The sequence below is a fragment of the Cibotium barometz genome, chromosome 22 (genome assembly GCF_041138505.1).
Source record: "Cibotium barometz isolate CiBa-2024 chromosome 22, ASM4113850v1, whole genome shotgun sequence".
Lineage (NCBI taxonomy): Eukaryota > Viridiplantae > Streptophyta > Polypodiopsida > Cyatheales > Cibotiaceae > Cibotium > Cibotium barometz.
In genome coordinates, this window is record NC_141067.1 from 21,934,218 (window position 1) to 22,006,306 (window position 72,089).

A 72,089-nucleotide genomic window follows, 5' to 3' on the forward strand; every position below is an offset into this window, starting at 1 on the left:
TGATATAAATACTTGCATTTTATATTTGATGCAAAGCTAAAGTATCACTTTTTGGGAAAACAAGGGATTATCGACATGTCCGTACAAGCTGATCCATAAAGTAAAAACATTGTCTTGGTGGTAGTTATTGAATTAAACTATATGTCAAATGGCTCTAAAAACAATACAATATGGTGCTATAGTTTAAAAACCAAGCTAAAATTTTTATGCCAAGGAATCATTCCAAATTTGAGGTTGAGAAATATCAAATGCATAGCTCTTTTATTTAATGTATTTCATTCTTAAGAAAAATTTCAAAGTTGAATTTGAGAAATGTTAAATGCATTTTATTTGATGCATTTCATTCTTAACGAAAAATTCTAAACTTGAAGTTGGGAATGAACTTCAGGACGATAACCTTTAACCTCTCCAAAGCTTTTTTTGTACATATGTAACCTTGGATAGATTATATTTAAAAGAACCATAGTGTTGAACAAGATGTGTGTTTGAATGATGTCTAAGTGAGAGTAACCCTCATGCATCTCACGTCCACTTATGCTTCCTTACGGTTTCCTTGGTTCCCTTGTGTAAGAGCCATGATAAAAAAATTTAGTTCAGAATGTGTATTTTAGTTGTGTTAATAAGGTGACATGATGCATGCAAGAGAAGAAAGTCTTTTAATTCTGAACAATTCATGGTTCTTACAACCTATTCTTGGATCACTTGTTTAATAATGCCTCCCTTTCTCCTTTTAAAATTTATCCATTGTACCATGCGCATATATATATATCATCAATAAATTTAACTTCTTTCAATATTAAATGGCAGTTTTAAAAAGGTGGATAAAAATTGTTTCCACCTATCATCAAATTAACAATCCATGACGGTTGGCCATAAGCCACCTTAAATGTTCTCTTCCACTCCTCCCCAGACACTAGAGACCTAGCACATAATAAAAAAACTATTCATCACGTAATGAATATTTTTATCCATAGGTTATATCAATGAAGGATAATGAGAACTGTTGTATGATCGACCCATTTAAAAAGAACATCCAATATACATTGGAAACTTCTTGAATTTTAGGAACATTGTTTGATGTGTTAAAACAAGATGAAATAAGTGCCTTAAAAACTATCATGTTGGTGCAAGTACTCCTAAAAAATAAAATCAAGTTAACATATTTTAATTCTAGTGTCATAAGTATGAAACTTTGTATATGACATAAATGGCACATTAGTCTTACGTGTTTTTGTTATGATTCTAAAACGTTTATAGAATCGCTTTGCACAATGTTCACATATTCCTTAAGGTGTAGCCCAAAATGTGATGACTCACTTCGCCTAGCAATGGATCTTGTAACATGGCTTGTTTGCTATCTTAATTGGAAAATATTTGGACAGATAGTTCTTTCCACAATATACACATATTCATTAAGGTGTAGCCAAAAATGTGATGACTAAGTTTTTCTAGCAAGGGGTCTTGTAACATGGCTTGTTTGCTATCTTAATTGGAAAATATTTGGACGGATAGTATTTGTAGAAGCTCTTTCCACAATATACACATATTCCTTAAGGCGTAGCCCAAAATGTGATGACTAAGTTTTTCTAGCAAGGGGGCTTATCTATTGTCTTAATTGACAATAGACAAGTGGCTCCTCCTAAGACGAAGCCAGGAGGAACAGGGCGTAAGGCTTGTAATTAAGCACCTGTGCCCATCAATGGAGAGGGTGTAAGGCTTGTAATTAAGCACCTGTGTCCATCAATGGAGAGGGCGTAAGGCTTGCAATTAAACACCTTTGCAGATCAATGGAGAGGATGGACATGCAATCTTGCTCGTCCGGTGGAACAAGGGGATGTTGTGTAAGGAGCCTAAGATGAAGGGAGAGGGGAGCATTCAAACCCACCCTCTCCTTTGTCCGCCCAAGTGTGTGAAACGGAGAGAGAGAGACGTGTTGGGCAGGGGGCAAGAATCATGGGTCCATAATCCGTACACTCGCCATACATTATTGTCTTCCCCTTTGAATCTTGCAAAAGCTGCAGAAGAAGCTCAAGGATCCAGGCCCCTGCTGTGTGCTGTAGGAGCAATAAGAACCCCTCTAGGCTCTAACCCTCTTCCCAACAGAAGTTCGTGTGTTTCTGCTCTCCTCGGGATTGCGAAGAACCTGCAACCTGCAGCTCGAAAGTCTGAGAAAGCAAGAATCCTGAAAGCGCAACCTTGGGGCCGTGGGCGCTCTTGTCCATGGGATTTATATGGGCTCTCGCAAGAAGATTGCGCAGAGCGAAGTAGCCGGGAAAGAGAAGAAATCATGTGGGCTGCTCGCCAGGAGGAGCAAAAAGCAAGGGGGCGCCCTTCATCTTAGGAAAAAAAGCTTTTCTTTCACAGAGTGAGACGTGCCCTCATCCCCTTAGCAGTCGCCCAACACACCTGAATGCTTTCTGAGCTCTCCGAACTCAAAATCGGAGGTGCCCACTTCGCCATATCCGTCGCCCATCACAGGGATCCTGTGTTTGGCCATCTCTCTGAGCTGCTCTCAACGAGGCAAGGCGTTCTGCCCCTTCTATCGCATAGTTAATCAGCTCTCATCAGTCACGATAGTTAGCTTTGCGTATTGCCCCCTTTGTTATATCTTGAAAAATTAGTTATTAGCTATAATCGATAGCATGACTTATTGTGTCCCGGATTGGAATGATAGCCATGGTTTGATGGTCTTCAATAACGCAGATCTTCACTACACTGGGAGAGGAGAAGTAGGCTATTATAATCATCATCATCTGCCGCAAAAAAAGCCGGCTGTTGCCCATGTGTAGGTTTCCTGTTACTTTTTACTGGGTTCTTTAGGTTTCACAAAGAATTTATGGCAATAAGCAAGATATTGAAGCCTCACCATCTCTCGTGCAGGCACAGACATCATGATTCTGAAATCTTTAAGCAGATGGCCGTACAAGGGGAGGCTGAAGAACAAATGGCAGATGGGCTTGAACGCCAGTCTGTGCCTGCTCTAGATGTTCCTCTTGTGATGGGCAACCCATCTGTCCAAGAAGATGAGATGATGTCATGGCTACAGTACCCATTGGAAGATACCTTTGACCGAACCTACTGCTCAGAGCTCTTTGGGGAGCTTATCAACCCCCATGTCCAGCTTGTCAAGGACACCTTCCTTCATCAGACCATGAGAGAGACAGAGAACACACATGAGGGCATGGCAGGGCCCAATGTTGAAGGCCTTGGATCTGATAGTGTTGGGCTCCAACAGCTTGCTAGTACACAATGCCCAAGGGTGTTAAACTCAGATGCAGCTATGGCAATGGGAGCTGTGCGAGCTGCAGGCCTTCTCTCTCGAACTGGAGCAGAGGCCTTCAGTAGTGTACGTACATCCGTGCAGCCTTCTTCTGTCACTAAACCATTCTCTTCCCCTACACAACCCTCATTGGACAGCAAACAAGCCTTCCAGACCTTCGATCCTATCATCACTCCGTTGGACATGAAGAGAACATCACTGTTTTCTTCATCGCCAGCACTCATTTCTTCTCAGCAGCAACTTCAGCACTCTGGGTCCAATTTCCCCCTCTTTTCTCGCCCTGTGGCTACCACACTAGACAGTCTCCGGTTTGTGGGTGCTGCCAGTGGTCCAAGCAACATCGAGAGAGCTAGGCAACCTCTTGTCAAGGAAGCTTCTTCTTCATGTGAGCCTGCGGTTGGTGATTCCAACCCCCATGTTGCGATGGGTTTGCCTTCTTTTCAACAGTCTACTGATGTTAGCTCTCAAGAAAGAGGAGCAAGACAAGGCTCCAGCTTCATACTGCCGAGATGGTGTCCACCCACGAATCTCCCAAGCAGGCAGGACTTTGGCCTGCAGAATGAGATGGCAGAGCTCAGTGGTCATTTGACTGGCCTATCTGGCAGTGCTATCACTCTCTCAGAGAATGGGCTAGGGACAGTTGAGACAGCTGAGACAACCATGTCTCCCTCAAGAATGTCATGTAACAGCATTGAGAAGATCGCAGAAGAAGCTTTAACTGCAAGCCCAATAAAGAAATTTCGCCATGCTGAAGAATCTGAGGTCAGTTAGGCTGATGTACACAGGATGTTCTTTCCCTTTTCTAATTTTATATGTAGTGTTTAAATGACAGAAATTGTGCTTTTTGTAGGGCATGGAGGAAGTGGTAGGCAATGCAAAAAAGCCACCATCTGGTCGCTCACATGCAGTTAAGAGGAGTAGAGCTGCAGAGACACACAATGAATCAGAAAAAGTGAGTTAAGCTTTTCCCGTTGTTAGGATCTCTTTGTCAATCAGGTTCTCTAACGGCATATGTCTAGTAAAGCACAGTAGGGATGTACTTTGCACGATGGGTTTTGTATTGGGCTGTATTCAAGGACTAACTTGTGCGTTTTGTTTCATATCATGACTTGTGAATGTAGAAGCGCCGGAACAAAATTAATGTGAGGCTGAAGGCCTTGCAAGACTTGATACCTAACTCAAACAAGGTGGGCTGTGTATTTTTTTTTTGTGATAGTCTGGCTGTTTACTCTATTTGCTGCTGCTGTTGTTTTACTGCACAGTTTTCAGTTAGTAACTATCATGTCTTTCATGTATAGACTGACAAGGCGTCTGTATTGGATGAGGCTATTGAGTACACAAAGATGCTTCAGGCACAAGTGCAGGTAGCCAAGTCCTTCAATTAAAAAAATGTTTGAGTGCCTTTTCTTGAGATAAGTATTTTTATATTAATCATTGTTTTTAATCCAAATCTTTTGTATACTTTGTAAGGCAATTCAAGAGTCACTTTCCTCATCTTGTGCCTGCCTTATGTGCTTTTTTGATGGACAGTTTATGAGTATGAGAACTGCGATGGTCTTTCCTTCGATGATAATGCCAGTTGGTATGCAATATCTTCCAGTGCAGCAAATGCCAACATTACCACACATGGGGATGGGTATGGGCATGGGACTTGGAATGGGGGTGGGCATGGGCATGGGAATGGGTACGATGGACATTAACATGGCTAGTGCTGGTGCGGGGGCTGGTCAACCTGTCCTTAAATTGTCTCCCTTGTCAGTGCAATCTCTTCCTATACACACATACCATGGAGCTCAAATGCAGCCGAGCAATTCAACTTCAATCATTCAAGCTGCACCAGGCTGCTTGTCAACCTCTTGTACTAGCAAGCCTTACAATGTGATGTCGGCTCAGCAACAGCTGCAGGTATCATGTTATTACTATGTGAGGTGTCATTTAAAAAAGTCAGTGGGTTTTCCCATGGGTGTGTGGTAGCCTAGTGGTGAGAGATGAGGGCTCCCAGGGCAGGGGCCAGAGTTTGGAACTCTCCTCAGCATATGCTTATGCCATGCATTATGATTTGTGGGGGGTGTGCGTGCATGCACGTGGGTCTGTACATACACACACACTTTTTTTTATAGTGAAACCACTGCTTCATTGATAAAAGTAATGTACAATCATAGCTGTCCCAGAGTGGGACAGCCAGGACTCAGATCAGAAACAGCGGGAAAACACCTCAAGCTGCGGAAAAGCAAGCTCTCCAAGATCATAAGAATCTCTGAGAGACTGGTAAAGTGATCGATAGAAGAAGGAAAAAGGGTCAACATGAGCAACAGAAAAAAGCAGCTGATTCTGGACATGATAGATAGTCTAGAAAGCCCAGAATCTTTTCCAATCCAAGAAGACTGCATAAGCTGGCAATGTAGGAGAGTCTGTACACAACAACCCCCCCCCCCCTCCCTCCCTCTCTTTTTTTTAAAGAGTGAGTGGTTTCATCAACATTTACTTGTTGCCAGAAGGGAAAAAAATGCTTACCTTCATTTGGTAGATATCTTGTCTTCTAGCGTGCTTTGAAGATAAATGTGTTTTATTAACTTCTTGTTGAATGATCAATGGATCACTGCCCTGCAGCCCATGCATTTGAACATGCAAATGAACGCAAACATGTACAACACATTACTGCAGCAAAAACAGACACAAGAGAACCGCAATAGTGACACAATTCGATGAGGTTGGTCACTTGAACAAATAGATTACCTTCACCCTAGGTGATTGTAATTGTTTTCTAGCTTGCTAGCTTGTTCAGCTTACAATACCCTGTGTGTGCGCTTGTGTGTGTGCGTTTTCTTATGAGTGCTTGTGCTAATATGAGCAAGGGACCTAGTAAAGGGAAGTTGTTTGTGTGCATACAGGGATGTTACTCATGATCGTCCTCTCTCAGTCTCCGTACCATCATCTCTTCTGTAATTTTATATTGGCGGGGGAAATTCCCTACTGCTGTTGCTGGCAGTGTGTACCATTATTGAGACGGGCTGTTGCTTTTTTATCCTTTGGCTGAACATTACAGTCCTCTTCTTTGGCCGCTACTGAAGTATCGACAGTTTGGGAAAGGAAGGTCTTGTAGTTCACTTCTCATCTGAGAGCTCTCCCTCTGCTGGGACTAAGCATCATGCGCTTAGGAAGGATGCTTTATAAATCCATGGCCGTGTATCTGTAGAGATAAGCTTCACCCAGGCCTTTAGATTGACACTATTCATTGAGTTTTGTAACCTGTATCAAAGGAGCCAAGGAGCAATAAAGCGACTTGCTCATTGCAGGAGGCGATGGCAGAATCATAGCCCCCTGTATTCAACATTCTTAACGGTCATCCACTGTGTTCTACCTTTAACCCTCTGTACTTGTTCATTCTATTTTTCAAGAGCCTTCATGGATCAAAAATTGGTCATTCTTTTCAATGAATTGTTCATGTGAGGGCTCTAAGGGTTTTTTCATTTTAGCTTATCTTGCTACAATACTTCTTAATGTTTTAGCATTCATCATGATTTGTTGCACAGAAAGATCTGAGAGTGCTGATTTGTCATCATGAGCATGCTTCCAAAGGATGTTCCCAAAATTTCCTAAGAAGGGCTTATATAAGTTCTACACTTCTGTACTAGTATTGATCATCTCAAAACAAAGCCGTAAAATGTGTTTTTTAAAACCCTTGCTGATGTGTTATATCATCAAGAAGTCTCACGAAGGGCAGCTTCATGACTCACATAAGGCCTACAATGCAGTGCATATATAATGCTTTCAAAACAAAGCCCTTGATTTGTAGGGGAAGATGTGCATACCAACCTTCAGTCACATAATGCTGATGTGTCAATCCTCAAAAAGGGAAACTTCCTTGAAGGGCTCATATACGCACTACATTGTTTGGCCAATATCAATGATCTCAAGCCCTTGATTTGAAGGGTAAAATGTGTTCTTCATTCTTCATGTTTCCTCCTTGTCCGCAACAATCTTGGGCAGGCTATGTTTTCGATGAATATAAGTCGTTGGCTATATTGACAACTCTTTATTTTCCTTTGGGGGAATGGTGAAAACTAACACATTGCTTTCTTCGACACTTATTTATTTGCTTTCTTCGACTCTTACACATGATTTGAGATAGGAAATTAGTGGTGGATGTGTAGCGAGGCTGGCCAGTAAGGTGAGTGTGACTAGGGTTGAGTTGTCAATGAGAATGGAAGAATTTTAGGACACCCAAGTTGGCACGAAATTGGTAAACCATGCACTATGGGTGGCTTGCCAAACATGGCCAAATGGATCCAAGTGCATTTTGAGCCTCTTTTTGAACCGTTGATGGCTCTTCACTCCGCTTGGGTGAAATTTGGGAATGTCTCTTTGATTGAGTAAGATGGAGAATTCTCTAATGGCATCTTTGCAAATGCTCCTCGTGTCGGGGTGCGGTTGGAAAGCTAGTAGTCCTTGTGAGTATGCAAAAGGTAGAATTGTGAATCATGGATGGAAAGAAGGTTAGATCGAGCAAGAACAAGATTCAATGAAGAAGTCAAGACAACATGACAAAGGCATCTATGCAAAGTGTTGGTATGGGGCATGGATGTTGTGTGCAAGAATGAGATCTGGTGTCGACAAGCCTTGGTAAGGTGCAGTAAAGACTATTGGGAGCGATCGACAAAAGAAATAAGTGCATGGATTGGTGTTAGGTAGGAAAGATTAACATAATGCCCAAATAAGTGAGAGGGTGTATGTTCTTGAGAAAGTGAGTAACATAATGCAAAGACAACACTATATTCGGGCCAAGAGTACGTCTGAAGGAGCTAAAACCAATGGATAGGTTAGTCATTGGAGATGGAGAATGAAAGCGATGAATTAGAGCTTGTAAGGATATCCAACACCTTCTTACAACAAAAAATAATGAGATGGATAGCTCAATTGCTAGAGTACTCTCAAAGAACATGGTAAGGTCTAAACTCCAAGACGAGAGATTTAAAGCAATATCAAATCTATCATCTCGAATGACACATGTAATACATCCTTAAAGGCTAAAATTTTCTCCTCATTAGGACTTGAGCAGAATGTCATCAACGTCTAAATTTTTTTGAAAGGATCCTCTTTACAATAGAGGATACTCTCAGTTGGGTTGTTAGAAAAACCATTTGTAACCAAGTATGCATTTATCTTGTCATACCATGCTCTGGGAGTTTACTTAAGGCCAAGTTTTTTTTTAACATACATACTTTATACTCATGTCCATTCTCAACAAAACTATAAGGATGAGATGAATAAGCCTTCTCATGCAAATTAGCATTCAAGAAGGCAATCTTGATATCCAATTGATGTACATTCCAACCATGATGCGTGCAACCAATGCAATAATACACCTAATTGTAGTTATATGAGAGGCGGGTGGAAATGTCTCATCATAATCTATGCCCTTCTCTTGAGTATAACGCTTTGTAACAAGCCTTGCATTGTAGCAATCACACTACCATAAGATTACACTTAAGCTTATAAACCCACTTCGTACCAATGGTCTTTTTTTCGTAAGCAAATTTTTCAAATATCAAGTGTCATTTTTTAGGATTGAGTCATACCTATCTTGCATGGATTGACTCTAATGATAATTGTTATGTGCTTCCTCAAAGGAAACAAGTTCCTTTTCATTACATATACTGGCAATGAAAGCATGATCCACAAAAGAATAGGTGTAGTTAATTTGCTATTCCACAATGTTTGTACCAACCACTTTTTGGTATACTCTTGGATGTGTGTATGGTTGCTGCTCTCATCCACTACATAATCCACAATAGGCTAATCTGTTAGCTAAAATTCAAGCTTATTTTCGACCTGTATGGGCTGATTTGTAAGATCTTGTTAAGCATTCATTTGCTCCACATATGGTTGCCCGACATTGTATAAAAGTAGGAATGTATCAAAGGTGTCACGTGAGCATACATTTTGCTATTTCTTGTATAAAAGCATGGGTTGAATTGAGTTCTCAACAATGACAACATCTTTACTCAACAAAACCCTCCTTGTGGTCTTATCTATACCCTTTGCTTTTATGATCTGTATCCCATAAAAATGTATTTTATCACCTTATTCTTTCAACTAATACACCTAGGTGTGCTTGGAGTAGTCATCAATAAAAGTAAAAAAGTAAAGATATCCCCTGATTGATGGTGTCCTCATAGGACCACATGCATCACTATGTATAAGATATAATTTCTAGATAGTCCTAATTGATCCATCTTTTGAGAACGATGTCCATTGTCCCTTATTTGATACAGGCCTAAAGATTTGGCAACTTTGACACCATCTCTTGCCGTTTAAGGCACAATAAACTGTCAAATATCACAAGTGACCAAAGTAAACATTCCATAGCTCCACATCATTCATAGTACATCTGGTAGTAACTGAACAAGCATTATGTGCTAATATCTCATACATGTCCAATATGTTAATCACATCGCTTAGAGTATGAGATACCATAGTGATGTCTCCATCACTCTAGTTATGAACTCTACACCTGTCATCAACAAATCTAACCACTAGGTATGCCCTAGCAATGGTAAAGACTAACAGCAAGATCTTTTAGAAACAAGACTTCTAAGAGAGTGATTGTCCCACCATTTGTAGCAATGGGGGAACAACCTCACTTACTCCTTTTACTAGATTTGAGGGTTTTTTTTGCACATGTGAATGTGTCTCTATATGACGAGGGGTCAATCGAGCTATGCTGGCAAAGGAAGAAAAGTTTCGACAAATCTCGTCGAGTCACTCACAAGTAGCATCTTTTATCGAGTAGAACTTCCATTGTATCATGGCATCACAAATAAGCCTATTCCTTAGGGGCTTCTCTCAAATAGCAACTTCCTTTGGGCCAGACTCTAAGGAATACCATATCTCCTTCTTCAAAGGCTCTAATAAGTCTATTTGAGTCAACATAGCTTTTCTAACAATCTTGAGCTACTTTCAAGATTTGACGGATAAGCTTCATCTAAATTTCCATCTCATTCAACATTTGTTTGGGGTAGTATCAACTCTAATTAAGGGGTTGGACCAAGATAAGGGTGTAACACATTCTTGCCCATATAAAGCCTTGAATGGAGACATGTCCAGGCTCCTATGGTGGGAAGAAGCATTAGAAGAAAATTCAACTAAATAAAGATTAGTTATCCATTTGTGGGGTTCTTGGCTACAATAAGCTCAAAGCATATCTGGTATTACTTGATTTACCCTCTTGGTTTTCCCATCCAACTCAGGATGATATGCTAAGCTCACATCCAAATGAGTTCCTATAAACTTGAATAGAGAAATTTTAACCTAGAGGTGAATTTGGAGTCCCTGTCATTGATTATCCTATGAGGGAGTCTATGGAGTCAGACAATTTCTTTAAGAAATATCTTGGCTATGTCAGCACATCTATATAGGTCTTCTTTACTAGAACAAGGTGAGCCTACTTTAGTCAACTACCGTGATAGCATTATACCCTACTTGAACCTTAGGGATTTCGGTGACAAAATCCATACTCATCGAAGGGTTAAAGGGCTCTAGGTAACTTGATTCTCTCTAATTCTACTTTTTAACAAATTAAACATTTCTTAACTCATCGAAGGGTTGAAGGGCTCTAGGTAACTTGATTCTCTCTACTTTGACTTTGACTTTTTGATAAATTAAACATTTCTTAACATAATTCAAGATATCCTTTTTCATATCTAGCCAAAAGAAACTTTTTCTTACAAAGGTGTAGGTTTTATGATATCTTGGATTAGCTTCCATAGGTCCATCATGGGCTTCCTCAAGAATCATGGGTTTCCCAAGCTATTTGGGACTTAGAATCATGGGCTTCTTTCTAAGTCCCAAGCTATTTTGGTACACATAGACTCCTGTTAAAATAAAAAATTCCTTCTTCTAAGATAAATCCTTCTACTAAAATAAAGATTTCCTTCTTCTAAGATAAATCCTTCTGTTTTCGGCTTTTCTTCTCCTTGTTGGAGTTTCTATAGAATAGGTCTAAGAATTTAATATTCTAATAGTTCTTATCTCGTTTGATTAAGAATTGAGTTATACACCATGGAAATAGTAGCAAAAAAAGATTTTATGTCAAATGGATCAGCGCTTGCTGCTACATTTTCTTTTCTTGGTCTAAATTTAATTTCAGAATCATTATTGTATTTTCTTTTCCCAATCTAAATTTAATTTTAAAATCATATTCATGAAGAATTTTGATCTACCATCTTTGCTACATGTTATGGTTGAATAAAAATCCATTTCAAGCTGACCAATCACCAAACTGAAATTTGTTTCCAAGTAAATAATGCCTCCAAAGTTTAAGAGCATGAATCACAGAGCTAACAACTCCAAGTCATGAGTTGGATAACTCTTCTTATATATGGTCAGAGCTTCCTAGATTCATAGGCTACAAGGTGACTTTTTTGCATTAAAACACCAACGATGGCCTGTTTGTTGTGGCCTCTACCACTACCTCAAAGGGTTGAGAGAAGTAGGGAGTTTCAAGACAATGAAGGTTGCTAGAATGAATTTTAGCTTGTCGAACCTACTTTGATGCTCTAAAGTCCACTCGAAAGGTGATTCCCTTTTAAGCATTATAGTAAGCGGAGTAGCTATCTTGGTATAATCTTTAACAAAAATGCAGCACCAACCTGTTAGGCCTAAGAATCCATGAACTTCCCTAACTGACTTTTTGAGTTGGCCAATGATTGATGACTTCGATCTTTTCTAGGTTAGGAGTGATTCCTTTCTCAGTAAAACCACAAATCCCAAGTAAGTTCACTTAGATTATGTGTAGAGTATTGAGGCCTTAACCAATGTATTATCAAGAATTAATATCATATACCTTGCATTGATGACCTCCTTGATAGACTTCATGGTGCCCGTTACTTCACGAAGATAGATTTGAAGTCAGGGTGTTACCATATCACGATTAAGAAAGAAGATATACCAAAACTTCTTTCAACTCTATATATGGGAATTATGAGTTTATAGTTATGATGTTTGGGTTAACAAATGCACTGGTAACATTTAACAGATTAATGGCCGATATATATCAAGAAAAACTGGATGATTTCATTCTAGTATTCTTTGACGATATTCTAGTATACTCTAAGAGTGAGGCCAAACATGAGAATCATGTCCAAAAAGCACTAGAAAATCAGCTTTATGCTCGAAAAAGCAAGTGTGTATCCCTCCTTCTTCTTTTGAAATAAAATAGGAGCTCCCCATGGAGATACATTGGGTCGTATAAAATCCTTGGTCTATGAGCTATTTTAATTAGTCCTTTAACTCAATCACTTCAGGAATAGACATTTTATAGGAGCTCCCCATGGAGATACATTGGGTCATATAAAATCCTTGGTCTATGAGCTATTTTAATTAGTCCTTTAACTCAATCACTTCAGGAATAGACATTTTAAAGGAATCTTTGCCACAGGACTAGCACCCGATTCAAGATTGATTTCATGATCTAACTTCCTGATGGGGTAATAGTTGGGTGAGTTAATTCAAAAATACATCAACATATTCACTAAGCCAATCTATTTCATATCCTTCACAAAGAGTTTCATGTTTGTTGAGATTGACATCATAGATAATGTGTCCCTTTTTCAATCCCTTAATTAGTCGAGAAATCTTCACTACCTGCAAAGGTGAGTGACCTTGCTTCCCTTGAAGTTGAACCTTGCTTTCAAATGAGTCATCTCTAAAAGTAACACTTTCTTTGCTACAAAACACTCCATTCCCAAGATTCCATCATAGATTCCTAGAGGTAATACCCAAAATTTCAGAGAGGTTTTGTTCCCATCAAGGCTAAATTGAAGTTTTCAGTTATATCAAATGGGTTTTCTCTTCCTTGTCATCGGTGTGCCTAATTTCACAACTAAGCCACGAGAAGATTTATATGTGAAAAGATTAAACTTTTTCATGTAAGATGGAGATAAAAAATGAATGGGTACTCCTAGAATCAATAAGAAGGTAAATGAGGTACCTCAATGTGATCCCTCAACTTTGATCACTGAGATTTTCTTGTTTCGTCCTCTAGATTCAATGGTAGCATGGATCTGACCTTGTTTATCTTCTTCTTCATCTAAGAGGGCACACAATTCCTCCTAAAAATGTACTTAATGGAGCAATTCCAACGCCAAATCTTATAAATTCAAACCCCTAGCCTAGTCACAACTGTACCCACAATGCTTCACCAAAACCCCCTAGACCTAGTGTTATTTGTCACCGTTGTAAAAAACTGGGCCACATTGCTTCACCAAAACCCCCTAGACCTGGTGTTATTTGTCATCGTTGTAAAAAACTAGGCCACATTGCAATGAATTGCTGCTCCAAGTTACCACCTCCAAAGAAACCAACTACCACAATCCACAACATTTAAGAAGAAGCTCGTGAGGTTGATTGTGACGCTGCTCCGGATTAGACCGAGGATACTCTTCATGATGAGATTAATCAAGAATCAAATGACCCTCTAGGTATTTCCCAATCTTTTCATTCATTATTGCATATGAAAGGATCCATCACAATCGTAGTCAAGTTTATGTTTTGCATGATGATTGAAGCTCACATGATTTCATTTCTGAAAAGCTTGTTCAAAAATTACAATTGCACACCTCTCCTTCTACATATAAAGTCAAATCTGCAAATTACAATGGTACGTGTGAAGTTAAAAGTCTTCAAATTTAGATAGGGCCATACAAAGAGCATCATAATTTCTTGATTGCACCATTGTATTCCATGGATACTATTCTTGGCATGCCATTCTGTCACCAACACAATCCTAGCATTGATTACCACACTTACATTGTGCAATTCACACATAATGGCACACTCAAGAAAAAAGAGCACTTCGGAAGGAAAACAATATATACATGATTTATGTGACCACGGTAGATCAAGTCAATCAAACACTCTGTACTCATACTAGCAAGAGGTTGTGGATCTCTTCTTCGTGTTATTTGGAAAGTGTCATTCAGTTAATAATCATGGTACTCATGATGGTTACAATTTTATGCCATCTTATGCATAGGACATGGCTTCTTTCATAGAGCAGCAACCTAGTCTCTTTGACTATAATGTTGTTGAGAAGGAGAGGCAGTATTTACACTACATTTATGATAGAGCTGATAAGTCATAATGACATGGTTTGGTTTGGTACTTTTATTTGATTTTTTGAGACAATTTAGTTTGGTATGCCTCTCGATAGTGAGGAGACGATGATGTGTCCCTCATGTTGTTTGCGTCGTTGCTATTTTTTATCTTTTTTGGGCAAACTCTATAGTATGTCTTCGACCTACCATATGTGGATGAGGCTATAGATTGGTGCTTCTACTCGAGATAAAGTAATGTGTTTATGGATCATGTTTTAATTTTTTTATTATGTCATTTTTTGTCTGATCCCTTTTTGCCATGGATTGATGATATTTTTGTCTAGTCCATTTTTTTGAATGGCAGTACTTAAAATATAAGTGTTATAATGATGGTTCTAAACATATCTTATGCTATTAAATGAGAATACATAAAATATACAAATTGCACTAATGATAATAAGTATAATGAGCACTATTATATATTTGTCACACATGTACATGAGGTCATATTGTATTCCAAAGATGAAAACTTGGCATATCATTATACTGACATTACATTGAATTGGTGCACACGCTCAAACTACCAGTCTCTTTGGAACATGCACTCAAACTATCAATCTCTCACATGTCACTCGCTCTCAAACTATAAGTCTCTTGGGAAAGTGAAGGACACATATTCTTTGAATTAATATGTGGATGGTGGCATGTGAAATTTCTCTGCTAAGATTTTCTCGCTTGTAGGTTTTCATTCGGGTTTATCCCAACTCCACGAGTTTCATACTTGATCACAATACCTATATAAAAAGAGGCTTAAGATTTAAGAGGAGAGAAAAAAGAAAAGTTGATTGTAGAAAGGTAAAAAAGGATAAAGTTGAGCAAGAGCTCAAGGAGCAGCTCAAAAGGCATGAAGATAAACTAAAGGCCATTAATGTAAAGTTGTACTTGATACTCTCCACATATGCCACAAAAATGAAAGGGAGTTACAAGCACAGAAAGAAAGTCCAAAAAGCTGCAAGAAGAGGTAAACCAACAAGAAAAGCACCCAAAAGACCTTAAAGAATATTATGAATAGAAGTTAAAATCGGAGATAGATCACTCTTATGAAAACTGAAAGCAAACTCTAATAAATAGAGCCAAACTTTGAGACAAGAAAAAAGCTAGATGATGAATAAATCACGGAGCTGCATAGGAGTGAAGAGATCAAAAAGCAACACATAGAGAATCTAGAGGAGGAAAGAGAGAAAATGAACAGAACACATACACAAACCATCCATTATCTCCATTCTAAGATCCAAATAGGCAAGGAAAAATTAGAATTAGAAACCATCAGACAAAGGTAAGTACAATTTTCAGCACCTCAAAGAACCCCTTTGTAAAGATTAGAACATTGAGTCATGACAAATCAAAAGTTGTTTACGATTGCTATTTTTTAGCAGTTGATAAAATCAACTAAGGTTTCCCATAGGTTTAAATTACATCATGAACTTGCATGATATTGAATCTTACTCAAATCTAATTCTTACAAACAAAGATATCAACTGATGGTACGTTTATGCAACAGTATTCAAGATTATGCACAAAACCAAGCATCAAGGCCAATGGTCTGTAAAAGCCTGGTGAAAAAGTAGTCTTTTGAATGCCAGAATACTGCTAGAGCTTGTACACATATTGTTTGATGTTTAACCTACAAGAATATCAAATCTAGAAAAAATATGGCATTGTTTGGATACTTTTCAGGCATACCAAAGTAGGCCCAGAATCCAGTTTTCGCATACTACCTTCAGATCCGAAAAGTTGTTTACACCCAACCTGGAAATGGTCTTGTGGTACTCAAATGTTCAGGAGTTTCTTCATAGGCCTCATACATGTTGGAACCTACAAGCATATCAAATTTGATGTCCTTCGAAGTGGTTTCAACTGACCAACCACATCAGTTATGCATTCTTTGCACTATATGTACATACACTATGTACATGCAACAGGCCAAGCCCAGTCATTATGCCCAACTGTAAAAACAAGGGCTTCCCAAGGTCAAAATTCAACAAGGTCATGTGCATCAACACTTCATACACACTACCTCAGGCATACCAAGCCTTAGGTCAATCCGAACCAATCTGATATGTTTGCAGGCAGCTGGAAAAGGATATCTGACACTATTTTCACTTTTTATCTGGGAAATGCACACAAATGTCCACGTCTAGTATTTTCTACCCCTTACACAAACACACTGAAATGCTACATGCTCATGTACACAAGTCCACAGCTTCCTGGACTACATGTATACGAGTTATGGAGGCAATCTGACCATGTATGGTGAAATGGGCAATAAGAACAGATTTTTGGCTCACAGGACTACCAAGTTTGGTTGCATTCCGGGCACCTGAGGTCAGTCAAACCACTTTCCAGGCCTTGCCCAAGATCTGACAACTACAAAAAGTTAAAATCCGACATCATGGACAACTGTCTATCCACACCTAGTAAAAAATATGCCTTCTTCATATCAGTTTGTTGCATGCATCTAACTTGTTGATCTTCATATACCAGACTAGCCTCAGATCAAACGGACATATCTAGTATGTTTAACAAGGCTGTTGATATATGCTCTAGCATAGATTTACAGATTACATGTTATTATCTCATCCAACAATTCAACATGACCAATGATCCTGCCAAATCTCATCAAATTCTAACCACTAGAGGTGGGACCCGCTTTACAAGGCTGTAAGCTAAATTTGGTATTTAGTTTCTTGTTTTTGGGATTAATGATGATAATTAATGTTCTTTAAGCTTAATTTATGGCCTTCTTTCATTTCCCACTTTTTGATTGATTTTGGTGATTTTTAAGCTATTTTTCAGTAATTTTAGCTATTTCACTTAATTTTTTGGCCATAAAAAGCTATTGATGGAAGTGAGTTGGGTTTATTATCACAAATTGCTCAATAAACCGCCATAAAGTAGATGACTGCTTTGCTTCACCCTACCTATTCATCTTTGCATACTTTTTATCCTCAAACACTAGAATTGTACACTCTACTTATTAGCCCAAAATGCTCATAGCTTGCCGGCACACTATGTATGCTTGCATACTGTGATTTTTGAAGATTTTCAACCTGAAGCTTGCATAAAGAAAATCGATTTGCCTATTCATCTCCTCAGCCTCGAATTGCAAAACTACTTGTTGCCAATTAGCATCGGTAAGCCGGTTAACCAAATCTAAGCTCTCTTTTGCATATTGTACTGATAAAAATGAAATTTTCACTTGATTTCAATCAAAGCTTTTGGGCTAAGCCCAAACCTAAATTAATTATCAATTCTCAGCATATTTTCAACCTTTCATATGCTTTTCAATCTATTGTTGGCTTTGATTTGCTATTTTCTATAAATTTCAGTGAAAAAAATGTTTTTTCAACCAAGGATTATGTATTAACTGCTTTTTGATTTCAAATTCATGGCTGGTCATTAAAGATTAAGTCTATGCAATGTAGTAAATTCATTGGAATTTAAAATTTTCAGTGATATATGACTGGAATGACTTAAGATTTGGAATGAGAGTCCGTAATCATGTTCCACACATGCATGCAAATCCTCGTCCCCCTATCTGAGACCATTCACTGACTATTTTTAGCATTTTATGCTAAATCATGCTATTTTGCATAAATTCAAAATTAGTTACAAAACACAAATGATGAGGGCTGGTCATAAAGTGACATCACTTTTATGTAAGTCTCAGTAACCTCCATATGCCTACCAAATCTCATACCATTTGAAGGCCATATGTTATACCCTACACTAGGTAGCTGGGACCCCAAACATTTTTTGGGCCAATATTGGAAAATTTGACTCTTCTCATCCAAACCAATTAGTTTTTGCTCCTACTCATGGGCAACTCTTGCATAATTTGGAATATCCCCTCCAAGTAAAATTTTTGACTATCTATTTTTAGACAATAGCATTTTGGACCAAAATTACGTCTGGTTGGACAAGTACCTTTTTGACTACTTCTTGCTCTGACAGGCTATCCTTGTTCCCATAAAAGTTTCTTTTTAAACCCAACCTCAACTCTTTATTTCTAATCGGCTTCCACACTCGTGGAAGAGTGTGAAATGTTTAGGCAGGGGGAGGGGTATCTTGTGAGTCTCCAGCTCCCAAGATTTTTGACTATCTTCAATCAGAAGGGAAAAGGGCCATAGGAACTTGCCACAAAAGTGGGAAAATTTTCAAAATTTATATCAAATCCCTATCCGAGTTATGTGGATTTTGGAGTAGAAGAATTTTTATGAGTTGCATCTCGTTATCACTTTCTCACTAAGATTGAAAGAAGCAAATTGCTAACATAAACTGATGAGTGCAGAAATCAAGTCTACCATGAGTCACGAAAGCTATGCGGGCGACAAGCTCAAAAGCAACGATGAAGAAGATGAGGTTAGAATTTCCTAATCCGTCTATCTTGGATGTTGAAGGATGGGCTATCAAACACAACTGTTCAAAAAATTGGCTAGGTGATGCGAGTGAAAATGGAAAGAGAGTCCAAGTGCAACTAATGAAATACGATCCTGACCACCAAAAATGGGTATTTGTGTACCATTCACCTGTATGCTACTCAATTCTACAAGCCTCGAGTACAAGAGAAGCTGCAAGCCACACATATAAGAACAAAATGACCCCCTCTCAACATAGGATAGATGACAAGGTAGGTAGCCTTTATAAATTAGGCTTTCACAAAAGTGATGAGTTATAGAGAAATGTGGTTCACTCCCAATTCTAGTAAACATGCTTTACTCCTCAACTAGAAGAGTTGCTTATCATGTGAGGAACTGACAAAATTCCCCTCAACCTTAGTGACATCTTTCCTACCATCTCTTCCATAATGGCTTCATGCACCACCCTTGTTGCTCCTTCGCTTTGATGAAACCATCTTCTTGCAAAAGACAATCTTCAAGTGGGATTTGGATGTACCATTCTTCATTACATTGGTTGCATCTTCGTGCTTCTCTCCAATCCTTTCTCATGGTAGACACGCTTCATGCGTACATGACTCCTTCCAATAATGCTAGCTTCCTTAGTCTAGTTGCCACATAGACTAACAGATGGCTACCACTCATGTTTCAATAGCTTATACATTTGCTTCTCAATATGCTTCTTGCTTCCACTTTTCACTTCATCATGATGTATAAATACATACACCAATGTGAACATTGATTTAGGAGAGGTCTTACCACTTTGTTTATCAACACAAGGGTACTGTCTAACTCCATTACAATACGGTAGAAAACTTCCATGCACATGAGTTCATAAAAAAAAGGATCAGATTTCATACTTGATACATCGATTTTGTTTGGTTTTAGAAATTGTGCATGCCTTGCACTTCCCAAGCGAGAACAACACAAATAATTTTTTCCTTTGCTTGCCTCGAGCTTGAGAAAAATGAGGGAAAAAAACCCTTGGTGATTAGAGGAAAAAACAGTTGACAACCTGAGAGTAACAAGGTTTAAGGAAAACCTTGTAGAAAGGTTTAAAAGACCTTTAGAGAAGGGTGGGTTTTTTTTTCTCTAAAAAACCTTTCATTAAAAAGAACTGAGTAGCGTGGCTTTGCCAACTATGCTGCTCTCATCAAGGTGTTGCTTAAGCAACACCTACCACCATTCACAAAGTAGAATTGTTGACGACGGCGAAACTTCTAGGCTGTGTTCCCCCCCCCCTTTTGCTTATGTCTTCCACCTCCTTGATGAGAGTCTCACATCCAAAGCTTTACAAAGAAGCTCCAATGCTTCCTATTCAAGACTCCAAGGCTCCAAAAGAGAGATGTCCACGGAACCAAATTGACGAAAACCTCGACAGAAAAAACCAAAAATTTACCAATTCGCTTGTGTTTTTTTTTCCATTCTTCTCTTCCCACTTTCTCGATTTGTTGGCTTCCTTCCCTTTGCTGAAGATCTTGAATTTGATTGACGGAATCTCCTCTTTGATGAAGCTCTTTTGTTGCCTTCCTTCTTGATGCGTTTTTGCTTCTCACGTTCTTCTACCACCGTCCTTCTTGATGAGGATGTGAATGGCTTATGATAGTAAAGAGAGAGAGAGAGAGAGAGAGAGAGAGAGAGAGAGAGAGAGAGAGAGAGAGAGAGAGAGAGAGAGAGAGAGAGAGAGAGAGAGAGAGAGAAAAGGAGATTGACGGAGAACTTAGCCTTTGCAAGGCTATGATACCATGTCAAAATTATGGGAAGTATGCACAACGGAAGCAATAGTTGATGGCAAGATAGAGCAACATGTATGAGAGAAAGCAAGAACACAAGATGTATAGAAAGCTTCTATATTACCTTCTATTTCAGCCACTCCAAAGTTGGCTTAACCTTCACCTTCAAGTGTTGTGTTACTTGTGTTACAAAAAGTGAGGCTTCCTACCCTTTATATAGGGTCCACCAACAAGGGCTAGGGTTGGGCAAACCCTAGATCCCTTTTCCACCCACATGCCCACTTTATTTGGGGTGTGTTCACACCTACATGACCTCTTTCTCTCACCATTTATCACTTGTGCATCATATATTTCAATAGCTTTCGAATCAGCTTGCAGTCACCATCTAGTCAATCGAGCTGGGGATAGATTTGGTCAGGTTGAGGTCAGCTGAGGTCAGATGAGGCTAATAAGTGGTGAATCAGAGCTATGGATCAGCTCTACTGTCAGTATAGAGTATATAATGTGATATCTCTTTGTGTTTAGAGGAGCTAGAGGAAGCTAGGGGATGCGTGGGAGAGTTCCTAGTTTAATTAGGGGTAGCTGAGTCAGTCAGCTACATCAATTTGGGTTGGATTCATGCAAGGGGGTGTCAGAGCAGGTGATCCATAGAGTGTTGGCAAAGTGTCCAAGAAGGTCTTGGGGTTATGCATAGAGGTTTACGGTTGCTAGAGGATCTTTAAAGGAGCCTGGAGGATAGTTTGCTCACTAGAGTCAGCATCACCTTTCTGATTCAGTTCTGAAGGGGTTTACGATCGGCCGGGAGTCAGCTGAAGAGAATTTTGGTTAGTTGGATGTCATTGGTGGTCAACTGAAGCATTTTGATGGAAGATTAGAGGCTCTAGAGGTCATAGTTGATCTGGGAGGACAGCTGGAGGATTCAGCATGGTTGGATGGGAGGGTATTGAGGTGTGTTTTAGTGTTTGGAGGAGTAAGCTAGAGGGTTGAGGATAGCAGCCAGGTTGAAAGGTGCCCTTGGAGGTCTGGGTATTGAGGTGTGTTTTTGTGTTTGGAGGAGTGAGCTGGAGGGTTGAGGATAGCAGCCATATTGAAAGGTGCCCTTGGAGGTCTAGAGGACAGGAAACAATTGTCTTTTAGCTAATGAAGTGAACTGAAATATGATTGCTCTAATCACAGACTTTAGTACTATTTTATATGGAATTTATACCTGTATTAATACTATTGTTAAATAATTGATAATCTAGGATATGTATAGATACAAGTTTATAGCAAAAAACTCACTATAATTAATCAAAAGCTCAAAATAATAGAAATTATTATAATTGTGGTTTGTGATGACAAAAAAGCTCACCAAATAGCAAAAAAGCTCACGATAGGAAGCCCACCAAAAATATGCACCCTATATGTGTGTGTGTGTGTGTGTATTCATACATATATAAACATGTATACATACATACATTTGTATGTATGTATGTATGTATGTATACACACACACACACACACATATATATACATACATATATACATACACATAAATAAATAATATGTATATATATATATATGTATATTAATATTATATATATATATAATTTTTATTTCTTTTTTTTTTGGTTACACGCGGTAACACGTGGCAACGTACAGGTGGTGCGCTACCATGTGTAATATATACATACATACATACATTACTAAGTATAAAATAAAATATTAATATTTTCACTCTTTTTTTCTTTAATGTCTCTATGTACCTGAGGTGATATAGAGAGAGTAAACCAATCGAAGAGGATCTTTAAAAAGTACTAAGTATGTTTTGCATATTACACTAGTAGATACAAAGGTAAACACTCTATTGCAATGTAAAGTATTTAGAGATACACCATGATATCACAAAGAATATAAGGTCCATCCATACTTGTACTTCTTTAGTACATATACTAATCCTAGTAGTAACATCTATATTGAGCCAAGTATTAATCTTAATCAATTTTGGGGATGGGGAATCAGGACAATAGTCGGGTGGCTAAGGCGGCGTCCTTCTCCTCCCAAGACATGGGTTCGATTTTGGCCCACCCCTCCCCCTCACTCCACAAAGGGGTGAAACAATGTGTGTTCCCTCTTCACAATAAAATCAAATAAAAAATCTTAATCCATTTTAACCTCTATATAATCCAAGTACTAACCTCTATCCATACTAACCCAAATAGGGGTCCATAATGAGTAAAAATTCATATTCATTAATTACTCTAGGAATAGCCTTTTGTTTTTCTAAGGTTATAAAGTTTTTCGTGCATTTCATCCAACATAAATCAATCTCAAACATTGTTTGTCTCATGTCCTTTTCGCTATTTTTTGGCCACCCCTTTCTCTATGTTTTTTATAGCAGCAGACTGAACAACATTGTAATGTTGAATCTCAACACCGCATTCAAGTCATTGACGGAGATAGTGCCAGGTGTGGATGGTAGCCCTGAGAGCGAATATGAAGGGGTGAACCCACGAAGGCAGATGGTTTTGCCGTTGTGCTCTAGAGTGGGCTACACGGTCATGATGAAGACCAGCAAAAGATTTGGGCTGGTGAGAGAAGGAAGGTTATAGAAACCATGGCCCTCCCCACCATGCTCGAATTTGGTATTTATGTGTGTGAACACACTAGGATCAGTTGGGGCACTTTTTCCCGCTTTAGGAGGTTTTTTTCCCTCGTGCTAGTATACACCCATCTTGGGCTATACTTATCATCTTTGTATAGTACACACTCGGTACCTATCTATCATCTCATTGTGTGCTCCCTTGAGCTTCTAGAGCTTCTACACTGTGTGTGTGTGTGTGTGTGTGCGCACAAGCGCCCGCACGCGTGCACATTCATGCAGCCCTATTTCCAACATTTGGTATTAGAGCATACGCTCCTTGCCCCTATGCTAATGCCTACCCTTTACCCCGAGTCACCTGTCTTCTTGAATCAGATCAAGGATCCCTTCTAGGAGAATAGCAAATGCTCCTTGCCCCTATGCTGATGCCTACCCTTCACCCCAAGTCGCTTGTCTTCTTGAATCTGATGAAGGATCCCTTCTAGGAGAAGAAAGAGGACATGATATGTGTAATATTGTGTACGGAAGTTTTGCGATCAAATTTTCATTTTGGGGGGCCGTTTGCACGGTTTTTAGTTTTCTGCAAACATCTTTGGGAACTAGATTTGTACTGTTCATCGGATTTGGAGTAGTTTTGTTAGATGATCTACTACACACGGGTGTGTAGATACACAAGAAAGCATCACACTCACCACACTAGAACTTATCTACGAGCTACACTTTGGCAACATTGATCTCTACATCTTATCAGTAAAATTTCTACTCACTTTACTCTGCGTTTCTTTCATACACCTTACAAGTCCCCATTATCACTGACCTTATTAGCAACCACTTTGGTTGCATCAAAGTAGCACTTAACACTTGAAAGTTATGTGATTACTTGCTTGGGTATTATGAGAAATGGCAAATAGTGATGCATTTCGGATATTATCACTAATTACCCGTTATGTTCCTATATGATGTGGCATATATTAGTAGCCAAAGGGCTGTGAAATGTTGTGGTTAGTATCGAGAAACGTCCTAGTTCCTGTGATGAACATGATGTAGAAGGCACATGTCTAGACACGGACTCAGTTTCACATGGTGCATTCCACATCATAGCATACCTCCTACACAGGAACAAACAAAGTGAGATGGAAGAGATGTGCAGGCACATGTGTTGCTTGTTTTGTCAATCAAGAGAAGTATCATTTCTCACATTTAATCATGCAAGACTACTAAACATGCTTTGGATGCACTTGCGTCATTGTATCAGCAGGTACGTAATAATGAACCACTTGTTGCTTACATACGTCATTGTATCAGCAGGTACGTAATAATGAACCACTTGTTGCTTACATACGTAAGCAATAGAGTCATAGCATATGGATGAGGGAGATGCCATGGACAGTTTCCTTAAAGAGTGTTGATGAAGTATATCTTGATAGTTCATTGGTGCCTACTCCCTTGAATGTGTTGCCAAGAATCGTATCAAAATGTTTCTTCTACTATCAAATTCATGAGGATGAAAGGCAATCCAAATGCCTTGAAGTTTGAGGAGTTGGTTTCTATGCTCTTGCAAGAAGAGAGATCCCAGATCTGTCATACATACAGGAGATCATGATTTTATTGCTAGTCAACAAAGAGGCAAAGGTGAATCCTTTTCTCAGGGTAGTTACAAGTCGAAATCAGAGTCATCGGGCGGGCAAGCCTGTAGATAAGGAAGGCGACAAGCCAAAGAAAAAGGGCAAATTCAACTAGTGCAAGAAACCTGGTCACTACATTAATTAGTGTAGGAAGCGAATGGAGAAGGAGAAAAAGAAAGACTCAGGTATGGCTGTATAGTTGACGTGTCAGCATCTAATGTAGAAAACAAAGAATCTACAAACTATGCACATGATGATTGGGCTTTCATTATGCAATGCAGTTATGACCCTTTGCATAAGGATGTATGCATGGTTGTTAATAGATGTACATGTCTCGTATTTTGATAGTGGTGCTAGTAAACACATTACTTCTTTTATCGCAGTTTTTTTCTCATCACTTGAATCTTCTCCATAGGGAAGAAACACTATAACATGTGCAAACAACTCCTCATATCATGTAAAAGGAGTTGGTAAAATTGTTCTCACTGCTGCAAATGGTGGAATAATCATGCTTTCAGATGTATTATATATACTAGGGAGGATCAAGAAGAACTTGTTATCTATCTCTGCCATTACTAAGGCTGGCTTAGTGGTTCGATTTGTTGATGAGACAGATGTATTGTTTATGATCACAGTGATGGCAAAACAATTGTTGCTTTTGGTACTTTGTCTCATGGCCTTTATAGGCTAGATACATATGAAAGATAAAGACATGTTGTATGTACAGTTTTTGCCTCAAAGGCAATGGGTGATGCTAAGTTGTGGCATGCACACTTTGGTCACTTGAACTTTGGCAGTTTGTTGTGTTTGCATAAACATAACATGGTGTTTGAGCTGCCACATCTTGAAGCCCCTATCAAACATGTTTGTGAGGGTTGTATTCTTGGAAAAATGCAGTGGCTCGCATCATTTCCCGAAGTGGTTCCGTTAGCTGCTATCTAAAAATAGCAGCTTATACATAGTGATGTATGTGGTCCTACGAGGACACCATCTATTGGGAGCTACCTCTATTTTGTCACATTCATTGATGATTATTGTAGACATAACTGGGTATATCCATTGAAATAGAAATCATAGGTTTTTATGTACTTTAAGAACTTTGTTGCTATGGCTGAAAATGCCATTGTATGTTGGTACCTTGCGTACTGATCGAGGGGCTAAGTATGTCTAAGGAGTTTCATGCTTACATGGCTAATCATAGGATAAAACACCAATTTATTATGCCCTATACACCTCAACAAAATGGTGTAGCTAAATGCAAAAACAAGTCTCTCATGGAGATGGTATGATGTATGGTAAAAAGTCAAGAGTTACCTCATGGTTTCTAGCTAGAAGCAGCCATGTGTGTAATGTATGTTTTGAATAGGTGTCCTACAAAGGCTTGCATACAATTATGCCTTTTGAAGCGTGGAATGGCAGAAGGCCCTCTGTGGCTTACTTATGCATTTATGGTTGTCTTGCTTATACACTTGTGCTTGAGCAAATTCATAGCAAGCTTGATGATAAGGCTATCAAATAATTTTTGCAGGATACAACTTGGAAAGTAAGAGTTATCATCTTCATCATCCTATTACTAAGGGTATTCTAGTGAGTAGAGATGTTGTGTTTATGAAAGATGCAATTCAGCCCTTGCTTTCATGTTAAAAAAAACAGCAAAATGTATGTTCGCAGGACATATTCGACGCTCTCCTTCCATTGTTCAATGCATGACACATTGATGTAGATCATTTGGGTAATCAAAGGAATGTTGAAAATCAGCCCACATAGGTTACAAATTAACATGTTTTTCAGCCCACAGATCAGCCTATTGATGAGGCAAATATAGATGATGCAGTTGATGGAGGAAACAAGGAAAATTGATGAGTTAAAAAGTATGCCAAAATAACTGGTGCAAACACTGCGTGATAGCAAATTGGCCACTCCTTTGCCTAGCAGAACACATGTAGGCTCTCATCACGCATCTCTTGTTGACATAGGTTATGGTCTTATTACCAATTTGTGTGATAAACTTGTCTCCTTTGATGAAGCAAAGGAATCTAAAAATTGGATGAGTGTTATGCAATTTGAGTATGATTCGACTTGCCTCTTGGCAAGAAGGCCATTAGTATACGAAATGGGTTTACAAGCTCAAACGTAGAGTGGATGGTAGTGTTGAGTGATACAAAGCTAGGCTTGTTACAAAGGGTTATTTAAAAGAGAAAGGCATTGACTATGGTGAAACCTTTGCACCGACATGTCATATGACTACCATGTGGACTATCATTGCATTTGCAACACATAAAGGTTGGAACGTATGCATGAGGAGGTCTATGTATCTTATCCTCGTGGTTTTGTTCAGAAAAGTGAGAAATCAAAAGTATGCAGATGAAGAAAGCTTTATATGGTCTTAAGCAGGCTCCTAGAGCATGGTATGAAAAGATACATACTTAGTCGCACATGGTTTTTACAATAGCCTAATTGACAATATCCTCTGTATATTAAGGTGACCAAGGATGTTTTATTGGTTATCCTATTATACATTGAGGACATGCTGCTCACAGGCCCTAATGATGATCATATTTAAGCTCTTATAGTTGTTTCAAAGAAGTCTTTTGAGATGTCAGATCTTGGACTGTTGTACTATTATTTGGGCATTGAGTTTTGGGAGCATAATGATGGCATTATTATGCTATAGAGAAAATGCATAGATGCATTATTGAAGAGGTTCAATCTTGAAGATTGTAAACTTGTGGCTACACCTATGGAGCCAGGTTTACGACTAAGTCTTAAAGATGTAGGTGACCCTTTTGATGCTGGCTTGTATCAAGAAGCTGTTGGATACCTTATCTTTTTGTGTAACACCAAGCTTGACATTATTCAATATGTGGTCTCAGTATTGAGCAGATTTATGCATAGCCCAAGCACAAAGCATTGGCAGTTTGTTAAATGGGTGTTCCGTTTATAGACTCAAACTGGGCTTGATGTTTGACACACGAGTGTCCATGAGTGGTTTTTTCTTTCACCTTGGTGATTCATGTATATCATGGCTCAGTAAGAAGCAACCCACTATGGCCATGTATAGCTGTGAAGTTGAGTATAGGGCAGCATTTATAGCTATAGTTGAGTGTGTTTGGCTCAGGCACCTTATTGTTAATTTGGATATTGACGAGTCCTTAGCCACTACCATCTTCACTGATAGTCAAAGCGTTTTGTGGCAGTTGTGTGAGGAATCCAGTTTTTCATGATCACACAAAGCACATTGAGATGCACTATCATTATGTTGGGGAAAGATGCTCTGTAGGGGAAATCAGCTTGGCTTATGTGCTAACACAAGACAACTTGGCATATTTGTTCATCACACAAAGGCTCTTCCACGAGAGAAGTTTGAAGCTCTTCGTAAAGCTTTAAACTTACTTCCCTTTGGGGACTAGTTTGGGCTCCCTATCATAGTCCAAAGAGCCTATCACATCTATGTACTTCTAGTACCAGATCGGCCCTTGCTCACATCATCACTCTAGGGGGATTTATAACCACATTTGGTAGTAATGTGTGTGAACACACTAAGACCAACCGTGCCACTTTTTTCCTCTTTAGGAGGTTTTTTCCTCCATGCTAGTATACATTCATCTTGGGGTATACTTATCATCTTTGTACCACACATATTCATTATCTATCTATCATCTCATAGTGTGTCCCCTTGAGATTCTCCACTGTGTGTGTATATTCATGCAGTCGTATTTCCAACAATCCCTTCCATTAGCTTGTCGTCAAACACAAAGGTTATTGGAATAATGTAAACCTTTACTCAGTGGAGAAAAAATAATATTCAATGGAAAATAATATATCACTTGTTTAAAAATGATCCCATACAGACATTGGCTATTCTTGGCGACACTATTACACAATTTTAATATTTTTATTTCTCCCTAATGAATTTTTACTCATTTGGATGTTATGACACACGAGTGTCATAATGAATTTGGCTATTCTTGGCGACACTATAACACAATTTTAATATTTTTATTTCCCCCTAATGAATTTTTATTCATCTGGATGCTATGACACACGAGTGTCCACTAGTGGGTTTTGCTTTCGCCTTGGTGATTCATGTATATCATGGCTCAGCAAAGAAGCAGCCTACAGTGGCCACTTCCAGCAGTGAAGCTGAGTACAGGGTAGCTTTAAAGCTACCCTATACTCAGCTACAGTTGAGTGTATGTGGCTTAGACGTCTTATGGCTGATTTGGGTGTTGGACAGTCGTCTAGCACTATGATTTTCACTGATAGCCAGAGCGCATTAACAGTTGCAAGGAACCCAGTGTTTCATGCTCGCACTAAGCACATTGAGATGCTTTACCACTATGTCAGGGAAAGACTCTCTGCACAGCAGAGATCAACTTGGTCTATGTGCCTACACATGACAATATGACATATTTATTCACGAAGGCTCTTCCTCGTGAAAAGTTTGAAGCTTTTCGTAAAGCTTGGGCTTACTGCCTTTTCTAGATTGATCGGCCATACCCTGTACATGTTCACATCATCACTCCAAGGGGGATATGGTAGTGATGTGTGTGAACACACTTAGGACCGCCGAGGCACTTTTCCCTCACTATTAGGAGGTTTTTTCTCCCGTGCGTATGTACACCCTCTTATCTACTCATTTTGGGGTGTGTACTTATTTTTTGTATATGGCACACATTTGTTTATTCTAATTTAGTGAGTTTGTGTGCTCTCAAGCTTCTCTATCTTGTGTGTGCATTGTTATAACCCTAACCCTTATTCCACAACAGTGGCCACCTATTGTATGGAAATATGTATTTGCAAATTCTGTAACATATTCTTTTTATCTTTGTCTATGATGTAGTGAAGTGTCAAAAATGAAAAAAAGAGCAAGAGAAACAGGAAATGGAAAATTTACAAATTCAAACAATCAAAGTAATGAGGTTTCAAGCATAGAACCAAATAAGAATCATGGTAGACCAAAGAAGTTATCTAATGAAGAGGCATTGTATGATTAATCCAATGTCAACTTTAAAGTTCTTGAGTTAAGTGTGACAATATCATTAGGTGGTAGTGATATTGATGAAGTATTACTAAATAATCTTCATGATTTTATCACAAAAGAATGCCTTGCTCTGGTAGTTGCTCGTTGGAAAGATGAGGTATAGTTTTCCATCTTCATTATCAAATGGAAAGATGAGGTACAATTTTCCATCTTCACTATCAAATGGTGATTAGAATTCATGCAGAGTCAATTATTGTAGTTAATGAACTCAAAAAGTATCTTGGATGGGATAAGAAGAATCTTATTGGTAGAATTGTAATGTGTAGAGCTTTAAGGCAAAAAAAATATACACACATTTCATGGCATGATAGGTTATTGTATGAAAGATCTAGACAAGCCTCAGTAAAAAAGTGTGTCACATAATATTAGTGTTGAAAATCTATCTATGGGAATAGAAATTTACATACAATATGGTGTGGATGATATCAAGAACAAAGTTTGTCCACTCCAACAAACATTTTTGATAGCGCATTAATGATTTGGAAGTTCTATTCAAAGCATCCCTTAGGCAATAATTTATGCACATCCATTCATAAAATGATCAAGAGACAGGAAAGTATTACCTATCTTCTAATTGGATTCTTCTAATTGGATAACACTATATCAAGGAAGAGGAATGGAGCTCCAAAAAGTTGACGCTCTTTGGGGGACAATGGAATATCCATCCAACACAACAATGAAAGATATATTTGATATTTTTATTAACAAATAAAATTTTGATGCTACACATCCAAGATTAGATTGGTTCATGAACAAATGAAAAAGTAAGTTGATGATTCAAGGTATGTATTTAATAAAGATGAAGTAGTAGAGAATGTACACAAGATGAATGAGGAAACAATTGAAATAATGGAGGAAGAGAAAACACATAGACATGGTAAAGAGACAGTGGAAGAGAACAACATTAGATAGTGAAGGTGATGATAGTGACAATGCAGAGAATATCCACAAGCTAGAATATATTCCTTTGTGCAAAAAAAAAGAATACTGGTATTGTAATCACATGAAAGTGCAATAAATGACATTTTTAATATGTTTCATGGAAATTTTTGTCAACACAAATTAAAAATATGTATAGTTTTATTTTGTCTTTCTAAATTGTGAGAGGTGAGTTTTTTTAAAAGAGTAGAGTTAGTAGTCAACTAATCCGATACTAGTCTCTAGACTAAGCTAAGTCTTACCAACCCTAAACCGTATGCTAAGGGTGGGTTCACAAGCTTTTGGGCAGAAGCGTGTGAAGGGCAATATGGCATTTAGTAAGTCATTAGTCAACTAATCCGATACTAGCCTCTAGACAAAGCTAAGTCTTACCAACCCTAAACCATATGCTAAGGTTGGGTTCACAAGCTTTTGGGAGGAAGCGTGTGAAAGGCAATATGGCGTTTAGTCAGTCATTAGTCGTTAGTCAACTAATTCGATACTAGCCTCTAGACTAAGCTAACTCTTACCAACCCTAAATTGTATGCTAAGGGGGGCCCCCGTTCACAAGATTTTGGGAGGAAGTGTGTGAAGGGCACTATGGTGTTTAGTCAGTCATTAGTCATTAGTCAACTAGCGTTTCACGAGTTAGTGTTTCACGGATTAACGTTTTATGCAAAAAAATAATTAAATTTAATTTTTAGCGTGAAGTCCGTTTCACGTCATGAAACCCTATTATTTCACGTCGTGAAAAGGGTCCATTGACAAAAAGAAAATAAAAATTTTTAAAAAAAATCGACGTTTCACGGGTTAAATCTGATACTAGCCTCTAGACTAGGGTAACTCTTACCAACCCTAAACCATATGTGAAGGTGGGTTGAGAAGCTTTTGGGCGGAAGCGTGTGAAGGGCAGTATGGCGTCTCCACATACTGAACTGTTCGGCCGCCCTCTTGGGAACGTGCCGCGTCTTTTGAACTCCCAAACTACCAAATGGCTCGTACATGGGACAAAGCGAAACTCAGGAAAACTTGCTGGCCAGGCTAGGGTTTGCAGACGGCTGCTAGAATTCGCAGAGTGCCAGCTTTTACACTGTTGCTAGGGTTTGCGAATAACTGTGAGTCTAGGCTTTTCAAATCGTTCTTCTAGCGCTTGCAAACTTCTCATTTAGGGTTGTCAATCCCCATTTCGTACAGGTGGTTTATTGTAGATATGCCGTCTAGGGTTTGCAGATGTGTCATATAGGGTTTTGCAGATATGTCACCTAGAGTTTGCAGGTATGTCATCTAGGGTTTTCACATATATCATCTAGGGCTTGCAGATATGTCCTCTAGGGCTTGCAAATATGTTATATTGGGCTTTCAGATATTTCCTCTATATGTCCTCTAGCGCTTGCAGTTGCCATCCAGGATTTGGCAAAGCTGTTATCAAGGGTTTGTGAGTTTCTCATCTTGGTTTGCAGATCTGTCATCTATGGTAGAGACGTTGAATAGAAAGAATGATTGGATCGTGCCATGTCAATGATGCCTAGGTTTCAACAGTCTCTGCGACTGCGCAGTAACTTAGCCGAATGGCAGAGCAAAGTGCAGCATCTGTGGAGCTTCCGAAAGCAGCATTGGGAAGGGGGTAGAAGAGGTCAAACCAATGCACCTCCATGTGTGTCACCCCCACGTTATACATCCAGGAGTGCCCCTGAATGGAAACGACATATAGAACTGGAGGTCAAGTTTAAACCTGCACTTCAATTTAAACCCAAACCCAAGTGCAGTGTAATACCATCAAATCCTAGTTCCAGCCTCCACAAGCCATCAGGTATGTTTTTCTCCTCTTCTTCAGCTAAGCATAAAATAACAGTGCCACTAGATGCTTCTCAAGGTGGTTTAATCAGATGACATGCATCTTCATTTTCATGTATATGCATTAAGAAAGGTGCAACCGTCTGCACATTCCCATCTATTTGTCCAAACAGATATATGCACAATACTTTAATTGGATGGTGGAAGTGTATATACTTATTGGCACATGAGAGAGAGAGCCGAGCGTGCATTGGGTATTGGTCTCCTCCATTTCAAGGAAGAGTATTAGGAGGCTGTTCGAAGAGTATTAGCAGGCTGTTCCTTCCCATCATTTTTTGGAGGCCAGCATTTCTTGGTTTGCTGCTGCTTGGAGAATTGAGAAAAACTGAAATTCTGATCGGTGACTAGATATCGTGGTATTCCAACAAAGAATTTTCTTGAGATGCACATCATAGGAGTTAGATTACTTATTGAGAGAGAGAGAGAGAGGTTTATAAATGTATTCTGATCGGTGAATAGATATTGTGGTATTCCAACAAAGAATTTTCTTGAGATGCACATCATAAGAGTTAGATTACTTATTGATTGAGAGAGAGAGAGAGAGAGAGAGAGAGAGAGAGAGAGAGAGATTTATAAATGTATTCTGATCGGTGAATAGATATTGCGGTATTCCAACAAAGAATTTTCTTGAGATGCACATCATAGGAGTTAGATTACTTAGAGAGAGAGAGAGAGAGAGAGAGAGAGAGAGCTGTATTAACGTCTACTAGAGGCCGAACTTGACCTATGAGACAAATCAATGTACAACTGAACATATTGAGAGAGAGAGAGAGAGAGAGAGAGAGAGAGAGAGAGAGAGGGGTTTATAAATGTCCGTCGCTAGAGGTTTAAATGGCCTTTGAAACAAAAAAACTACATTTGAATACAACCTATAATAGAAGATTTCCTTAGTAGTGCAGCGTAGACACATTTATTCCTTGGAGCCGCCTTAGAGGCAAAGCTAGAGGCTATATATGGTAGTTTGGAGTAGTTTTGACAACCCTATAGATGCGTAGAGGTGCCCAAGACATGCACCAATGGTTGGGACAAATATTGGGCACAATATCAATACATTTTATGACGTCCGTAAAAGAACTTGTCGATGTGAATACGACTACGACTTGCTATCAGAATCCCTATGTATAGATAGATCAAGGGTCATTCATCAGCATTCAAAGACGGGATTTAGAGTCAAGACCAAGGGCAACAAAGCTAGGACTAAGGGCATGCAAGCACAACATTTGGATCAGGAGAGTACACCTCTATATCAACATTTTCAATTAACGCAAAGTTCACATTATCTAGGATCATATCTAATATGAATCTTTGCTTAATATTTTTAGTACTCTAAGTAGAGAAGGAGAAGAGAGAGATTCTTTATTAACCTACTCCTATTGTATATTACTGAATCAAGGAGTAGGAGTAGACATGTGATTAGAGTTGATCTCTCTTTCTTAGTGCTAGGCTTCATTATGGTTGAGTCTGCCCTGAATCTCTGGAGCTCTGAGAGAAACTCAGTACACAGCCTTTGTATGAATATATGCTTGTGTGTGTGTGTGTGCGCGCGCGTGTGTGGGGGTGTGTGTGTGGGAGCATATATTGATACCAAGTTCTGCACCCACTATTGGGCACTGATGACGTTAGTGGGGATGTCGTAGTATCTAGTCGATACTATGCATGATGGAGTTGATGGTTTATTGTGTTGTGGATGACTACCATGAGGTTATAAATTGCACTTTCTTATAAGGTGAATTTGGGCATGTTCCTAGATTCATCTAGGTATATATATTACATTATGCATAAGCGCATGTTCACAAAGATCACTTGGATCACTTAGATTAGCTCACAAATGGGAAAGTAATTAGATCAATATATGGGCTCAAGAAGGCATCTTCCCTTTCTGAAACCTTGTGTGTCGTCTACACTACTTAGTTGTGTACCCTCTAGAGTCTACCCAAGGTTGGTCTAGTTTGTAATTGCCATCCTATGTAGGATTTACATCATTGTCTACACCCTTAATGCTTGCACAAAGTGCTAATCAAATGTCACTAAGACTTACACTAAGGATGCAATATGCACCTTATGCAAAAGCGTTTTAAAAGATAAGATTAACGATGCCATCACACTACTGAAAACTGAATACTGAGTTTTAGGGTTAAGAGAAGTACACGAAGAACTCCCTCTCAAGTCCCCCTCCGTTGGCCTTTGTATTTACTTGATTATGTTGCAAGAAAATAAATGTACAACACACTTACTTGCTGCCCACCATAAGGACTGATATGGACCCGATTTGGGACTGTTTGAGCTGCCCTATAGAAGTGACTCCCCTCAGTGAAAAAAAAAAGGAAAGAAAAAATTTATTTACTTGTGTGGTTGGTTTTTAGATGCCGGTAGCACTCCCCGTTTCTATGTGACTCTTGTTCCTCAAAGGATGGTTGGTTTATAGCCTCCAAAAGCGATCGAAATTGTCTCCCACACACATAGTGGATGCGGTTATAGAAAAACTTGACTTCCCCCACTATGGCGAAATCTGATGATGAGAGAGAATACCAGGCCCCTGAAGAAATTGTTTCTTCTACAGCGACTGCATCAAGAAGCCAAGTGCTAGCAATGATACGAATGTCATTTCCAAGAATTTATGCACATCATAGTGCACCAAGGGGAACAAATGCTAAGTACAAGGTTGCAATACAGGCCTCGGAGAAGTGGGCACCTATTCAGGAATCATGATGCCTCATCACCCATTCCCACCCTGAAACCGGACTATGGACACATAACGCAGTAATTCTTTCAATTAAATACGTGGACTTTATGACACACACACAAACAGAATCCTCGCTCAACACCAGATTGGCCCCGAAGTCCGGCGCCCCTTTTGTCATTTATTTATCAATTAATTCAAGGGAAATTAGAAGGATATGGTATCTGTAGTTACAAGAGCAATTCACAGCCAAGAAACCCCTGTTTTAAGGAAATTTCGGCAGCATTTCGGTACATAAACCTTCCCTGAACAAAATCCCAAGTGCCTGGTCCTCTTCCTTGGCCTTCTACCACTCAAATAAGCCCAAAACAATGAATTTCAGCTTGCTGTATTTTCTGTACAGACCTGTTTTCAGCTCTGTACAACCACCACACTGTCCTAGTAGACCCTAGCAAGGTCCCTCTGCAATCTGGCATCAACTGGGCCTTGGAACAGCCCCTGAACAGTCCAAAAACAGCACTGATTTAGTGCTGAATTGGACACCTGCGTGGTGAGGTAACTACCCTCACCTGTTCTTGCTTTGGAGCAGCAGTTAGCTGCGCCTGTTCCTGTCAAAGGAGGCTCTTTCCTCAACCAAAAAGCATATTCCCACACAGCTGGACATAATTCATGAGAGTAGCCCACTAGAGGGGCATTTCCATAGCTGAATATAGGTTAAGAGAGGCTGCGGGGAGCAAGCTCAACCCTCAGTGCATAGAGAACAGGGAAGGGGAAGCTCCCATAGCTCTTAACCTGCAACAATCCACCTGCTCTCCACAAAAATGAGCCCAGGGGGAAGATAATCAGGTGCCCAGCTTCCTGTACTTAGAAACTGGCCTAAAAGCTGCCACATGGCAGGCATGCAGCTCGTTTCTTGTTCTAGCCTTCTGGTCTAAAAATCTCCCAATCTGCTAACATTTTGACATCAGTCCTTTGGTGATTATTGATCCTTGCAATATTTCGGAGAGATTGACGCGAAGAGAATTCAAATCTGATGACTGTCCAAAAATAGCAGTTTTTCTAAATTTTAGGAGATATGCCCAAAGCATTCCTTCAGGTCATCTGACCAACATTCTCTTTCGTAACCACATCAGAAAACGTAATGTAGTCATGATACAATGACTTTTTCATTTCATGGACATTCACAAATGTGTATCTACATTTATGGCCAGGCACACTGTCCTACACCATTCTCAGTGGCCAAGTACACTGTCTTGGTCCACTGTTCGTCAAGTCTTCAGTGCCCAATCTTCTGGGATTTCAGGGTCCCAAGGCTCAAGTAAACCATCAGTCGCACGAAGTCCCAATGGTCCACCTTCTCTGGTCATGCAATGTCGAAGCTTGATCCAAGAGATATTTGAGGGTAGAAATCAACAGCAACTAAAGAACAAAAAGAAAAAGAAAATATATGTATTTACTTAGGTAAATATAAGGAAAGCAACTGCAAAAGTTCACCACCTGGTGACATCACCCCCTCCAGTTATCATCGAGATCCCTTCCTAGACCTTTGCCACGGCTAGCTCCATTACGAAGTTAACATAGGAGTCCCATGCTTTATAGGTACGGGAGGTCGAGTTTCAGACACAGGCAACAGATCGCGTTGCCACATAGGAGGAACAAAGATGACATGTGGAGCAGGAGCGGTTCCTTGTAGCTCTCGACACAAGGGCAATATTGGCAACTTCCTCGACTCACCTTCATGAAAGAGTGAATTTTAGTAAGTAAAATGGTAAACTCCAGTCCACATCAATTTAGGACTTATTTTGTTGTTGGTATGAAGTTAGACGTAGAAAAAGTTGTGTTAGCTAGCTGCTATATAGAAGGGGAAGCTATCTTGGTGGACACATTGGCCCCCTACTTTGGGATTTCTGGCTATGAATGGGATCAGTTTGTCACAAAAGTGGTTTCTACTGTCTCACTTTGGGGTTTTTTGACTGTGAATGGGATCAATTTGTCACAAAAGTGGTTTCTACTGTCTCACTATCTTGAGCGGCTCGCATATGAGTATCGGGAATTTTGCTAGAAGGCGCAGCTAGTCCTCCAATTTGCCAATAAAGTCACTCACGTGGCTTTATAGTTACAAAAATAAAAAGAGAACAAGAAAGGACAATTCCTCTATGGTTTAGACACGCAAATCCAATGGGTTGTGCGTATGTTTGAACCACTGACCTTCGAATGGACGCTAGTGCTTATGCAGTGCCGAGATGAAGTACAACGGTAAAAAGCCCATAACCTACCAGTCCACAACACCCAAGGTAGATTTGTTGGTAGCAACAAGGACCAAAATCATACGGGATCTTTTCTAGGATAGAGCATGAGAGCGTTTGGTTCCAAGAACTCGACTAATGCGCCAAAACTTACTCTAGACCAGAAAGGGCAAGCATGCAAGACAAGTGGTAAGCTGAGCTAGGAGGAGTAGAAAGAGGGACAATGCTTTTATTGTCACACAATAGGGCATACTTCTCGAGTGTGCTCGAAGAAAACCCCTGATTAGATCACACCACCTCCCTTGATCGTGTCCGTGGTGAGCCATGCTCCCACACAAACCCCCTCAAGAGGCCCCTAGGTCTTCAAATCTCACGTTGGTGCCATTGTCCACAAGGAGCTCGAAAGTAAGCATAAGGGTGTTAGAAGTCATCTCTTGTCTTTTTGTAGACACCAGGGCCTTTGTTGTGGGTGTTCCCGCCCTTGTAGGTGTTCTCATTTTTCCTCGCTCGTATTTTTTTCCCCATTTTTCCTTTTTTTCTGTGGCATGGGAGGCGGTCTTGTAGTGGCAAGAAGACCTTGAACTTGGCCGATTGCATTTGTGGATACACTGGAGGTGGTCGACTATTTTGCACAGGTCGTGGACCTTCTTGATGCTGGCCAACCCCCCTGTTGCTGGCCGACCGTACATTTCAGCAGGTCGTGGAGTTTGTGGTCCTGTTGGCTGCCCTACAACAGGCCGACTGTTGTAGGGGGGCCATATAAAATGGCCCCAGTCCCCTTGCCACATTGTATCATTCCGGGATTCTTCTTGTGTATATAGAGCAGAGTTACACGCCTCTCTCTCTCTCTCTCTCTCTCTCTCTCTCTCTCTCGTGCTGTTATTTTCTGCATTGCATTTTGCTCGTGTTCCGAGATCTCATCATCATCTCTGTTGCGTATTCTGACATGGTATCAGAGTCTAGGCTCTAGATAGTTCTTGGGATTTGTGTGAGCAAGAGGGAGACTATTGTGTTGCTGATTGGTGGACTGTTATGGAAGAGGAGAAGCAAGAGGACGGCAAGCTGATTAGCTGGACAGCCACTTGCAGGTGTAAGTTCTTCTTTGTTCCCACCCACCCACCCACCCTTTTTTTCAGAGTACATCCCCGAAATGGCAGATCTGTTAGAGATGGCCGAGAGGCATGTGAAGATCCCTACACTCCCCACGTTCTAGGTGGACCGTCAGTTGGACGGGAACAACTACGGCATATGGAAGGTTATGATGGAATATGTTCTGGAGTCTTAGGAGAGAGAAAGAAAGAAAGAAAGAAAGATTTTATTAACGTCTTCCAAAAGACCGAACTCGGCCTATGAGACAAATCGGTGTACTTGTATGGGGTATCCTCTGTCATCCCAACAAAATGAAAAAGTACTGAACTAAAAAGCTGAATTTGGGTGTGCAATAAGTACAATGAGTGGTGGAGGGGATGGAGCTCTACTACTAGGAGAATGTTAACATAGCCTCTTAGCCTCTCGTGATTGTCAATGTTACCATTTTCAAGCAATGCATTTAAGTGTTGCATCTGTCTGATTATGATTGTTTTTGTGGGGTCAATTTTAAAACGTTCTCATCCAATTTGTGAAATTTACCTTGGTGGCATGGAAAAAAGAAATTGTCCCAGTACCTTTGGGCCTTGCCACACAAATACAGTCACAGCTGCTTATAGGCCTTGTAAGCAGGGTTTCGGAAGCTTATATAGAGCAGCTTCGGCATCCACATCAAGGCTCTCCAAATCCTGAGCTCCTTAAACTTGGTCCAAGACTGTCTGGCTTTGGAAGTTCTAGGCCTTCACCAGCCAGTAAGATACTTCCATACCAACCATGCATACATAAACGAAGTGTCATTTCAAATACATGCAGGCTGGTGTTCCACAAAAGCAAGTGAGCAAGTTTTGGATTCATCCATTGACTTCATTAGTAGGACAATTTTCATTAGTATTAATGGTTTGACTCTTCATTGGTAGGCCAATCTGCAATGGAGGATCGTATTAAAAGGGAGCAACTTAAGCATAGAGCACCCATGTATGCTGCCAACATTGCGTTTGGTAGGAGCAATCATGCTAGCTGTCTTCTAAGGAACAATGACAAAAGCCCTAGAAAATCAGTTGCACAACCAAAATATAGTATGACTGGAGCAACAAGTGCGTGTTCTCTTTGTTAAAATATTTTCAGAAATACAAATGTAGATATATGCCGGCAAGGCATATCAGATCCATTACACATGCAGCCTGCATTCTGCGCACTTGTGGGCCCTCTGTCACCTGCTCATGAGCAGCAGCACCCTTCATCACTTCTGAAAGTGGGAACGGGCAGGCTGTATGTGTAAGCCACCTCAATGTCAGTTGATGAAGTTTAAAGCACACGATTATCAAGTGATTATATTCCCATGTAATTAAGGTTTGATAAACTTCATTTTCTGAACACTAATGGAGCCAAACCAGGTGCAAGGAGGGAAGTCATGAATTCAATTCAAGAGTATCACATTAATGCAGATGCTCGAGCACAGTTGACTAAGCGAGCAGGTGTGAATCATTTGTTAGCGTTTAGCTTGACCATGAACATAAATAACCCCTTGAATCTGATTCTGGCGCACAATGGACTGGTGTGATTTCTTTATTGGTTTTGTTGGGAATCTTGTTTGTCAGAGAATGTTGAACATGAGAAAAGCGGATCTGCAAGAAGCATGCGGAGAGAGAAGCTTGTTTAAAGACAAATCTTGCCTTTGAATTATCCTATGACATGCTCCGAGGTGGCTTTGACAGATCTGCCAAGTTTATAATGCAAAGGCTAAAGTTTTAACATTTCATATGAGTCATAATACTTTATGATTCATATTCCTCCAAGAGTCAATCAGATTAAGTTCACATGTTGATTCTTTAGGTCATGTGATGCGCATTAACATAGACACATCACACATTCATTGCCCTCACACATCTCACATTCATTGCCCTCATGTTTGCTTCTTATATGAAATCTTCACATATGTATGTGAATGTCCCTCCTTGTGTAGCGGAGTGGTTAGAGCATTGAAGTTTCAAGTTGAGATCTTGGATTCAATATTCCCTACCTATCGTCTATGGGTCACATTGCAAGGTAGTTTTTGTGTGGTGTGTGGCATAAATTCTTCGAAAAAGCCCAGGGTTGCCCAAGATTGAAGATCATCCTAAGATTGTGTAGTGTTTGAACATCATTTCAATTTAAAGCTTTAGACTAGCAAAGGTTGGTCACATCACAGTTGTAAAATGTTAATTACCACTCTTATTCATGCAGTGGAGTAGTCGAATGGTCAATTGAGAAACCCAAATATTGCATGGGTAGCATAGGGAATGTTAGAATAGTTAACTTCCTAGGAGGATAAGGATGCATTAGGAATTTCAACTAGTGTGCTTGGGTAGTGGTTTTGTCGTAAGTGGAGTGAATCCATTTGTTAATGTAAAGTGCTTCTAAGCATAAGTGTTAGAAATTGAAATAGAAGTTAAGTACCAAAATAGAAGTGCAATGCAAATATAAACAACGCAAAAAACCAGTGCATGCTATAGGTTGTCATGTAACAATATAGCATGAAAGGAACACCTAGTATCATGGGAACCTTTAACAAAAATTGCTAGACAATCAATATGCATCCTAATTTTAGTGCTTTAGTGATGCCAAGTCTCAAAGTTAAAAACCCTTGGGAAAATTTGATCCAGAGAGATGGAGGAGAGAAATAAAGAGGAAGTGAAGAGGAGGAGGGGAGATTCAACACATCACAAGAAGCGGTAAGATCTCCTTTTTGCAAGTGAATGTATCTTATATTGCATAGCTAGATCCATTGCATGGGCTTACCCATGGGAGAAGGATGCATTTGATAGAACCACAAAAAATCTTGTTAAGACAAGCTTACAAACAATGCTATGTTTAGTGTGCTTGTTCTCTATTGTAGAATAAAACCATATAGCGTACAAGTTTTGTTTATAGCATTCAACTTCACACTCCTTGTATCACAAAAACAAACAGATGTAAGTGTACAAACAAAAACATGAAAAAGGATCAATGTACAAACTTTGACAACATGATGAATTTGAATAGAGTTAGTGTGTAAAGGAATTAGAAATTTTTAAAAAACAAAAATGTGTCAACGTGTAGATACATTGCATGCATGTAAAAGGGCAACCAAGTAATTTACATATACAAAGAGATCAATGAAGTATATAGAGATTAAAAAATGAAAGTATACATGTTGTACATATACAATATACATAGATGATATTATACATGTATGCATAGTATGTATAATAACATTTATGGCCATGATGCTTAATCCAATAAGAAACTAAAGAGATTGGGTAGAGTCTACCTTAAGCAATTGACAAAAAAATATTTCCTTCATTAGTGATGCTTTTGATATTTGATTTGATCATTAAAATATAGAAGTCTCCTCTCCATACACATCAACATATTAACCAACATCAATTGTTGGTGAAGTTAATTATTTCGACTATAGTAAATACTTCTTCTGTACATGTGTGTGAGTGAAAAAAGAAGACCATACACAAGGGATGGTAGGGAGATGGCACAAGTCTCCCCTTAAAATCATAATAATAGAGGAGTGTTCCACCCCTCCTTTAGATGAGCACTTTTAGTGTTGAAAGTGGAGGATGAGCCTTTTTAATGTTAAAGTTGAGGATGAGCACTTTCTTTGCTTACACACTATGAAAACCAAGACCATACTATCAGAAAATCCTTAAAAAAGAAGGAAAAACCCTAACATTAAAGAAGTGTTGAAAGTGAGAGGATAGGTGCAGTGTTACACAACTATATGTAGCATGTGATAACATGATGAACACTTGCTTCAAAACCATTCTTGAGCTTTCTCATTGGTGATTCTCACTATAATGTGAGCAACTTCTACGTGTTCTGATGAATTGGGATTTGGGTCATAGAAAAAGAATTGTAAAATACACACAAAGCATGTGAGCAAAGAGCCTTTCGTTGTGGCTAGTCTATAGACATACCCTTGATCTAGAGAGCTTTCATACACATCATCAAACACGAACCCAATCTCGACACAATGTAAAACAAAAAAGAAACACATGAAACCACACTTACTTTTGCCCTTTTGGTTGTTCCACCAATGGATAGTATCCTTGAAGTCCTTCCAAAAAAAGCGATTAGTACCTACTTGTGAAAAGATTGAGGTGCCTCCTCCTACCATCTACTCCTTGAGCTACATGCTTTTGCAAGGGAGCCACATTTAGCATACATATCCACCAACACATTGATCGCAAAACTACCCATTCCCCAAGTGACCCCCATAAACCAATTGATCCTAATGGAAATTTCTAAGGGGGAGGAAGAGGGATGAGTAGGGGACACTAACTACCTAGAGCCACTAGAGGCTCAGAGTTCCCCAAGTCAGATCCTAATCCATTACGTTCATAAGGTGGTGATAATGTCTACCCTATATATATTACCACAGTACAATCAAATAGGGGAAGGGACGTCAATGCCCTAGGATCTTGTATGCCATTACAATGCGGAGTGTCCCAATAAGAAGGCTATGGTATATCCACACCAATAGTACCACTTTGCACAGGATGTGGCATTGACCACATGTACAAAAATTTCCCATTAAGAGCATCTAATCCAGGTTCAGCCCATGAACACAAACCAAGTACAGGCCTTAGCTAAGCATCATGGATGGCCTATTATAAATAGTTCCTCTCAATGTACTGACTAGAATGCAAGAGGAGAGGTGCTACTCACATGAAGCTAGATAGGCTTCAGATCCCAGTACTCAAATATTGTGATGGCAAGGGGACCAACAGTATTCTAATGGCATTCAAATGAGAGGCCATGTCCTTGTAGTATCCCTGTTGGTGATACTATTAGTGATAAACCTCTCTATAGGAGACAGGTGATTAGGGACCAATAGTATTGTGATAGTGGGGATTGATATTGTTATAGGACTTTTGATTAGCAATTTGAGATAGACCATACTACTATCCTCGTTTTTTAGATTCACAGGATTTACTAGCATTTATTGGTATTTTATCAAATACACCAGATTTATGGACTTTTGGACAAGAGTTTGGGAATGGGAGGTTATCTAGGTTTAGGTTCCAAGGGCCCTTCTAGACATTTGGGTGCGCACTCGAGAGAACAGTATTTAGGTTCCAAGGACCCTCCTAGACATTTGGGTGGGCATTCGAGAGAATAGTATTTAGGCCTTGGTTTACACAGGATGTGTGCCTGACAGAACTTCAAAACAACGAGATGGTTTTGTGTGTGAGAAACAAGCTTAAAACAAGTTATTTATGTGTGTTCATACCATTATTTTTGTGTGTTCATACCATTATTAAATTGGTGATAAGTTAAAAGGCCTCTCTCTCTCTCTCTCTCTCTCTCTCTCTCTCTCTCTCTCTCATATCCTATGATGATCTTACTTTTCCCTTTTTGACAACCTTGCAAACATTGAGAGGTAAGAAGCTAACTACACAAAGTTGATGATAACAAGCTATAAGCACACACACACACAAAAAAATTTACAAGTCGCCTCTTGTTTCCTCAAGTTCCTTCTTCTCCTTGGTTGTTCTCTCTTCCTCATATGCCCTCCAATTCATAAAAAGAAATGCATACACACTATATCCTATATAACAATAGTGATCACCAAAAATATAATAATGTCACATTAGTTTACAAGTTGACAAGGGTTTTTAATAAGAGGCAAGCACTACCGATGTTGATAAAAGAGGCAGTGGTGGATATGTATGGTCCCTTGAAAAATCATGTAGCTCAAGGAGTAGATGGTAGGAAGAGCACACACCTTAATCTCCTCACGAATAGATAGTAATCTCTTTTTAATAGGGGTAGGAGGAAGCACCTCAATCTCTTCACAAGTAGGTACTTTGCAGGTTGAAAAGTTTTAATAAGAGACAAGCACTAGCGATGTTGATATAAAAGGAATACCATAGGTGGTAGGGTTAGTTCTAGGACTCTTAGGACTCCTCTTTGGGGCACATACTGCCTCGGGTGAGGTGTGTTGGGCAAGCATGGGCCTTGTTGGTGGAGCTGGCAATGCTAGGTGGAATTGGTGCAACCATCGGTTTGCTGCATCCGTGGTGGATGACTTTTGTAGCAATGGATAGGGTCATCATGGTTTCCCATTCTCATGCAATATGTGCACTAGATACCTCCTTGCCTTGGTCTTAGGTGGGGGCATTCCATGCTTGCGTAGTTTTGGCATAACATATTGAACACCAAACCAACTCATGTTTGGGATACAAATGTGGTTGGCCTATATTATCTTTCCTTACCCCAACCTACCAAGAAGGATCATGCATTGAAGAGATAAAAATGCCAAAAGTTGAATCCATGCCCTATGAAACCAGCGCACAAGAAGGAGAATGCATAATAACTATAGAATAGCCAATTTTGAAAGCATAGCAACTAGCAACTAGCAACTAGCAACTAGTAGAACAACTACAGAATAGCCACTTTTGGAAGCACAATACCTAGCAACCAAAGGAGAAACAAGAGTGGAAAAATCTAGAAGAGGAGACTCTGTAAATAGGTCAAGGGCACAATAGGAAAGGAGGAAGAGCCGTTTCTCACAAGCTTGCACTCATAATGCCAGCTCCCACTTTCACAACATAAGTATTTTGAGGATTGTATCCCAAAAATAGCTCAAGGAGCTAATAATAGTTGTGCATGCCGCTAAGTCTTCTATGGGCTGGTGTGGCCTATGGCTCTTTCCCTTTAATGCCTACCTTGGAAGGTTTTGTGTGGAAGGATGTTTTAGAAGGGGTTCCTTCAGGGAGATTCCTTGAAGAAGTTCCCATGAAGTTATCATCAAAGTCTATGGCACTTCTATAGGATTGTAAAAGATTCTTATGCTTCTCTGAGTACAGGGCAATATGCAAGGCTAAATTGAGGATTCCTTCTACGAATCTCCCATTTAACTATTTATCAGAGAGCATTGTGAGTGAAGGTATATCACTCTATTGATATAGTCTTTGATGGATTCTTTCTCTTGATGCTTGACATAGTAAAGCTGACCGATTGGGTTCCTTAACGAGAGTACCCAATTGTGAAAGCAGTATTTAGGTAGTTAAAGTTAGCCTTATCTTTTGGTTTTAGTGATCAAAACCACTGTCCCACCTTCCCTTCCAGGGTAAGACCAAAGGCACTTACCCGTACAAGGTCATCAGGCCATCCACATGTGGCACAAATCTAATCAAACACTTCCACGTGTGCAATGGGGTCTCCTATTACATTGAACTTGGATATCAATTTCACGACTTGCATGGGCTTGATAGTAGTTGGGTGCCTAGGGGCTAGTCTTGCATAGCAACCTATGGAGGTGTTGTTGCTAGCCCTGTTGCTACCTCCTCCCTACTATAATCCTTAATATATATTCCATGGTTAGAGTAGAGGGTAGCAGTGAAGGTGGTGGTTGAGGCAGTGGGCTGTGGGTGGTAGTATGGGTATGGGTAGGTTGGTGGAGGCACGGTATTTTCCCTTTTTCTCGGTGCAAGTATGGATACTGTTGAGGATAGCTATGCAAAATTGGTTCGTATTATGGCATGTATGCTCCTCCTATAGTTGGATCTAACCTGGAGCTTCCTGCTGCTCTGTGCCCCACACATGGCTCCCATGGTTGCACATTCGATAGCTTGGATGGATTCCTATGCCCTAGTGGCTTGAGTGATTATTGTTGATGTGGCCTCTATGGTCACATTAAACCAAAATCCCCCTACATTTCTTGTACTGGGGTCAGATGCAACGAAGCTAGAGGTGACAATGGGTCTTTAAGCTATTCCAAACACACCAAGGTTTGTGCTCTGTGAGCTCGTCGAATCAAAACCTACTAAAGTAGTTTCTATCTCATCCACCATTCCCATTGTGGTCCTAGGAAGGATTACTCCTTCCTATATAGGGTTGATGCTTCTCATTTCCGAGCCAGACTTGTTAGGGTTCATATCAGGTGTAGGTGCCTCTATTCTTGGTCTTTCTTGCAAACGGTCTCTCACTTGTTGGTCAATTTGATGAGTCTTAGACTCCCACTCCTTAGTTGGACCGCTTGTGATGATATTTCTAATAATGACGTCTACAAGACTCCTTTATGTAGTCGTAGGGGAGCCAGGTGCTCCGAATTCTTGGTCAACACACCTCTCTAAAGAAATAAGTTCCCAAGAATAGGCCTCATTCAAGCTTATGCCCTCTCACTAATGCTTGAATGCTTAGTTTTCTAGGGTTTCTTAGCTCTTGCGGAGTCCCAAGGATTGTGAGTATAAGAGTGATCAGCTGAGCACCCCTCCAAACTGACACAAGTCCAGTGGTGGTCGTCTTGGATATTCTAGTTTTTGCTTAACTTTTTAATTTTGTATCTCTGTTGGACTTGTGAACGTGCGTTCAGAAGTTGAGTATGTGTGTTCCGAGCAAGTACGTGCATGGCTAAGTGAGTTGGAAATGTGTGTGGCTAAGTGAGTTGGAAACGTGTGTGGCTAGGTCCTAGTTAGAGTTACGAACGTGCACTCCAAATTAGGAATGTGCATGGCCAGGGAAGTTAGGAATGTGTGTGGCCACCAATTGGATACGTGTGTTTGTAAGTGACAAAATGCGTACATAATTTTGACAAGTTTGCTACTTGTAGTGTGGTGGAAATCAGGGCCACGTGATGGTCGGCTTTTAACCATTTCTATCATTATGAGAATTTATGTGAAGAATATTTTCTAACCCCTTCCTTAATGAAAATATTGTGCTAAATTTCCCTTGTGAATGTGAATTTAGCCTTGCGAATGTGGGTACCTTAGGCCCAATTGAGCACATACGCAAACAAACCAAAGAGTAGTTTTTTTTGTGTGTTTTGGCCTAAAAATTCAGTTTTCGCTCTCTAATTACTCCTTAAAGGTGCATATTTTTGGGTTTTTGATTTGATAGCATGCTTTAGCTTTTCCTAACCTATGTAATGATCTGCATAATGCATCCTAATGGTGTTTATACAAATATTAATGGTATGATTAAGTTTTAAAATAAACAAGAACTCAAAGAAAATAGAGTTAGAAACTTAAAGTAAGCCATGCAATTTGAGCTTGAGGGATTGCTCCATGCTCTATTGCATCAAGGTAAGCAAAATAAACCACAAAACATCAACAAAAAAGGTTAAACTCGGTGGATTTTCACTCTAACTGGGCTATGTCAATACTCAAATGCAAAGTACAGTAAGGAAGTCCTAAGCCAAGGCACTTCCTAATAGCACCGAAGATGTTCATGAGAGAGAACATCTTTGGGAGTCCTAAGCCAAGGCACTTTCCTAGCAACACTAAAGATGTTCATGAGAGAGAACATCTTTGGGAGTCCTAAGCCAAGGCACTTCCCTAGCAACACTAAAGATGTTCATGAGAGAGAAAATTGAAGCCTTGTTGCAAAGATACAGAGAAGGAGAGGAGAATGCAAGGGTCATACTAGTGTGAACCTCAAGCCACTCTTGGTAAAGTAACTGCTGTCTTTTATGGAGCTCTAGAATACTCAACATTTCCTCCTTTGTTGTCACCACAAAGGAGATTTGCAAATGGGTGGGGAGCAAAGAGAGAGAAAGAGCTATGGAAAGCTCAACCTCTACTTCTAGTCCTCTCCCAATGCTCACTCCCTCATCCTAGCTCTCTACAAACCTCTACTTACCAACCCATGTAATAGTGCCTTAGGGGTGTTTTCTTTACCATGTGGTTCTTTCCAATGCCATATAGGTGTGTGTAACTCATCCATGTGTGATTAGTGTATAGCCATAAATTTCCCTCTCAATGTACTTTGTCTCCAACCCACCAATAAGCAAGCTTAGGTCTGCCTCCATTTGGTTTTGAGCATTGGTTTCATTGGTGAGTTGATGAATTGGATGCCTAAATTTTTTTCTTCCAATGTGTTTCTTTTTAAGATAAAAAATTCTCTATTGTTTTGTCTTGTAAGTGTAGTTCTCTTGGGAGGTGATAGAGACCACCTTTCAAGAAAATCCTCCTCATAATTTGGTGCCCCCACTAAGGACTATTCTCCAAGACCCTTCAATTTACAATTGCTCTATTAATTAGTCCCATCTTATCAATATGAACCGCCCTAATTTTCCAATTAAGCAAAATCATCCTTATCAACCTATTCCAGCACTATCAAGTCATGTGGTTCTAAGCTACAAAGCCAATTTCTAGCAACGCATTACATTTCTCTTTGGAGTAGAGCGGTTGGCAGAAATCAATGTATCACCACATGAGCCTCTTCATTTTCCCCCTTCTCAATTATGAGCTCAGATTTGATGTGTTTCTATTCATCTTGATGTCCTAAAAGTTGTTTTTCGCATCTTGTTTCTTATCCTTAAACCTACATTGATGGTACCCCCTTCCCAACTTTCCATGGAAAACCCAATGAAGATGCATTAGAATTCTTGGATGATTTGGAGATGGTCCATCTCATTTTTGGGAGAGACATCGAGGACATTAAGGTTAGGGCTTTCCCCCTTGTTCTAAAAGAGGAAGCTAGAACTGGCACCCTTCTGTAGGCCATCACGGATAGATTCTTACAAAAATATGGAAGAGGAGATACTCGAAGTATTATTGCAGTAGTTTCTCCTACGTTAACATGAGTCTCTCCAAGATTTTCAAAGGTATGAAACTAAATTTCAGGATTTGTGGACTAGATGGAGTGCCTCTCTTCCACCTGAAGAAGCAACACCAAATTTTTTGAAGAGGGATAGGTTTGTTACTAGTTTATTTCCTCCTTTAAGGGGTAAGGTAGTATCCAAGTTTCCTACTAATTTTGAAGAGGCACTTAGGGTGGCTAGGGAAAAAGATAAAAAGTTGAGATATCAAGCACATAGGCCTATATTGGACTTGGACATTGAAAGGAGAGAGAAAGACACTTTTGAGGCTCCAACACTTAACTTGGCACAAAGAGAATCAATGGCCTTAGGAGCACCACCACCACCATCTGTTGAAACCTTACAACATGTGCTTCTCCATAAATTAACCCAATAGATGGAAAGCTTTAACCTTAACTTGATGCAAAACCCTAGACAACAAGCACCACAAGAGGCTTGAAGAGGACGAACAAGGTAAGATCAGGAGCTCATTTGTTATAATTGTAATGAACTAGGGCATGGGATGTATAACTGCCCATATCCAAGAAGACCTCAAGGAGGTATGTAGCCAGTGTGTCGACCCACTCAACCGCTTCTGAGAGATGCACCTCCACCACAACAGGCAGCTGCGATTCCACCAGTACCACCAGCACCACAACCACCATTGGTAGCAAAAAATTGAGTGGTCAATGTGTTAGGCCTCGACACACTTGAAAAAGAACACATAGAAGAACTGGAGGCCATGCCAGCAATCAAGAGGACCAGAGCTCATTATATGGAAGACAAAGTAGAAGATTCGGAGGAGACCATGAGAGAGAAGAAAAGCCAAGCCAAGGAGGAAGGCGAGAGCATAAAGAGAGTTAAAAAACCAAGAAGACTAAGCAAAAGATAATTATGGAAGACTTTCCTTTGGGTAAGGGTCTCAAATCTTATAATCTTTCTATTGATTTAAGTTCACAAAAGCTTAATATTTCTTATCCACAACTCTTGGAGTTATCACCCCTTTTGAGGAAGCAATGGGCAAAACTATCTAGCACTAGGATCCCCAAGAAAAAGCATGTTAGGCCTATTAATTTAATCAAATCCAATCCAAAGGTATCCAGAGTGTATGTAGATGGAGGGGCCAAATGTGTGTAATGTCAGAGAGGACTATGCACATATTAGGTGTAGAGGTCAATTTTCTATCTACATTTAATGTAACTTTGGCCAACAACTCTAGCATAAAGTGTTTGGGTGTCATTAAGGATGTGAGAGTCACTATTTGTGCAATGAGGTAGAAGTTGACATGTATGTGATTTCTAGCAAAGGGGATGGCTACCCGATTATACTAGGAAAGCCTTGGCTCATAGCCATGAATGCAGATCAAAGGTGGGAAACATGAATGTTGGTGCTAAATCCATATGGATTTAAGGGGTCTTCTAGCAAGAAAATCACCTATGATATGTGCAAGGGTAAAGAAGTGGATAGTTCATTTGATGTTATGGGTCTTACTTTTCAAAATAGGGAAGCTAGAGAGAAGCTAGAGATACTGCAATTGATAGATGCAGGAACTGAAGAGAAATTGAAACAAATGCTGGCATTAGACCTATCACTAGAAGAGTAGGAGGCCTACATCAACATGCTTAAAAGGTATCCCACTCTTTTCATCACCGGTTATTTAAAAATCATAGGAGTAAGGGATATTGAGCATCATATTGAGTTAAAGCCAGAAGCAAAGCATGTGGTTCAAAAGTTAAAAAGGTTAGGTGTGGTGCAAAGAGATGCCTTGTTAACAAAAGCGAATAAGATATTGAAGGTTGGATTCATTTATCTAGTGGAGAACTCTGAATGGGTATCTCCTATGGTGGTGCCTCCCAAAAAAAATGGAAAGTGGTGGGTTTGTGTTGACTACAAGCCCCCCCCCTCAATGTAGCCCACAAAAAGAGATAATTTTCATTTACCATTCTAGGATGAAATTTTGAATGAGGTGGGTGGCCACGAATGATATACTATTTATGATGGATACTCAAGATATTTCCATATCAGAATAAAAAAGGAGGACCAAAGGAAGACCATGTTCATCACCCCTTGGGGCTATTTTGCTTATAGAGTTATGCCATTTGGTCTCACAAATGCACGTGCCACATTTCAAAGGTTCATGAACTATGTTTTCCAACCATTTTTTGGGTCATCCATTAGAGTTTTCATAGATGACTTTTTCATATATAGGAGTAGGTCTTTACATGGCTAAAAGGTGGAAGAAGGCTCAAAAAGATTATTCCAGCTCAGTGGACAGTTGAATACAGAGAAATGTTACATTGCCTAGGCTAAGGTAAGGCTCTTAGGCCACTTGGTTTCTTCACAAGGTATTAACGTTGATCCATCAAAAGTGCACGATCTCTTAGAACTCCCATCTCCATTAAATACAAAGCAACTAGTCACATTTCTTCAAAAGGTTAGGTACCTTGTCAGATTTATTCACTTGCTTGCATAAATAATTTCACCATTGCAAAGAATCACTCAAGAGAGTACTTTTACATGGGATGATGAGAGTGAGGAAATATTTAATGAGGTAAAAATCATGCTTAGTTCTTTACTAGTCATCATGCCACCCCTGTGGGATTTGGTTTTCTATGTTTGTTCAAGTGTTGGCTCTCGTGCGGTTGGTGCAATACTAATGCAAAAGGATCCAAAGATAGCGTTTATGCATCCAATTTACTTTGCAAGCAAGGTGACGACAGAGGTTGAGAGAATTTCTCTAGTTGTTGAGCAAATGATGTTGGCTCTCATATTTGCAGGCAGTGAGGAAGTTCAGGTCTAACAATTAAGAACACATTTCCTTATGTGGTTTAACACATGAATATCTCACCAAAGATTGAAAAGTGGATCTTGGAATTGCAAGGATTCGAGTACGCCTTTTTGGTGGAGGATAGTACCCAAGAAAGCTTAGTAGTGTGTTAACATACCGCTATCATGAGAAGAAGGTGGCCCCAAAAGCAAGGAAAGAGATAGAAGATCCAATGGTAGAGGAAACTTTTACTAATGCATTCACATTGTATTTTGAAGGAGCTTACAGGAGGAAGACCGACTCTACAAGAGCAGGGCTCATCATTCTAAGCCCCAACAAAGAGGTGGTCCTTCAGGAAGGTAAAGTTCTATCTGATGTCCATTCAAACAATGAAGCAGAGTATGCCACCCTTAAGATGGAATTGGAAGCTTGTTTAGGACAAAAAATTACAAGGTTGGTTGTAAAAGGAGATGCCATGCTGCTAGTAAAATAGATCTAGGGTGTTTGGGCATGTAAGAATTCTAACCTCTTGAGGCAAATCAAAAGTCTAATGAAGAAATTTGAAATTATTAAAATTGAGCATGTGTCTAGAAGCAAAAATAGGGGTGCAGATGCATTGGCAAATCAACAGAGCTAGATGTCATGATTGGAGCAACAAAATTCCAAGAACCAAAGTTTTAAGGCCAGGAAAAAAATTCCACTTCTTACCTTCAAGAGAACCTTCCCTCTAGAAGTGGAGATTCCAAGCCTCAGAGTTTTGGTAAGGAGCCAAGTTGAGTCCTAAGAGAAGTTTAAGGAGCACCTGCTGGACCTACAAAGGCTTGAGTTCAATTTTACATGGAGCAAGCCACCAAAAAGAGATACAAGTTAAATGAGGCCCTCAAGGAAAAAGGTTTGAAGGAAGGTATGCTTGTCTTGAGATATGACAATAGATTGGATAACAGGTTTGACATCAAATTTTATCAAAGGTGGGAAGGCTCTTTCATTATCAAGCAAAAGTTTTCAAATGTTAGTTAATAGATTGTAGGACTTGTCTGGCAAAGCACATAAAAGAGTCGAACCAGCACCAATGGAGGCCATGACAATTCATCAGAAGGAACTTCAAGAAGTAGAGGAACTTACCAAGAAAAATAATTTCGATGTGGGGTATTTTACCACATCCCTCTCATTAATCTCTGCCATTCATCTACCACTTAGATATATGAATACCTCTAAGCTACCTGGAGGGCTAAATATGAGACATGTTTTATAGAAACCTTTTTTTTAACAATTATTTCACACCTTGTCATTACTGTGGGTATTATTTTAGACCTTATAACTTATGTACAAATCACATATATTTTTTATTTTTTCTTTGTTATTAATCAAACAAATCACTATGTTCCCCCTACATCTATGTATATATATGTACATTAAGTATTTTCATTTCTATTGTTGGGTGGTTTTATCTAGAGTAATAAGTTTCAACCTATTAAGGGAAAACATTTGCATAACTCTTGACAAACCAAGTGCACACACCAAATGAAGTCAAGAATGGGTGGGACATACCTTAGTTATTGATATGAATTATCATGTAGTTAGTGAATAAGTCAATATTTTCTAATATTATAATATTATTGGGAGGTGCATACATGTCTTGCTTTAGATGGATACAAGAGAGTGCTGACATGCTCTTACAAGTGGGGACTACTTTGACCTTGCATTAAAGTGCTAAGTCCATACACCCATGTGTATTCACATGACTTATTCTTTTGTGGTGAGAGTGACTAAGGAATCATCTTCCAAATAAAGAATGCAAAAATGAAGGGGCCCTCTTGGAAGACTTTTGTTTTGGGGTAGGCAAATTTGATTTGAATTTTTAAGCATCTTCCGCTTGGAATTTAGCATTCAAAGTTCACAAATTACTTTGTAGATTGCGGGAAATGCTTCTCTAGAATGGGTCGCAAACTTCAACTTTGCTTTTTGAAGCTTCTCAATCCGAGCTATACATAAAAAGTTACAGCCAAAATAGTGGCCTACAAAAATTCTAGACAGCTTGCTCAAATCTCTTCCTCACTTCTTCTCTTACCCACAAACACACTACCCATTTTGTAATGTTTTCACCCCATACCTATTTAATATGACCTTTGAAAATCTTGGCTCAAATGGAAAATTGTAGTATCTTTTGGAATCTTCCTCCACCACCTTGGACCTAGAGCACCAACTTAGACTTGGTCCAATCACAACCTCTTCAACAAACCACTTTCACACTGCTCATATTGTTTGTTAAGGGAGTCTCCCTCGACCTATAAAAAGGGGGCATCTATCACCATCAAAAAACACATCTTTCTTCTTTCCTCCTTAGCCCTCAAGATTATGTTAATCTCTGTCTTTCCAACAACCATGCCATCATAAAGTCTTTAGTCCTCTCCCAATGCTCACTCCGTCATCCTATTTCTCTATAAACCTCTACTTATCAACCCATGTAATAGTGCCTTGGGGGTGTTTTCTCCACCATGTGGTTATTTCCAATGCCATTACAGGCATGTGTAACTCATCCATGTGTGATTGGCGTATAGCCCACAAATTTCCCTCTCCATGTACTTTGTCTTCAACCACATAATAAGCAAGATTAGGTCTACCTCCATTTGGTTTTGAGTATTAGTTTCATTGGTGAGTTGATGAATTGGATGCCTAAATTTTGTTCTTCCAATGTGTTCCTTTTTAAGGTCAAAAATTCTCGTGTTTGTCTTGTGGTGTGGATCTCTTGGGAGGTGATAGAGGCTACCTTTCATGTGCCTCATCGATGGAGAGGTCTTGTGGATAGGCCACATGAATGGTGGAGTCACCAAGTTTTTCAAGGGCTTGCTTGAGGCATGTGTAGAGTATTTAATATATCCGAGGATGGCTTGTGAGTTGTATTGGTTATTGGGCATATGACAGTAGGTTAATTCATTCCTCATCTCTCGATAACGAGGATGGAGTGAAGCAAATCTTCATTGATAGGGTAGTTGAGGCCGAGGGGTACCATGAGTCCGAGGATGCCTTGTGAGTTGTATTGGTTATTAGGTATATGACAAAGCTCATGGTATACTGACTTCATTCTTTGTCTCTCAACTATTGAAGGTTTTCATGCTGTCGTGGTAGAATAAAGCAGATCTTCATTGATGGGGTAGTATGAGGAAGTGGTCTTCCTTTTGGGAAAAAGTGTATAGTTGACAAACAAGTGGTGCACCACCCATGGTGAGGTTGGATACAACCACCAGGTGTGTGAGATTCAATGGAGTACAAAAGGAAATGAATTGGCCATAGAAGAAAAGAGTGAAAAGGGTTTGGTGAGGATGGTGTAGAAGGTGGGGGTTGAAATTGGGTCAAATAAAAAGAAGAATGGAAGCAAGTAAAGGGAAAGGGTGCACTTGTGTTGATGATGATGTGGGTATCTACTAGGACCCACTATTGGTTAGTAAGGTGTCAAGGTTGGTTGCCCATGAGGGAAGAATATCCAGATTCTTCTTTTGGTTGCCCCCTTCCACCAAGGGGATATCATCCGGGGTAATGGTTTCTATGTGTGCCTTGGTGATGGTTTCTATGTGTGCCTTGGTGATGAGATTTTATTTATGTTGGAGGAGCTCTTGGTAGGCCGTTTCTCTAGCCCTCCACTTAGCCATGGATTGGTTATACTCCTCATGGAATTTGGGTGTAGTTGATGAGGATGAGGGTATCCACCATGACCCAGTATTAGTTAGTAAGGTGTTGAGGTCGACGAAAGAATCATATCCAACTTCTTTTGTTCGCACCCTTCCAAGTGGGTATCATCAAAGGTAATGGTTTCTATGTATGCCTTGGAGGAGGTCTTGGTAGTCCGTTTCTCTAGCTATCCACTTGGCCATGGCTTGGTTATACTCATGGAATTTGGTTAAGTCTTTTGTTACTCTGATTGCCATGAGGGGATCTTCACACTCTTTTGCAAACTGGTTAATAGTGGGTTGATGAGGATGAGGGTATCCATAGGGACCCACTATTGGTTAGTAAGGTGTCAATGTTGGTTACCCAATGAGAGAATCATATTCAGCTTCTTTTGGTTGCACCCTTCCAAGGGGGTATCATATGAGACAATGGCTTTTATGTGTTCCTTGGTGAGGTTTTCTCTATATTGGAGGAGCTCTTGGTAGGTCGTTTATCTAGCTTGGTTGCCCACAAAAGAAACATATCCAACTTCTTTTAGTCGCTCCCTTCCTTCCATCTGAGGAGGCAATGGTTTTTGTGTTCTCTGGTGTGATGAGGGTTTGATTTGTGTTGGAGGAGTTCTTGGTAGGTTATTTCTCTAGCCATCCACTTGGCCATGGCTTGGTTATACTCCTCAAGGAATTTGGGTAGGGCTTTTGTTGCCTATTTTATAGGGAATCTTTGTACTCTTTTGTAAATTTTTAATAGTGGCACAGATGGCTTGGGATTCTTTTTCTTTAGTTTTCTTGTGGCACAGATGGTGCAATGGTGCCGCAATCTTGGTGGGCTACTTCACTAAAGGCTTTGGTGCCGCAAGAAAGCTATGGTGTAAATTGTTCCAAGGCTATGGTGCCACAATCTCGGTGGGCTACTTCCAATTCTTGGTATGGCAAAGGCCGTCCATGTCTTGCTTGTGAGAGTTGGTGAGCTCATACTGGGTGGTGGCCTCCAGCAGTAGCTATCAGCTCATTCTCAAGCTTATGGACGTCTTTTTTCTCTTTCTTGAGCTTGGCTTCTCATTTTCATCATCCGGAAGATGGTGTTGGGGATGGTTAAGCTACTTTTGATGCTCGTGTTGGATAAAGTCATCTCAACACTTGAGTTCAAGTTGTTTCCTAGGGAATATGTGCCTCTTGGATGATGTAGTTGAATTAGCAAAACATCGCTTCGATAGCAATCAAACTCTAGTGTGCACTACAAAAGTTAATAAATAGTATAAGATGTAACATCTAGTATCTATGTCAAAATACCAAAAGCAAAATTTAGGTCACATGAAACTTATTTTTCATGGTTGGCCATTACAAAGATTTGGGCTTAGTCCAAAATCACATGCCTAAACCATGGACATACATGCACGTAGGAAGTCTCCTCTAAAACCATAAGCACAAATCTAAGAGAATCTAAAGCATATACTCTACGCTGAGCTTCCCATGGGAGATTTGATAAAACTAGGGTGCATAGATAATTCACATCATATTACTTGAAAAAGCTTAACACTTTAAATCAAACTCAATCACATGGACATAGGAAACCTTAAAATAGCTTGCATAACTATGTCATTGACCTCCTTGTGCATTTTGGATAAGATATCAATATCCTCCATGTCAAAAGGGAATTATTGAGGAGTGTTTTGCATCCGAAGCTTCACAATGAAGGAGGGTCCCAAATACCTCAAAGCTTCAACATTAGCATTTTGCAATTTTAGACAAGTAACTTCATTCCTCACTTTCAATACTTTCCCTATTTTTATCTTGGTTATTGGTCCTTTGTGTGTTGAGACGTGTGTCACGTGAATGATTGAACTTTGTCTCTTTTAGTGACAAGTAACTCTTTCCCTTAGGGGAGGGATTTCTAGGATACCTTTCATTTTTTTGTCAGTGAGTTGAACTGGCTCTAGAGTCTTATCATACATGAACCTAAGCAGCCATAGAGAGTACATGTCCTTCAGCATCATTGTCACTCTGTATGCATGGGTAGCTAGAATGTAATTGTCCTGAAAATACTCAATAAGCCAATCCTCGCAGAGCCTCCTATAACCCACCAGCGTTGAAGCCCACCAACGTATACTAATGTGGTTCCTTTTGCAAATGGATTTGACAAGGTGCTAGAATGGGAGCTTCAAAATTGCACTCTGCATGTGCCTCTACACCTTTCGTAGTTCATGTAGAACGGACCTATGCTGCTCTTTACCTATGAGTCATTGCATGTCCATGCTCATCTTGCCCAGTCCACCACACCCTGAAAATAGGTTGATCACACTATCCCCTACATCTGTGAACGTGGCGAGCAACCACCTAGCAAGTTAACGTCAACAAAAACATCAAGATCAAAGTTGCAGTGTTGTAATAAGGAAAACTTTTTGGATAAAAATCACTACAATGGGATAGGTAAATATCCAACACATTCAATCCCGACATCGCGTTGTACTAAATTCGCAATCAAGGAAACTCCAACATGCAAAAAAAGCTCAAATATAAGGAAAACTTTTTGGATAAAAATCACTACAATGCGGCAGGAAGATCTCCAACACATTCAATCCCCCACATCACGTTGTACTGAATTCACAGTCAAAGAAACTCCAACACACAAAATCGGCTCAAATCACAAACAAGGAAAACTTTTTTGGATAAAAATCATAATAATGCGATAGGTAGGAATCCAACACATTCAACCCCCCACATTGCATTGTACTGAATCACAATCAAGGAAACTCCAAAATGCATAATGATGCTTCTACACATGTTAAACACCTATTTAACAAGTACGTGTACCAATTAATACAATGCAAGGGGAGAACCCATAAGTGTGCACGATGCTATCCAGTGATCGTACTAGCGGAAGAGCGGTGTTGGAGTCTATAAAAATATGCAAGAAATAGCCTTATTCAATACGACGCGATATGGTATGTTGAATAGGAATGTAAAGATCGAGCCACGTTGTTGTGATCCGTGTGACAATCTCCACCCCTTTGCAAATTTTAAGGTGTGTTCTCAAATCTTAATGGTCTTAGAATGTTTGTTTTCATAATTGAAAAATGATTGTGAGCGTAAATCTTGTACGTAAGCAAATCATGTACATTACAATTCAATACAATGCGGTATAAGGCTTTACTCACCAACATCCACCCTAAATCATGTTGTACTCACTTGTAATATACAAGGTTTGTATATTGCAAGTATGCAACCCTGTAGTACAACGGATCACTGGCCCATAATCATGTTGTAAAAATAAAAATTATAGTATCATGAGCTTTTAAGGCCGGTTGCTAGTTGTTACATAGTTCATATAGCGGCTAGAGGGAGCTCAACCGTCCATTGAAGCATGTGCCACGAGCGAGCTGAGGTTCAGGGGAGAGAACGCCCAGGCGTAGTCCTGCCAAGGTGACAGAACATGTGAGTGCAAGTAGGCCACTACATATGTCCAATGGAGAATCCCTGTCCTCATTCCCTCTATGGCTTGGGTGGTGGCCTAGAGTTCTTGTCACGTAGGCTGTAATGCCTGTGACCGACGGCAGACCGGATGGCCATATCCGGGGTTCAGTGGGAGAGGACGCCCATGCGGAGTCATGGGTGGCCAGGCTAGTGTGGACGGCAGGCCACACACTATATAGCCTGGGGGATGAGGGGCAATCCTCATTCTTCCTCTATGGCTGGGTGGTGAGCCAGAGGCCGTCCCCTCTTGTGGTAATGCCCGTAGCGGCGTTACGGATATGTAACACTGGTATCAGAGCGTGGTTCGATGGGATTGTCAGAGCCCGCGCGTGACCGGGGGACCGGAGCCCACTCGATGGTTTTCGACCATTCGTCTCCTTATCCTTATCTCGAATGGAGGGTGTGGAGGGAGGCAGCCATGGAAGAATGCAAGGGAAGAACTCTCTCTCTCTCTCTCTCTCTCTCTCTCTCTCTCTCTCTCTCTCTCTCTCTCTCTCTCTCCCCGTCACACAGCAAGCAGCATTGGAGGTAAGCAATTGCCGTTTTTTGCTGCGTTGAAGCTTGTGTGCAAAAGAATTTTTTTTTAAAAAAAAAAAATCGTTTTCTGTGTGGAAAGGGCGGCACAGCCCCGCTGTCTGTGAATGGCGTTGAGTGTGGGGGAAGGCAAACAGCAGCCCCGTACCTCACAAGGGGGGGGGGCTTGCCTTGGCAACGCTAGACTGTGTGTTGCTGCTGTTGAATGGCCGAATGGAGGGTTGACCTGCGCTATCTGCCCGTTGACCTGCGTGTGGGGGGCGACACAAGCCCCAAGGCGAAGAGTAGCAGCCCCACAGCCCACGCTTTTACCTGCAGGTGAAAATGACTGTGTGGAAAGGGGGGGGGGCGCAAAGCCCATGTAGCACCTCACTGAAGAGAACTGACCCGCAGCAGCAGACGAAGAGCACGTCTGAGGGGCGTAGAACCCAAGCTTTTGTGTGGGCGAAATCTTCTGCGTGAGCTTGTGGAGACGCCGTGTCTTGTCGTTGATGGAGGGCGTCGGTGGCGTACAGTCGTCAACCAGCCCAGCCTTACCCGGCGCTGCAGCCAGGCCAGCCCAGCGGCCAGCTAGGCGGCCAGCTGAGGCGGCCGGCCAGCCGGCCAGGCCACCCTTAGGCGCCCAGCGGGCAGCCAGTCTTAGGCGCCCAGCGGGCGGCCAGCCAAAGGCCAGGCGGGTGGCCAGCAGAGCGGGCGGCCAGGCGGCCATCAACGACCACCAGCGACAGCAACAGAAAAAAAAAAGAAAGAAAGAAAGAAAGAAAAAAAAGGGGGTTTTTAAAAAAAATCATTTATTTTTTAAATATATTTTCGTTATTTATTTTTATGAATAATGAAAATAACGGGCGGCCAGCCCCAAGCGGGAAGCCAGCCACAATCGTGTGGACACTCCCCACGGGCGGGCGGCCACGTCCGAAGCGGCGAGGGCCGGCCCGGCCCGTTATTTTATTTTATTATTATTTAAAAAAAAACACACAAAACAACGGTACACCCCACGAAACAAACCCAACACGGCCGTCGCGCCGTGTGGCCGTAGTGCCTGTTTTCCACGAGAGAGACCCACCGCACACGGCCGTAGCATCGCGTGCTAAGAGAGAGACAAATCCCACGGCCGTAGTGCTGAGTCCTTTGAGAGAGACGCTCTATGGCCGTTGTGCCTAGTGAACACGTCTATGGCCGTAGCGCCTCGAGAATAACACATGTAGAGATCACACATTTGGTTCGGAGAGACTAATTTTAAGCTGAGCATACACTTAGTGTTGACCATCAAAGTCACGTAGTTTGGCTAGTGTAAATCTAAAACTGCAATGTGTTTTACTTGGGCTAAGAGGACCGACAATGGCGTCAGTTGTGCCCAAATTAGACGAAGTGCTTATCACGAGAAATCAGATAAGCCTAATTGAGCCGTAGTGCTCATAACCCTTCACAATCTTTTAACAAATGCTAGAAGATCGTGATAAACTTTGGCAAATGAGAACCATGTACAAGCGTAGTCTTCATATGGTTATGCCTCGTGTCCAAACAAGTTGCTTACTGTTTGTATTAGTCACGTGATTGGTTTATCTAGGAGTACTAATCTGAAGGATTAGCATACGCCTAGATAATAATAGCAGATTTAGGATTGATTTGTAGAAATCAAAGGTAAATCTGAAGGGGTTTAGTCTTGAGATGTAATGCTCAATATCCTTATAAAACTTGATCGAAGAGAACTATTCTTAAACTCACTAGCATGGTTTTCTCTTCTTTTTATTGCCATGCGTCGACATCCCACTGCTCGAGAGTTTGTGGTGATCTTTCGAGGGGGGAGAGCCTTTTTATATGTCACATCAATTGGTTTGGTGGTAATTTGATGGTATGGGACATCAAATTACCACGGAATCGATTGTAGTCTTGGTGGAATGGGACGCCAAGGCTTGTGCATGTAACTTGTCTCTTTGGCAGGTCTGTATGTACACTTGTCTGTAGTGATAAAGTGTGCAAGATAAAATTTGAACTTTGAAAATTACCAAATATAGCCATAAGTTGGGTTTTACAGAGTTCGGAGAAGCTCTAGGTAGCAAGACCATGATGGTGTGCTAGTGCTAACAGAGTGATTTAGTTCCGGAGTGATCTAAATCTAGAGGTTAGCAGTAAGACTAGTTGGTTGGACAATTTCATGCATGGGGGACGCCCTATAGCATTTGCAAGCGTAGTCTTGCCTATGTTCAACATAAGTGTGCGATTGTGAGCACATTTTAGCTGCTACCATATGAATTTGGGAAATATATTACTTTCCTACATAAGCAATTGTAATATTGCATGACAGGCTATTTTGCTTACAAAGTTCATGTGCGTGTAAACCCTATAAGTCGTATGACCCCTGGGGAATGAGTGGAGCATTCCATGGATTTAATAAGGTTTTACATGGCAATAGTGAGTAGTATCTCACTCCAGATGAGCCTGGTTGTTGTTAGTATCGGATCCGACATATGTAGTGTACATAAACTCGGGCTGAGTTAGGATAGAAGGCTAAGCCGGAGAGCTTAGTGGTAAATCCTACTGTATCTGGTGAGTTTTGACTTAACTGGAGTGTTAAGAAGTAAACTCAAAGCCTGGGGCTGAACTGGAGTGTTCGGAGGCAGACATATCTTTTGTTAAATCGGAGAATTTAGCAACAGATGAGCTTGGGGTGAACCATGGTACCCAGGAAAAAAACTCTTCACACTAAAATGGTGCACAATAATTTTAGGGTGATAAAAATCCATCTCGCAGGAATGTTTTACAACTTTCCATAGATGATAGATGAAGACCATGTACTTTACGGAGTTAAAGTACATAGGTGGTGACTTCGGCGCCACATTTTTTGTAGGAAGTCACCAGTGGTGGGGTTAGGTCCGCCGAGACTCCACAAGACCTATGCACTAATTTTTAAGTTGACCTCTATGATAAGGACGTCCAAAAAATTCGGGTTATAATACCAGAGATTGTACTGCAATGTGCAATGGAGGGGTCAATTTGTGTAGTCACTTCTTAGCACAGCAAGTGACTTAAGCATCTTGTTATACATGGCTGTATATGGTACTCCCACTCAGGGGAGGTACGCCATTGGGTACGGAGTTACTCACAAACTAGTATGGAGCTACTAGTGTGATGATAGTGGGTACGTAGTTACTCACTACTAATACATAACTGCTAATAACATTAAGATCCTCGAGTGAAAGATACTCTAGATCAACATTTTAAATTACCGAACCACAATCCATGAGTATCGAGGTACTCATAAATATGTTGACGTTGCTCAAATCGAGGGACTGATTTGTTCGATGGTATGGAATAAGCAAGGAGAGTGGAGTAACTTAAAAGTTACACATCACTAGTCCTAGTGAATTGTTGAGGTCATCCGTAGTTTGATGATCCCCTCTACCTATCAGATAACATTCAATTTTGCAAGCCCTGGCATTTAATCCGTAGTGATTATGAGTTTGGTGTGAGATATGGTTATGAAGTTCTTACAAGAGTACTCGTTTATTTGCTTGTCATTGGTTATAGCTTGGTAGAGATTGCCACATGTGATGGGTAGGTAGCTTTGCCGCTATGATGAGGAGGCAGCAAATAATGTTCTCATAGTTATACTTCATACCAACACCAAACAGGGATAGGATGAAATTCCTAAGTTCATCATCACGAAGTACTATGATGTTTGCATTTATATTGAATGTATGATGTAATGAGACATTGGGCTTGTGTAATTACCATCAATTATCTAGCAACCTATGGCTTCGCAGCAAGCTCAGTCATTATCTGTGGATTGATAATGTGGTTATTAGTAGTTTGGAATTTTTTTTGATACATGGTACAACCCACCCAGATGATTCATAAGTGTGTAACCGCTTATGAAGGGTAATAATATGCAACAATGAAGCACTTTGTTACAAGTGTGAAACCACTGATCTGTTGCAAAGCAGTTTATCAATAGTACCACCATATGTGCGTAGACACTATACCACATCTTCGTTGCAAGATGTTTAAAAGTTTCTTGGAAGGACTCAAGAATATAACATATGATATTAAACACGGTCTAGATTTGTTCTTGGACCTATGACACTAGCGCGTAGTTCGTTAAGAGTACAGTTTTTGAGGACAAAAACCTTTCTTGAGGGAAAGGAGGGATATCCTCAAATATCACATAAACTCGAATAGTTGTGTGAGTCCAGACAATACTTGAAAAGATGTGTCTGGTAATAGCAACAAAGAGTTGTAAGTGATTGGATGTAACTCCAGACACCCGTAGTGGTGCAACAATCTTTATCAAACATCTCCACATACTATATGATCTGCTCGCAAAGATAGTATAGCATAAGAGATAGGAAGTTTGATTGTTATATTTGAATGGAAATTTTCAAAAAGTTACATTTACTCTGAGTTAGAGTGGAGTTTAACCATCCGTAGATTGATGGTAGTTAGAAACTCAACAAAAGTCTAGAGCATATGCTTGTGCAAAGATGTTACTCTGAGAGAGAAGTATCTCTCAACTTTGGAACTAATCCTTGTGATGCATGATTAGATTGGCTCTAGTTTATTTCTCCTATGGCCGTAGAGCTTTCCAAGGAGAAGTTTTAACAAGTTGGTGATGTAACATGGTAGCGTAGTCTACAAATATCTAGTAGCATGGTCTGAGAAATTGTGCTACTAGAGTGCTCTCCAGTATATTAGCTTCTGTGCTAATGACATGATGCAAAATCAAGGCATGAAATTTGCCTTGGGGTTTTGGTTGAAATACCATATCACGGCTTGTGTGAGCATGATCCTATCTTTACAGAGGTCTGGCGCGCTGTACGCGTACGCACTTTGTCACAGTCACGCCCACCTTCCTCGCCGGCACGTAATGCTAGTCCGGAGAGACTGGCCGTAGGTGCGGCGGGTAGCGAGGCGAGAGTTAGTCCGGAGAGGCTAGCCGAGCCTTCGTGGTATAGTTTTGATAGTCCAAGTGCGGGTCATACTGGGATTCAGAAGACCTATGCACTAGTAAAAAGACAGTTTTATTGGCCTAGTTTGTTTAAGAACGTCCAGACTTATGTGCTGAAATGCAGTAAGTGCCAAGTCAATAAACAGAACGTCTTAAAGTTGGAGGACTACTCCATCCGCTGGAGATTCCTCAAGGGAAATGGAAAAGCATTTCCATGGATTTCATTACCGGTTTACCCAAGACGAGTCGAGGGAATGACTCGGTGTGGGTAGTAGTGGACAACTAAACTGGCAAAGTTTATTACCACGAAGAAAACTGTAAAAAACGCAGAGTTGGCAAAACTCTTTATTGAACATCTCTACAAGCTATATGGCCTGCCCGCAGATATAGTGTCAGATAGAGATAGAAAGTTCAACAGTCATTTTTGGAGGAAAATCTTCAAAAAGTTGGATACTACTCTGAGTATGAGTACGGTAGATGATCCGGAGTCTGATGGTCAAACAGAAAGGGTTAACCAAATACTCGAGGATATGTTGCGTTCTTATGTCAGTAAGAAGCAATCTAATTGGGAAGAGTACTTGCCCTTATTGGAGTTTGCCTATAACAGCTCCAAACACTCAGCGACTGGATTTACACCATTCATGTTAATGTATGGATTCCAGCCGAGATCTCCGATGGCTGTAGGCCTAGAAAAGGAGAAGATTCAATCTGTCAAGGATTCCCTTGAAGATATGAATGATATGCTCAAAGCTGCACGCGAGAGCATTCGTAGCGCACAGGATTGCGCTAAAACATTTGCCGATAAAGGACGCAGACAAGTGACCTTTGCAGAAGGTGACTTTGTATTTTTAAAGGTTCCTGCGCAGTCAGCAACCATGAAAACGGGAAAGTGTGATAAACTTTCTCCTCGATATTGCGGTCCTTTCAAGGTCCTTAAGAAGATTGGGGACGTAGCCTACAAACTTGAGTTACCGGAGAGTTCTCAAGTTCATCCTGTCTTCCATGTTAGTAAACTGAAGAATCAGTTCGCGGGTTAGAGAACGTAGTTTCTCTAGATATTTTGGTGGAATTGATCACTCCACCAAAGATACCACATGAACCGGAAAGGATTCTTGGGTATCGAGACAGACAAACCCGACATAAAGTGTACCAGAAAGTACTTGTTAAATAGACAGATAGGGATGAGGAGGTAGCTACCTGGGAACGCCGTAGTGCAATTTCCAAAAGGTTTCCCCAGTTTGTTTTCGAGGACGAAAACTCTTCTTAAGGGGGGGGTAATGTCACGTAGGCTGTAATGCCTGTGACCGACGGCGGATGGCCATATCCGGGGTTCAGTGGGAGAGGACGCCCATGCGGAGTCATGGGCGACCAGGCTAGTGTGGACGGCAGGCCACACACTATATAGCCTGGGGGATGAGGGGCAATCCTCATTCTTCCTCTATGGCTGGGTGGTGAGCCAGAGGCCGTCCCCTCTTGTGGTAATGCCCGTAGCGGCGTTACGGATATGTAACAGTTCTCCTCCCTCCATTACAAGAGTGTAACATTGGTATCAGAGCGGGCATTCTGTTCATCGGGGTCCACACGTGACTGGGGGCTAGGCCCACTCAAAGGTTTTCCCAAAGTCTAAGCTACTAGGAATTGTTGGGTGCCTACATAATGGCTACTCCTCATATAGGGAGCCTTACAAAATAGAACACCATTTAAAATTTCTCAAAAAATCTTATCCAATTTTTATCTACATGTTATCACGACTGTGTGTGAGATGTTTGAAGCACCATAGCAAATTCTATGAGGGAAGGGGAGAGGTAATCTTATCTCTGGCCCCGACTGGGTGTGTGGAGGAGGGTCAACATCAATTCTACAATGAACTAAGTCGATGGTGTATGTGTAGAGAAACGCCGTAGGCACAGAGGCCGTAGAGGCATAGAGGAGGATGGAGTAGCAAACTCTCTCTCTCTCTCTCTCTCTCTCTCTCTCGGATGTGCGCAATAACCTAAAGAGGCGCACATGACCATAGCTCTCTCTCTCTCTCTCTCTCCCCCCTTCTTCTTGTCTTGAGGGGCAGCCCAACCATCCAAGGTGCAGTCGAGGACACTCCTCAAGGCTACCAGCTACCTAGATGCCATCGAGAAGCCCGCCTGTTGTGTCTCATACCTCGTGCCGTCTCATTGCCGCCCATCGGTGTTTGTGTTGTTGTGCCATGGGACGCGCCTTAGCCCTGACATCAACAATGACAATGCCATAGTGTGCAAGTCATTCCTTTGAGTAGCCTCACCCACAGTGCGTAGGAGATTGCTTCCAATGCCACAGTGCATCAACCACCATTGCCACATCAACACTGACATCGATGAGACCGCGTCTCCAGTAGTGCGACTCGCACACTTTAGGAGTTGGGTAGCTAGTTCCAATTTCTCCCATGTGATTTATTTATTAAATTCATTTTGATATTTCTTTACAAAATAATAAATAAAAAATAAGACTTAAAAATCTGATTCCACCATGGCTAGTGGGGGTAGTTTGCCACCGTTAGGTGGATTAGGGGGGGTTTCTCATATGTTGTCCTCTGTGTCCAGCCTTCCGAGCTTGACCGTATTCATCAGGCAGTGATCACTTGCTAGACTGAGATAATGTGATCTCCTTCGGGTTCATGAGGGACCAAGGATGTTCCCATTAACGTAGCTCTTGATGTTTTCCTATCCGTAGATGACCCCGTGGGTCAATCCACAAACGGACACCATGGAGTTAGTGGACAAGCAATCCTTGCATGCTGACAACACTAACGAGAATTAATCTTCTGACGATAATCTTCTCCATGAGGATGACTATGGAGATGACACCAACAAGAATTACTCAAAGGATAATCTTCTAGATGAGGATGACCATGGAGATGATACTTGACACAGATGTGGAGTTAGAGGTCGAGATGGGTATCTTGAGAGGGTCTGTATAGCCGTCTTGTTTGCAAGGACTAGTGCATTGGAGAGAAATCAGATCAAGGCTTAGGAGTATTCATATCCGTTTGGATGCTAGTCCTGCTACTCCTCTGTAGAGGAAGTGTTTTTGCACCAAGATCTGCACAGAGGAGCGTGCATTTTTCTCCTATTGAGGACGTAGTGCCCCAAGCAGAATCGTGGAATAGAAGTGCCTGCAAAGCAGTTTACAACAATGACTGCTAATCTCCTCAAGGACCTTAAGCTGCCAAACTTTGGGGGAGAGGAGAAAGAACGCAAATAAACATCTTTCTCCAGAAGTAGTTGGATATCCACAACCTTAGGTAGGTGCCAGAGGAGGTGAGGCCCATAGAGGCCAGCCTGTTGTTGAGACAGGCAAGGCATTCAAATGGTGGAGGAGTTTGGCCGAAAGCACCAGACTTTCGAGTACCTAGGTAGAGTTCAAAACAATGTTTAAAAAAGAAATTTTTGCCTATGAATGAGTTGCAGAGGTCCTAGCATGATTGGGATAAATGCTTGATGATGTTGGGCATCTCCCTCACATAGTAGATCTCCAACTACCGAGATTATGTTGAAATTAAAGAGAATCGATGAGTTCAAGACTTTACATGGATTCATGAGAGACTTACAGGCTTTTGTAGAGCCTAAGCCAGCTAACAGATTTTGGTGCGGCCATAAAGTATGTGCAAATTTATGACAACATTTCACGATGCTCTAAATCTAATTTTAAACAAGACAACTGAGGGTAAAGAGGGCTCCAGCTTTAAGAGAGAATTCTTTCAAGCGACAGGGGAAAAGAGGGCCAAAGTCAGCAGAGTGGGCGCTAGGCCAAGAAATTGCACCATTTTTTAGAGAAAAACCAATCTAAATCCACTAAGAAGGAGCATTACAATAAAGCTAGAAAGGAAAATCTATGCTTTAACCATTTCAAGGCTGGACATAGCAAAGCAACATGTCCAAAGCTGGGAGCTTGAAGTAGTTCCAGCGAGATGCCAAGAAGGATGATAAATCCTCTCAGTAGTTGCATACTATCCAAAGTTACCTTTCAGTTCCTTAGAGTTCAGAGAGGTAACTGTCAAACAAATGGATAATACCCATGCTTGCTATGTTACTACCCAAGCGATGTGGTAGCCATCACTGGGACCACATGATTTGGTCCCTTTGTATGGTAGGTTAGGTGGCCGTAGAGTCACCCTCATGATTTATGATGGAGCCACTCACAACTTCCTTAACTACGTGTCAGTTTAAGAAGTTGTGATTGCTAGAGACCAAGAGTAATCACATAAGTACACTATATCATTGGCTAATGGTATGACACGATTGTTTGAGACACAGTGGTCTTGGGGGTACCTTTAGCTATGTAGGGCTATGAGGCTAGTTTGGATTTTTAGGTCATGCACTTGGCCAGAGTCAATATTTATCTAGGCAGGGAGTGGTTATATAACCTCGGCCCTACCCTGAGTCATAGCTACTAGGATAATGGCCTAGAGTTTGTGCATGAGGGGAGAGTAGTGAGACTATAGGGTGAGCAGGAGGTTCTAGCTACACCCATGATTTCATCCCTAGAGTTGTGTTGTGCCATTGACATGGACAAACTACAACAGGTATATATTTGTACTCTCTTGCATCAATTTATTTTTGTAGATGAAATAAATGTGATTGATAAAGTTTTTGTAGTTTGAAACTAATTTAAGCTAAGATAACTTAAATAGCCTTGTCCGAGACCACTATTTTTCCAAAACCTATTTTGTCTTCTTATAAACAAAACGTAAATACCAAGGCTAAAACCAAGATAATAAAACAAAAGTATGTAGTTTCTTTGAGTGATTTATTGTGAGAGTTTGGGGATGTGTTTCCTGATGATCTCCTAGATGGGGCTCCACCGTCTAGGGAGCTTGGCCATGGCATTGATGTGTTACCAGGGTTAAAACCTATAAGCAAACCTACTTTTACAGGTTAAGCCACTCCAAGGTAAAGGTAGTGAAACAAGAGCTAGTTGATACCCGCTATGATGAATCAAGATTGTAGCATTTGTGTCGTTGCTTTCATAATAATGCCCTAGTTGATTAATTGGTATCTTAACGACTCGGGTTTTCCTTGTGTATCTTAATGACTCGGGTTTTCCTTGTGCTGGCTTTAGTCCGCCGCCTTCTAGGGAAGGAATGGATGGACTCACCCAGTGCATTTTCCTCAAACATTTTGGACATTGTGTTTTCTTGAGATCCCTCTTCTATTTCTTCTGGAATTGGAGTAGGTACGTCCAATTCCCTTTCCCTTGTTGGCTCGTTTCGTGGATACATTGTATCCCTGACCCGGTTAGCCCTTAGCTTGGCTTCATGAAGCCATTGGCATTCTTCAACTAAGGCCCTGGCGTCTTCGAGCTTTCTTATTTCCTCATCGGCATTGGGGTACTCACCGACTCCTTTAGGAGTTGTTGGGTTATTCCCTTTGCTCCTCTAGGTCCGGCCCTTTGTGGTTGATCCTTTGATCCCCCTCTTCTCTCGATTGGGTGGATCCGGTGTCGATCGTATCTTCTTCGGATCCATCTTGGATTGTGATCCTTGTGTCACCCTTACCCACTTATTTCGCTCTTCTCTTGCTGCGGCCAGTTCTAGAAATAGTCACATCTGCTTGGTTCTTTCCCTTGTCTCCTAATTGAGCTTGGGCTCATGTATGGACATTGAGTGGTGTGATGTTTCCAGGCTGCACACTAATGGTTCGGATGGTGGCCTAATTGGCAATAGAAGTCGAACCACTTGCGCGGTATGGACAATCCTTGATCAAATGATCAATACCACATTTAGTACAAGTGAGTACTGGCATGTCATTGGGCATAGCAGTCACTTGTTAGGGTTGGTGCGTATGAACCATATTCTTAGTTGGGCACTCAGCGATTCGATGCGGGCCTCCGCAACCAAAACATTATAGGTGGTCCTCTTCTCAAGGTCGAGTTCATGTCCTTGCCCTTCCACTGTACCACCGTGGTTTGAAACACAGGTACTGGCATGTTATTCTGTAGAACATAGAATTCAGGGCATGACCTCTGCAGTTTCCTCATAGTACTCTCGGCTAAGTTCTACTTCACGTGAACATCTTTTGACGGCTCTTCAATCAATACTTGGTTGATTTTAGCATGCGGTGGTTGTGGTGGTAGAACTGGTGGTAGCAGAGGTGAAGCGTCTTGTACCTAGAACATCCCCCTAGGTAAGTCGGAAGAGTTGGGCTGTCTTGCAGCGGCAGTGATCTGTCCAAGAAACGCTGGTAAAGCCAATGAAGCTCTAAGTGCTGGTAGCTGTGCAAAATTTTAGAATCTTGGATATCTACACATTGAAGTGTCATGATTTCCTAATTTTACACAGTGTGCACAATAGAGTAATGGCCTTGCTCTTAATTGTGGACATTTGGTGGTAGTGTGATTCAATCTGCACATAGAGCACCACACCAATTTCCTGTGGGGGTAAAGATGGTTATGCCCATGCCCAGATGTTTCTCTTCCCTCCTTTACCTTCAATTTCTCTAGTATTGCATTACTGAGCTCGTCCACAATCATGTTTCCAACTTACTTGTTCCGAGTTCCAATTTCTTGGTGACTCGAGATACGAGAAGTCAGCTGTGCTGAAGATGTTTTGACATCTTCCAATTGTTGTAGAAATTCTAGCATATTATCTTCATATTCAATTGCCATTTTGCAACATGCATCAAGAGTAGCTGGCTGGGCTAGTACTAGATAAGCATGCATCTTGTGGTCTCTAAACCCTCTCCGGAAGCAAGGCAATAATAACTGATCATCATTTAACCTCTCCTGTAGTTTACACCTTGAATTTAAGTGCTTAAGTTAAGACAAATAGTCTCTCACCGACTCTACTTCCTTTTGTTTGATATTATGCAATTGTGCCACAGGGCTCCATCTATCACCACTTGGCAAAGCTGGGCACAAACACATTCTTAAGTCGTGTGAATTTAACCTTATCCTGAGGCTTGAGAGTTCGGAACCATTGATGCGCTTTCCCTTCCAAGGTCAGTGAGAAAGAATGAATCATTATCACATCACTGACAAGCCCGCAGGTTTCACATGTGGATTCGAAAATCTCTACATGTTGGATAGGATCTCCGTCTCCCTAGAGAATTTTTAGACGAGTTTGGAAATGATATGTGGCTTCATCTAGGAGGGTCGGGATTCTAGAGTAGTGCCTAGTTCTCTGACCATTCCTCGGCCCATCTCTCTGCTACCATATTTAGTAGATCTGCCCTTGTGGGGCTGCATTGAGGTCAATGGTTGGATCCATCCTTGGTCTTTGAGGAATTGTTCCCCCCCTTCCTAGACCTTGTTCTCTTCATGTATTGGCTCTTCTAGGTATCTCCGGTCCATGGGATGGTCCTGCCACCACTATACCTTCTTGGAGTGGCTCATCATTAGTTGCCTCTGTGTACGCCTTTGCAGAATTAAAAGTTGCATGTCATGTAGGAACGTAGGATGATTGATCATCTGCTCAATATCTTTTTGGGTGTACATACGGTCATCTACTTTGCCTGCCACTCTTGCTAGGTTATCCTCTTCTTCTAGGGTTACAAACCCTTCCTCAGCTCTCGACTCCTCATTT

The 72,089-nt window shown here is 40.6% G+C and overlaps 2 protein-coding genes across 9 annotated transcripts; both read left to right on the top strand.

Moving 5' to 3' along the window:
* Positions 1–1,954: 1,954 nt before the first annotated feature.
* On the top strand, positions 1,955–6,714 carry LOC147626402 (uncharacterized). Of its 2 annotated transcripts, none has more exons than XM_086816508.1 (9): positions 1,955–2,549; positions 2,704–2,785; positions 2,881–4,042; positions 4,131–4,232; positions 4,402–4,467; positions 4,579–4,644; positions 4,811–5,185; positions 5,891–5,990; positions 6,172–6,714. In XM_086816508.1, exons 1-8 carry the CDS (start codon positions 2,411–2,413, stop codon positions 5,987–5,989), a joined length of 2,091 nt encoding a protein of 696 aa, XP_086672634.1. In that variant the 5' UTR covers positions 1,955–2,410; the 3' UTR covers position 5,990; positions 6,172–6,714. The 2 variants fall into 2 exon arrangements, with proteins under 2 accessions (XP_086672634.1, XP_086672635.1); XM_086816509.1 differs by having other exon boundaries at positions 1,956–2,520; positions 2,640–2,785.
* Positions 6,715–31,597: 24,883 nt separating this feature from the next.
* On the top strand, positions 31,598–40,435 carry LOC147626403 (uncharacterized). 7 transcript variants are annotated; one of them, XM_086816512.1, is made up of 6 exons: positions 31,598–31,849; positions 31,929–32,009; positions 32,264–32,543; positions 39,151–39,352; positions 39,518–39,694; positions 39,995–40,169. In XM_086816512.1, exons 2-6 carry the CDS (start codon positions 31,990–31,992, stop codon positions 40,159–40,161), a joined length of 846 nt encoding a protein of 281 aa, XP_086672638.1. In that variant the 5' UTR covers positions 31,598–31,849; positions 31,929–31,989; the 3' UTR covers positions 40,162–40,169. The 7 variants fall into 7 exon arrangements, with proteins under 7 accessions (XP_086672638.1, XP_086672639.1, XP_086672637.1 ...); XM_086816513.1 differs by having other exon boundaries at positions 31,943–32,009; XM_086816517.1 differs by adding an exon at positions 40,199–40,435 and having other exon boundaries at positions 31,599–32,009; positions 39,995–40,075.
* Positions 40,436–72,089: the final 31,654 nt, after the last annotated feature.

Excerpts from the sequence above, each read along its gene's own strand:
- LOC147626403 (XM_086816511.1), top strand. The coding sequence starts at position 31,990 with ATGTCACCTAGAGTTTGCAG. Across the intron at positions 39,353-39,517 it reads TTCTAGGCCTTCACCAGCCA|GCCAATCTGCAATGGAGGAT; the intron begins GTAAGATACTTC and ends CTTCATTGGTAG. Across the intron at positions 39,695-39,994 it reads TAGTATGACTGGAGCAACAA|GTGCAAGGAGGGAAGTCATG; the intron begins GTGCGTGTTCTC and ends GAGCCAAACCAG.
- LOC147626402 (XM_086816508.1), top strand. The coding sequence starts at position 2,411 with ATGCTTTCTGAGCTCTCCGAACTCAAAATCGGAGGTGCCCACTTCGCC. Across the intron at positions 4,043-4,130 it reads GCCATGCTGAAGAATCTGAG|GGCATGGAGGAAGTGGTAGG; the intron begins GTCAGTTAGGCT and ends TGCTTTTTGTAG. Across the intron at positions 4,468-4,578 it reads TGATACCTAACTCAAACAAG|ACTGACAAGGCGTCTGTATT; the intron begins GTGGGCTGTGTA and ends TTTCATGTATAG.